Source organism: Hyaena hyaena, unplaced genomic scaffold, assembly GCF_003009895.1.
Source record: "Hyaena hyaena isolate Hyena2069 unplaced genomic scaffold, ASM300989v1 scaffold_364, whole genome shotgun sequence".
NCBI lineage: Eukaryota > Metazoa > Chordata > Mammalia > Carnivora > Hyaenidae > Hyaena > Hyaena hyaena.
This window is the reverse complement of record NW_024080996.1, coordinates 1651222-1710257: the sequence shown is the minus strand read 5'-3', so window position 1 is coordinate 1710257 and position 59036 is coordinate 1651222. Positions and strand designations below refer to the sequence as shown.

Below are 59036 nucleotides of genomic sequence, written 5' to 3'. Positions count from 1 at the left end.
AGATAAGGGACGGAAGACTGAAGAAGTTTAGGGAAATTTTCTATGATCAAATAGGGACCAGGTGGTAGAGGCAGAATTTCATATCAAGTTTCTGTGGCTCTAACACACATACTGTTTTCCCTGTTTCACTCAGGCTGGGTCCCACCTGAGTAGTGTGAACTTAGAGGAATCCAGAAAAGGGAAGGGGTCAGAGAATAAATGCAGTGTGAACAAAATGTTATTGGAATCAAGAACTCGGATGTTTGTGGTCCTTCTGTTTCCTGGCTTAACGTAAAACAATAAAAGTCAGGGCTTTCAGTGACTTTGGAGATCTTAGTTCCCTCTATCAGCCAGAGAGCCACAGGGCATGAAGCCATGCAGAGCCCCAGTTCTGACTCTGTGTGTGTGTGTGTGTGTGTGTTTTCCTTCTATAGGTTACAGGCAATCCCTCTTCCTGGTTAACACTGACTGTCTCCCCTCATTCTCAGCTCTCCCAATATGTTCATGGCCTAAGATGAGGAGGGAGAGGGAACCTTACCAAAGGAGGTGGTGTGTATCAACTTGTCTCTTCAACTTTTGCCTTAAGTTGGAGGTAACTTCATCTTGTCCCTGGAGCTTTTGGCACCTTGTCAAATTTATCCATTTTAAAGGGTTGGGTTTCCCTCTAAATCTTGGGCCTAGGCTCCTTTCCTCACATCCAGCATCAAATGCTCTGAACTTCACAGCTCCTGCCTGGCAGCTCAGGAAAATGTTGAAAACGTTCTTAGACAGAAAGAATACAAGTTACCGCCAAGTTACTTTATGTAATTGACAGGGAACGAAGCGTTGAGAGTTTTGGCAAAGTTTAATCCAGGATCATCCATTAGGCTACACTTCCCCCATTAAAGATGGGGAACACAAGTATTTTCTCTATTCTGTCTGAAGCAGCCTTAAGAAAAATGATCAGCTGAGGCAGGGAATCTTGGTTCTAAGGCCAAAAGAGAGGCACCCAAGGCAAGTTCTGGGTATGTCAATAATGAATAGTCCTGACACTGAGTAGCTAGCTAATAATACAGTTTTATTCTGCTGGCCTCAAGATTATATCTTCCAAATCAATGAAGTACCTCAATAAAACCCAGTGTAGGATACTAGAGCACTATTTCAGGATGACATAATCATTTCAGATAAGGAAAATGTGCTAAATGTGGCTTTTCTCAAAGTATCAGGTAAATATTATGATTAAAAATAGCTTATAAAGCCTAGCTGTCAAATGTTTAATGCTATCTTTTATCTGGTATTATAAACACATACACTGAAGTCTGTTATATAGCATTCCATTGACAGTTAACCTGCTGACTACTTGCAAGTTTCTGACTCATTTCCAGTTGGCTAGCTGTCTTTCTTATTATTCCACAAACTAAAAACATAATCCCTGTGCATACATGTTTGAAATGTTGTCCCCTTGAACCTCCAAATCATGTTGTTGGTTAGTCTACTTAATGTCTAGAAAGACTTGTGTAAAGTCATAATGAGGAATTGTTAACATTATTATTGGACATGGTTTCTTGTTCCCATGCATTTTGCACAAAAATACTGCTTGGCAAGATGAGAATCAGTGGAGGTAATTAGAGCTATGAGGGCCACAAAGATACACACATTTTCCATTCAGCCTGCACCATGACTTAATCCACATGATTACATAGCTACTATTGTTGTCCACTTTACAACTGAGCAAACTGGAACAGAGCAGGTTTAAAAAACCTCTGAGGTAGAGCTAAGATGAACATTTAACCAACCCCGATGTCAGACCATGGCATTGGTAAATATGGCTATTTTTACTTGAAACCTGAACCTGCCAGAGGGAAAAAGGGCACTGATTTGGAATAACACAATATAATAATGCTTCATAATAATAACAACAGCTATCATTTACTGAGTCGCTATTAAGTGTCAGGAAAGGAACTTTTCATTCATTTCATTGTTAACTCTCTCAGCAACTATGCAAGGTAAGCATTACTTAGGCATTACTTCCATCCTACAGGCAAGGGAATTAGTTAGAAATTAAGGACCCATATCTACTGAGTTAGGGATTGGAATTTTAGAAAGTCTGATTTTGGAGGCTTCACTTGTAACTGCTCGGCCATTATATCTTAGGTGAGAGAGAGTTTGTTACTATGAATTTGATTCATGTCAACTTCCAATTGTTATCCTGTTTCATTTGTGGGCTAATGATGAGAATTCTGCATCTAGAAATTAGTTACTGTAGTTTAAAGCTTTGGTCTCAAAAAAATGAAAATATTGGGGGGCCTGGATGGCTTAGTTGGTTGAGCGTCTGCTTAGGTCATGATCTCGCGGTTTGCGGGTTCGAGCCCCGCGTTGGGCTCTGTGCTGACTGCCAGCTCAGAGCCTGGAGCCTGTTTCGGAGTCTGTGTCTCCCTCTCTCTCTGACCCTCCCCTGCTCACGCTGTCTCTCTCTCTCTTTCCTAGAAATAAATAAAAATATTAAAAAAAAATAAAAAGAAAATATTGCTCAGAATGCATGCTAGACTGACCTTTATCTCAGAGGCTTTCATCTCCTCCTACAGAGCAGTGAAAAGTGTGTATTCGGGCCCCAATCACTCTTACAGAAGATGGACTCCCTTACCTGAGTCATTGGAGAAATTTGTTCTCCTTATCTTTCAAGTTCTATCAGAGGATATGCTGAATCTATATTATGTAGCAAGTGGAGCATTCTGCTTGGGGCTTATAGATCTAGAATCACACACAGGTTTTTACCTACTTTATCATTCCCAACAAGTACTCCTTCATGGCAATACGCATTGGGCTTATTATCCTCGATCTGGGTGGAATCAGCAAATGTCTCCCATCTCCTTTCTGAAAGATAGGACCCTCCTGCCAGGACTTACCATAAAGCTATGCTTATAAGATGCTCCCTCAGTCTCTTCACCCACATGGACCATTTGGTCTTGTAAATTTCCAGTTTCCATGATGTATGCCTACGTGTCTGTTTAGTCCTCCAGCCAGTGCTCCTCTCATGCCTTGCTTCTCCAACTCCTCATTCTGCTGGCAATACATTTGCTTAGTTTGTTTCTCTTTTCTCCTCTTTAGGTATGATCTTGGGATCTTGAAGTTTGAGTAATTTTTAAATTTTTATTTATTATTATTATTATTATTATTAAGAGAGAAAGAGCATACAAGCAGGAGAGGGGCAGAGGGAAAAGGAGAGGATTTTAAGCAGGCTCCATGCCCAGTGCAGAGCCCAAAGTGGGGCTTGATCTCACAACTGTTAGATCATGACCTGAGCCAAAATCAAGAGTCAGATGCTTAATCGACCGAGCCACCCAGGCACCCCTTGAGTAAATTTTATGCCTAATTAATCAAGGGCGAATCTAGGTTTATTGAATTCTTTCCTAAGACCATAGAGAATCTGCATCAGAATCATTTAGTTTGTCTATTAAACATGCTGCCTTCTAGGCTCTACCTGTAAAAATGCAATAATTCTCTGGGATTAGGGCCCAAGAACACAGATTTTTAACAATTTCTCTTGTTATTCTTACTTCCCTTAACATTTGAGAAATACCTAAGTTATTCTTATTTACATTAACATTTGAGAAATACTGAATTTAGACAATGAGAGTTGGGCAGTTTGAATGTGATTAGGAAAAAGGGACTGAAGTATAAGAGAAGGCCAAGTTGTAGGTTGGATATAGAAGAGCCCTCAAATGGGAGCCTAGTTTTCTAAACTAAAACCATCACCAACTTTGTAATGTGGTGGTAGAGCTAACTTGACAGATGACCCAGAGAAGCAATCAGTCCGCACTTGTAACTCTCACAACATTCCCAACGGCTGGCTCATGCCGCCGTGTGCCCATGAATATGGCCGTGGGCTAGCTAAGTACTCCCCATACATCTGAGATCAGACAGAACCTCGAACACTTTGTGCCAAGGGTCTTACCAGATACTGGAGATACAAAGTTGCATATATTGCTAAGGAGTCATAGGGTTGTAAGGATTAGATATATGGATTGCAGGTGATAAGTTCCATTAGAATTCATTTCAGGCTATGGTAAAAGTAAAATCAAAGTCATGTGGGGGCAGAGAAAACAAAGATACAATGTTTGTTTGGGGGCAGTGTGGAATAATTCATGAGGTTAATCACATTTAACTGAGCAATTAAGGAGGAATTTTTGCAGATCAAAAAGGGATAGGAGTCTTTCAGGTTTAAAGTAATCCAAAGTATCAAAACTTTTGAGCTTCTTAATAGGAAAATGAGACAATAAAGTTTACTCAATTTTTATTATGAAACTGCTGCTTAACCTACTCTTATAATTATTATGTAAGTATATTCCTCTTTAAAGATAGCAAGACCAGAACATACTATTTGTTTGATGAAGACTGATTCAAAGCTGATGGGCTTAAAAGGCTCACAGGAGCACACACTGACTTGGCTCTTGAGACAGACAGATGAAATGTAATTTTTGTCTTTGGATCCTTCCCATTTCTGCTAGCAGTGCCTTTGTATACTTATTACATGGAATTTTGCTTTTAGGTAATTGTCAAAAAATTGTTAATGTATTAATTTAAAAAGAGATGTGACTATTTTGACTATTTACTTCTTAATAGAAACAATTTAGTTCCTAAAGGCTTGAAGTTGGAATGATTAACATAGTAACTGTAGAATGAAAAATTTCCTCCAAATTGTGCTATTTGGGGTAGTGTACTTTGGGCTCTTTCAAATACAGTAGGTTATCAGTTACTTCTATACATGCCGCACTTGATCTTTACATGAAACGTTAGTGAGAAGAATAAGGACAAAGCTTTCCAAAAGCTGGAGATGCAGTGCTTGAGCCCTTAATAAAAGAGAAAATTGTTAGTCTCATTATCTGGGCATTAAAAACATAAATATCAGAGCTTCCTGTAGTGAGTACGATATTAGTTCAAGTATCAACAGCCAGAAGTAAGAATGAAGAGTTCCCATTCCTATCTTCCTTTAGAAAAACAGAAACTGTATTACAATACTCAATGAAACATACCATATTTTTAGTACTTTAAAACTATAGGCCTTAAGATATGTATACACAAGGGGCTCCTGGGTGGCTCAGTCGGTTGGGCGTCAGACTTTGGCTCAGGTCATGATCGTAGTTAGTGGGTTTGAGCCCCACTTCGGGCTCTGTGCTGACACCTCAGAGCCTGGAGCCTGCTTCAAATTCTGTGTCTCCCTCTCACTCTGCCCCTCCCCCACTCATGCTCTGTTTCTCTCTGTCTCAATAATAAATAAACATAAAAAAATAAAAAAAAATAAAAGGTACGTATACACAAGACTGAATTCCAACAAGTTCCTCTCTAATTCAGGAGTGAGAATAAATTTTGAGCATACAAAGTTGTCTGAGATAGGAGGCTGATAGAAATTGGCTCATACCTGTTCCAAGACTGCTTTCCTGATGATTCTTCCCCGGGCCAGTTTGAAGAATGTGCAGTGAGAGGACCTATATGGCTTCTGCTTATGGTCAATGGAGCGCACAGAAGGCTTCTTGTATCAACCCCTGTGCGCACCAAGAAAAACCCCTCTGTGGTGTGGAAAGAAAAGTTCCTATAACTTTGCATGATTATTTCTTTCTATGCCCAATCAATTAAAAGTTACTTCAACTTGCTTTGAACTTGCTTTGAAATCCCAAATGGCACAACTTTGATCCAACTTTATTGAAAATAAATAATGTAATTAGTCCTTTGAGGGTATAGGAAGTACGGTATTTGAGATTTGTCAGAGACTAGCAGCCATACTCTTTTAATTAAAAAAAAAATGGAGCTATTTCTTGAGTAGAGGGTAGAAGAAAATTTGCTATTATCTCCAACCTTTGGGAAATTCTTTTAAATTTAGTAGTGACTCAGTGAGGCCTTGGGGATCTTGATAGTGTAATGAAATTATAAAAATTAAATATATATATATTCAGAGCACTCATAAGAAAACAAATCATATTTTCAAAATCTACTGGATATTGAATTACATACTACTTATGACACAGCTTGTTGCATGAACCTGAATATATTACTTAAATTCTCTGAGCTTCAGTTTCCTCATCGGCAAAACGTGTTTCACAGGGCTTTTAAGAGAATGGGTTGTACATAGTTTGCACTAAGATAGTCAATAAAGATTAGAAAAAATCATTTAAGAGGCGCCTGAGTGGCATCAGTTAAGCGGCCGACTCTTGATTTTGGCTCAGGTCATGGTCTCATGAATTGTGGGATGGAACCCCACCTATGGGGGGGGGAGAAGAATCCTGCTTGGGATTCTCTCTCTCTCTCCCCCTCCTCCCGCACATTCTCTCTGTCTCAAAATAAGCAAATAAACTTAAACTTAAAAAAAGAAAAAGTATTTAAATGTTGTTTATTATCGAGCAGAATAAGAATTCTCTTCTCACACACATGAATTCTATAAGCTCAGAGTATCCCTTGTTCTCTGCTTGCTCCACGTCCCATCCCCTGAATAAATATTGAACTTACAGTCCTAGAAAGCAAAACTGTGAACTGTTAGGAGTCTGCACCTTTTTAGATGCCACTCTGCTGAAAAATTTTGCACATGCTGGAGCATGAAGTGAATCGTGAATGCTATTGGCTTAGCACAGATATAATAAAATCAAAAGACCAATTTAAAAAGTTCCATGATGATTGTCCAAACGTGGTTAGAATTAGGAAATATAGTCATGTCAGACTGTGTTTTGGTGATTTTTATTTGTAGCTAATTATGTCTTTTTTCCCCTCTCTCCTTGAAAATGAGAAGGTATTCTGTGGTACTCTTAGAGGCTTGTAGGCTAAATAAATTTGGTTTAAAATATACAATAGATAAAAGATAATTTTGCACTGATTAGAATTCTCGGTCTAGAGAAAAGTTATTGTGGGTGAGTTCTGCACACTTTGATTCTCACCTCTCCAGTGGGTCAGATCTTCAGAGCACGAGGAGTCAATCCTGGAGTTCCAGTCTAGACTCCATTTCCTAAGTGCAGCCGGTGATTTTCTAAGCACTTAACTCCCTATAATCCTCTTTGCTTAAAATTCTTAGAAGAGTTTGTTTCCTTCAGTGAAATCTAACTAATATAAATTCAATTAGAAGGAGACCTCTATAAAGTGTGCCAGATAATCACCTTACCCAGAGGATGTTTTGGTGCTATCCTTGACCCCAAAGCTTTCTCTCATAGGAACGGGCCAAGAAACAAAAAAATGAGTCCAAATGGGTTGTTCAATGACGCACCTGGTGATATCTACATTCATTCTTCCATCCAAGTACTAATCAGGCCTGACCCTGCTTGGCCTCCGAGATCAGACAAGATTGGGTGCATTCAGTGTGGTATGGCCATAGACAATTCTGAGAAAATTTCATCTTAGACTAAAGCTGGAATATCAATATGAGGGAAGATTGGTATTATTGCTATCTTTTCCAAGACATTTCTTTCCCCCCTTCTCTTTTCTTTTCTTTTTCTTTCCTTATGCCTGTTTACTTTGGTTAATCAATGAAAATGATTAGGGAAAATTGAACTGTCTACTGGGTGAGGCTGCTCAGAAAATACTCTATAACGACATTAAATTATCATATGGGATATTGTCCAAGTTGAGCATATGTGTTGAAGTATGTGAAGGCTGTTTTCGACGCCTTCTAGACCCTTTTTTGGAATCTGAACATCTTCCTAAACAAGATCATTTATGAGCTATTTGAATACTCATGGGGAGTCCTTATTCTTTGTCCCTTGCCATCCAAATTTACCGTCATTTGCTATCTGAGTAAGGTATATACAAGAAAGAGGTGGATTACGGACAGTCCCATAACACTCCCAAAGGTACTAGCATAAAAAAATTTCAGAGTTTAGCCTAAAAGAGTACCAGATTGGTAAAACTTCAGGCAGGCCTCGCCAAAAATGAATAAAAAAAATCTCTAACAGTGTGGGGACATCTGTGTGGTGTTAGGGTTCTGCCTCAACACCAATGACTCAGATAACATGTATTTTATCTGAAGTTATTAGCAAAACTTCAATCTGATTCTAAGTGGAAACTGGGAGAGACTGAATTTGAATTGAGAGACTGAAACCGGGAGAGACATGGTAGAATATGTCATCTAGAGATGAATTATTGAATTGTGCTTTTACATTTTGAGGAAAACATGAAAGTGGTGCATAGAATAATAATTTAGTAACAGCAATAATATTGGGAACATTGGTATTATTATCAATATAATAGTAATAACATTATTATTATACCGGTGCATATTTATTTGACTAAGTTTCAGTAAATATGTTAAATTATTTACATTGATTAACATACCCAAATCTCACAACTGCTCAGTATGGCCATAATGACACTTGATAATGAGTACTTTCTTTATATACCAAGTACTTTGCCAGCAGAATCTTATTTAATCCTCAACAGTGCTATGAGGCAGGAACTATTTTGTCCCTATTCTATAGATTAGGAAATTGAGTTTTAGAGAAAGCAGCTTGCCTAAGGTCAGAAACTAACAAGATGACATAAAATTTGTATACAGTCATTTTAAAGATACACATGCACACGTGTGCGCGCACGCGCGCGCGCGCGCACACACACACACACACACACAAACTGAAATATTACTCAGCCATCAACAAGAATGAATCTTGCCATTTTCAACGATATGGATGCAGCTACAGTGGATTATGCTAAGCAAAATAAATCAGTCAGAAAAAAGACAACCACTATATGATTTCACTCATATGTGGGATTTAGGAAACAAAAAAGATGAATATATGGGAGGGGAAAAAGAGAGGGGGAAACAAACCATAAGAGACTCTCAACAATAGAGAATTAACTGAAGGTTGATGGAAAGAGGTGGGTGGGGGGATGGGCTAGGTGGGTGATGGGTATTAAGGAGGGTATTAGGTGCTATGATGAGCACTGAGTATTGTATGTAAGTGATGAAGCACTGAATTCTACTCCTGAAACCGATATTGCATGATATGATAACTAATTAGACTTTAAATAAAATACTGAAAAAAAATGGTCATTTGCCCTAGGATCCAGGCTCTTACACACTTTATTACACTGTTTTCTTCATGTGTGTGATTATTTCAGAAATATCAGACAAATATAATCTGATGGCAGCACCTATCATTGACATTTATTGAACACCTGGTCCATGCCAGACCTTGTTTCCTAGAATTTCAGAAATATTTATTCTTTCCTCTCACATTTCCATGAGGAAGGACTTCCTTTCTTCTCCACATTCAGGAAATCTTGTATTTTTCCACCTTTTACCTGATTTCATAAGAGAAGAGAAATTAGCTGGTATGAAGGGTCTACAATTCTTTGGGCCATACCTTTACCACTAGGTGGAGCTATTGTGCTTCAAAAGCAAGAGGACAGCTTTTGGACCTTTTCTTTGGGCCAGTTCATTGATTAATAGAAAAATAACACTTTTTGGTGCTATCTCACCATGCTTACCCCTGCAACGTAATTGGTACATGGAATTCCTTTTATGTCTATAGGACATGTCTACAGTTTCTTTTTGTTTACAGTGGATCAGACAAGAAGATTCCTTGGCTTTAAGATTAAGGTGTACTTTTCCAATCAATATTTATTAGAGAGTTTTGTTTTCTGCAGCTAATGGTCCACTTGCCCATTGCTTCAGCTGATTCATTTATCTTATTTAACGACAGGCCTTTGTGTGTATTCTTTACTGATTAGAATTTGGAGAAGAATTCATCTTAAGATGAGCCAACTTAAAAAAATGCTTATGAATTATTCAGTCTTTAAAAAAGAAAGAAATTATGTATCCACCCATCAGTTGATGAACATTAGGGCTCTTTCCATAATTTGGCTGCTATAAACATTGGGGTGCATGTGCACCTTCAAATCAGCATTTTTGTATTCTTTGAATAAATACCTGAGTGCAATTGGTGGGTTGTAAGGTGGTTCTAATTTTAACTTTTTGAAAACCTCCATACTCTTTTCCCGAGTGGCTGCGTTTGGAACAATATAGATGGACCTGGGGGACATTATGTTCACCGAAGTAAGGCAGACATGAAAAGACAAATATTGCGGAGCGCCTGGGTGGCTCAGTCGGTTAAGCGTCCGACTTCAGCTCAGGTCGTGATCTCACAACCTGTGGGTTCAAGACCCGCGTCTGTGCTGACAGCTCAGAGCCTGGAACCTGCTTCAGATTCTGTGTCTCCCTCTCTCTCTGCCTCTCCCCAGCTCGCTTTCTGACTCTGTCTCTCAAAATAACGACATAAAAAAATAGGAAAGACAAATATTGCATGATTTCTCTTACATATGTAATCTAAACATGTCAAACTCATGAAAGCAGAGAATAGAATGACGGTTGTCAGGGGCTGGCGAGTGGCCAAAAGGGGGCGCTACTCTCCAAAGGGGACAAAGTTTCAGTTATGCAAGATGCATATGTTATGGAGATCTAATGTACAACCGTGCAACTATAGTTAATAATACTGTATTATCTACTTGAAATTTGCTAACAGAGTTGACTTTAAGTGTTCTCACTACAGAAAATTTGTAATTACGTTAGGTAATGAATATGTTACATGGCTTGGTTGTGATTAGCATTTTACAATGTATACATATATATCAAAACATCATGAGATACATTGTTTAATTTTCTGCATCTTTAGAAGATATGGCATCGCATAAAAGTTGAGTTAACTCTGACTTTGACAGTTAAAACATGTCAAGCTTAAGTTACTTCAAGAGGAGTCAAGTGTGAGCAAATGGTGCTGTGATATACCTCAGAGAAAAGATGACCATTGAACATTGTTATAACTGAATTAGGCTAAGGTGACCACTATGCAGGTAGAAGAAAGGAGGAAACGAGAGTTTTGCAACATAAGGCTAAGCCCAGAATCTCCCTATAGTCATTCCACAGTTGCCCATATTTACGTGGTGGGTATTAAAGACGAAAGAATGCCCATCAGCTCTAGTTTAGAACGTTAGCCTCAGATTTTTCATGCAATGTGATTTGATATAAGTTTGGAGGGAGCATTTCTGGTTATTGTACCAGTTAAATAAGAGTTTGTCACTTTCCATAGAAGACGTGTTTTGCCAGGGCACCTGGGTGATTCAGTCAATTAAGGGTCTGACTCTTGGTTTCAGCTCAGGTCATAATCTCTTGGTTCGTGAGTTTGAGCCCTGGCAGCACGGGGGCTGCTCGACATTCTCTCTCTCTCTTCCACACCCTCCCTTCCCTTCCCCTCCCCTTCCTTTCGCCTTAAAAAAAGAAAGAAAGAAAAAAATTGCCAAGGTTCTCATCACTGCTGAAACCAAAGGAATGCCTGTCCAGTGGGACACTCTTCAAGTTTGGCTGGAGAAATATTTAGTCCCCTACTAATTTTGAGGGGTCTGAGAATAATAGTTGGAATCCATTTCAGTCATTGTTTGGTGTAGAGTTACCCCAAGCCTGAAACTCACAATTGGAGGATTTCTCAAATTTTCTTCTTGTCCTTCTAGTCTTTTTCTCTTTATTTTCTCTCACTGAGTTTACCTAATCCCATGGTTTAGGCTCCAAGGAAACCATGCCCAACTCTTCTTGTCATGTACTAACCTTCCTCCTTACATTTATTTGGCCTTGTTTGGGAATTTTGGCAACCTGCACTTAGGCTTGGATGTCCTGTTAGCAGCTGGCACTCATCACGTTCAACACTGAATGTATGAGTTTTAGAAATATCTTTGATATTTTTTAGTTATTCCTGTTTGTGGTAATAGCTTAGTTTATCCAAACAGCTCCACTGGTATCTCTTGGATACATATCTATATCTATCTATTTTTTTTTTTATTTCTACTTTCTTTGTAAGAAGTCCTAGTGAATCTTCCTTTGCAACATCTCCAGAGTATGTTTGTTTCTTGGCACTACTCACATGGCATGATTAATTCAGGGCATTTAAAAATCATTCACCGATTATTGTGATGGCCTCTCAAAGCTGACCCTGACTCTTCTCTTCCTTACACCAGTCCATCTGGCTGGTGCACACTGTGTTAATCTTCCTGAGTCTGCATTTTCATCATTTCAGTCCTGTGCCAAAAAAGAAATAAAAATCCTAAAGCCCTCCCATCATGAGCTGACCTGGATTTTGGCATTTTAGAGCTTCCTAAACTGATCCAAATCTGTTTTTTGATCTGAGTCTATGTTGCAGTCCCTGGGGAGAGACATTGGGAACTCTCTGAGAGCTTCTGGAAGTCCTCTATGTGACATCCAGAGAGGAGGAAAATGATATTCTGTCTCTGAGTTCAATACCTTTGAAGTGCTCCTACATGGCCGCCAGAGTTGGCAGTGACCTTCACTTACCATACTGCTGTTTTTCCTGTTCTACACTCAGGTGGGCAAAGAAAAGCAGTGACACCACATAAGCCCTTGCCTATGGGGCAAGAATTCTGTTGTAGTTATGGCAATGAGAAAGAATGAAATCTGGCCATTTGTAGCAACATGGATGGAACTTGAGGGTGTTATGCTGAGTAAAATAAGTCAGGCAGAGAAGGACAGATACCATATGTTTGCACGTATAGATGGATTAGGAGGAACTTAACAGAGGACCATGGGGGAGGAGAAGGGGAAAAATAGTTGCGGAGAGGGAGAGAGGCAAACCATGAGAGACTCTTGAATGCTGAGAACAAACTGAGGGCTGATGGGGGTGGGTGTGAGGAGAAGGGGGGTGATGGACATGGAGGAGGGAACTTGTTGGGATGAGCACTGGGTGTTATACGGAAATCAACTTGACAATAAACTATTTAAGAAATGAAAAAAAAAGAAGAATTCTGTTGTAGTTAGTATCCAGTATAGGTCCCACGAAGGACGGAAACAAGGGAGTCTCATTCATTCATTTAATTAAACAAATATTTATTCAGTACCTACTATATATGCTTGGTGTTACTCTAAGGTGCTTCAGAAAGAACACTAAAGAAAACAGACAGAATCCTTCCCCTTTGAAACTTAAATTAAAATGTATGTGAGTGTATGAGTAAGTGTGTGTGTGTGTGTGTGTGCTGCAGAAAAACACAACAAACAAACTAACAAACAATGTATAGTATTTCATGTAATAATAGGTGCTCTGGATGCAGGTGAGATTATCTGCTTTGCTCCTTGGGGTTGTGCGCTATTTGGCAACCACCAAAATGTATGTAAAAGAGTATATTCCAATAAACATACAGCAGTGTTACTATAATGAACTAGGCTACAAATGCAAAGTAGGAATTTTGCTACAAAGCCTAATTTCTGAGGAAAACCCTGGGGGAACATGTCTTCCAATTTTTAATCAGGTCCCTAGGATTTCCTAACTTTCGAAAACCCTTGGGGTCATATTAGCAGGGGGCTCTTTTGGCACCAGCGGATGCTATTTACTACCCTCTAGGCTAGAGAAAAATACTCTGGCAAAGCCACCATTAGATATCATGATCTGTAACTCATGACTTCTCAGAAGTCTGTGCTCTGGTTCCCTTCATCCACAGTTTGCTCAAAACAAAAACAGTGACAAAGAAGAATCTCTGTTTTGGGCCACTCACCTGGAAAACTCATCAGAGCTGCTTGTGCCTCCTTGAATATAAGGGAGAAAGGTTAGCAAGGACCAACACCGAAATCCTGAATCAGAAGAGTGAGTGATGAATTTTATCCATCCTGTTATTCTTCCAAACCTCAGCTATGGAGGTGAAGATGTTAACTGCCATGATCTCCTGTCTGCTAAGACAGCCATTGATCATTAGGTGGGGCTGGGGGACTGTGAAAGCCGAAGTAGAACAGAGTTAATGTAGTCCTGATTGGTCACAGGGGTACGCAACCTTATCCTCACAGCACTCGCCTGCTGGTGTTTTTGATAGTCTTTAAACAGTCTCTTCAGCCTTTATCCAAAGGAGACAAAGGCACACAGGAGGGTGGGTGTGAGTTGATTCTCTCATTCTGAGACTCTGTCTCATCACGGAGAGATCGGGGGAAGGGAGCTGGGTACTCATTTTAATGTCACCCTCTGTCCTGTTCTCACAGATATGCCCTAGGGAAGAATGGCAGCAGGAAATGATTCTTTAGTGACCGAGTTCATCCTGCTGGGTTTAACACAAGAACCAGAACTCCAGCTGCCTCTCTTCTTCATTTTCTTAGGGATCTATGTAGTCACCATGATGGGGAACATGGGCTTGATTATTCTGATTGGTCTGAAGCCTCAGCTGCACACTCCCATGTACTACTTTCTCTTCAACCTTTCCTTCATTGATCTCTGCTACTCATCTGTCATAACCCCTAGAATGCTGATAGGTTTTGTTAAACAGAACATCATCTCTTACGCAGAATGCATGACTCAGCTCTGTTTCTTCTCATTCTTTGTCATAGATGAGTGCTATATTTTGACATCAATGGCCTATGACCGGTACTTGGCCATCTGTAAGCCCCTGTTTTACAAGGCCATCATGTCCCACCAGGTCTGCCTCGTGCTGATGGTGGGAACGTATGCAATGGGGTTTGTGGGTGCCATGGCCCACACCGGGTGCATGCTGGGGCTCACGTTCTGTGATGGCAACATCATCAATCATTACATGTGTGACATACCTCCTCTCCTCCAGCTTTCCTGCACAAGCACCTATGTCAATGAGCTGGTGGTTTTCATTGTGGTGGGCATCAACGTAATAGTGCCTAGTCTCACCATCGCCATTTCTTACACCTTGATCATCTCCAACATCCTCTGTATCCGTTCTACAGAGGGCAGGTCCAAAGCCTTCAGTACCTGCAGCTCCCACATAGTTACTATTTCCCTCTTCTTTGGAGCATCAGCATTCATGTATCTAAGGCCTTCTTCTGCTGGATCTCTGGATCAACATAAATTATCCACAGTGTTTTATACCATTGTGGGGCCAATGATGAATCCTTTTATTTATAGTCTGAGGAACAAAGATGTCAAAACTGCACTGAGTAAGACTTTTAAGAAAAGAGTGTTCTCTTGAGTAGAAACGGTGTTAGTTACAGATGCCAATTCCTAGTAAGGGCACACGGTGTATGAAGCTATGGAGAGAGAGGTAAGAAATCAAAATAGAAATGCAAATGATTCAAATATAGGATAAATTAAGTATTTATAACTTATTTCACAAAGACAATATAAGGAAGAGGAGGATCTTTTCATAGGAAGTAAAAAAGAGTTCATTTGCCATTCTCCAGCTTATTTTTAGAAGTTAAAAAGGTTTGGAGCACCTGGGCAGCTCAGCCGGTTGTATATCCGACTTCAGCTCAGGTCATGATCTCACGGTTCGTGGGTTCGAGCCCCGCGTGGGGCTCTGTGCTGACTGCCAGCTCAGAGCCTGGAGCCTGTTTCAGATTCTGTGTCTCCCTCTCTCTCTGTCCCTCCCCTGCTCATGCTGTCTCTCTCTCTCTCAGAAATAAATAAAACATTAAAAAAAAAGAAGTTATAAAGTTTTAAGTACAAAAGGTTGAATGGTGGTAAATCCAAAAATGTTAACTTTTGAGATTTTTGACTGAGGCATGCCTGGAATTCCTGTGCAGCTTTGTCTTGTATATGTGGGCTTTGGTGGAATTTAGATTTGGCCACGTATTCATTCATTCATTCATTCAATAAACCTGTATGGAAAGATTATGGTGGACATGAGAGTGATCTATTTGAGTGCTATAGGGCATTTTGTTCGGGGAAATTCCTTCATTTCCCAAATGAAGATAAAAATAGGAGGGTACTCTTCTGCCTCTGGTCCTTGGTCTCAAGGGACTGTGGTAAAGTGAGATTTCCTCCTGATGCTGGATCCTAAGGACAAGAAACTGAGACAAACTTATAGAGCCGTAGTAATAAAGGGAACATATACTGGGCTTTATCTCTTGGGACTTCAGGGCAGGAAACGCAGGTAATAGGAGAGGCTATATTAATTTTACTAGAAATATTTACCAATTATTAGTAGAAGAATGTTTGTCCTTTTCTCAAGTAGACCTAATAATCTCTAATTCCATTAGCAATCAGCATTTTCCCTTTATTATTGTCACTCTGCCTTTTGCCTCAGAGGTTTAATGGCACAAACGATGTAGTTATTTAATGAATAAACAGAGGCTGAGCACATATCCTGTACCAGGTTCTGTTTTTTAAACATCACAGACATAGTAGTGAAAGACACACAATGTCTGTGCTCTCATAGGCCACATAGGGTTGTTTTCATAGTCTTGAGTTTTGGGATTTTTTTTGTCTTCTGAATGCAATTTGTATCAGACGTATGATTTATAAATATTTCCTACTAATTCATCTTCTCTTTTCAGTCTCTTAATAGTGTTTCTCAAGGAGCAGAACATCTTAATTTTAATGAATTCCAATGTCTCAATTTTTTATAATGGATTGAGCTTTTGGTATCATATTTGCTTATGCCAAAGTCCCAAGGCATTTTGCTTATGTTTTCTTCTATTGTGTTATGATGTTTAAATCCATGATCGTTTTGAATTACTTTTTCTGTATGGTGTGTGGGCTGTCCATCTGAGCAAATGTTTTTGCATATGGATATCTAATCATTCCAGTACCCTTTGTTGAAAAGTAGTTCAGACTCAAGATAAGTCAGCAAAGATTGGATCTAGAGGTAGTGGTGGAGGAGGAGGGAGATGTGTGGGTCAGTGCTGGTCACTGATGAATGCCCTTGTGCTTCTGAGGAGTGTGAGGAAGAGAATTGCTGAGCGAAAGGGGAAGTCTGTGGTTAACTTTTTAGGAAACTGACCTTCTGATTTCAAAAGAGGCTCTACTGGGGCATCTGGGTAGATCGGTTGGTTAAGCATCCGACTTCAGCTCAGGCCATGATCTCACGGTTCGTGAGTTCGAGTCCTGCTTTGGACTCTGTGCTGACAGCTCAGAGCCTGGAGCCTGCTTCAGATTCTGTGTCTCCCTCTTTCTCTGCTCCCCCCTTGCTCGCACTGTGTTTGTCTCTCTCTCTTGAAAATAAACATTTAAAAAATTAAAAATAAAAACAAAAGCAAAAGAGACTTTACTATTATTATATTACCACCAACAATACATGACATTTTTTTTCCTCATGTTTTTGCCAAAACTTTTAGTAATGTCTGTCTTAATCATAGCCATTCTGATGGGTGTACAGTGGTATCTCATTTTGATTTTAATTTGTACATAATGATACTGAACATTTTTTCATATGCTTATTAGCCAATTGTATATCTTCTTTGAAATATCTGTTTAAATAGTGTGCCTATTTTCTTTTTTCTAATTGAAGTATAGGGAACATACATTGTCATAATAGTCTTAGGTGTACATCATAGTGAATTGACAGTTCTATGCTTGATGCAATGATCATCATGGTAAATATAATTACCATCTGCAACCACATAATGTTACAATATTATTGACTGTATTTCCTATGCTATACTTTTCATGTCATGACTTTTTCTGATTTGGTTATTTCTATACTCAATATTAAATTGTAAGATGCAATTAAGAAAATGAAAAATCATATACAAAGAAAAGATATATCTGATAATGGACTTATGTTAAGAAAATAGAAAAAACCCTTACAACTTCTTATGTTTGTATGGCTTATTATTTTCCATTCTTTTATTTCAAGCTGCCCATGTTATTATATTTAAAGCAAGTTTCTTATAGGTAGCTTGTGGTTGGGTCATTTTTAAATGCTTTTGCTTCAAACATCAAAAAATAGTTTTAAAAAATCTTGAAGATAGTCTGTTATGTTTATCTCTTTTTTTATACAGCCATTAGGTCTTCTTTCCCAGAGTTCAAGCTTCCTCCTGTGATTATTTCTTTTCTGTTTGGTATACTTTTTTTTTTATGCATATTTTTATTTTTGAGAGAGACAGAGACAGAGTGCTAGCAGGGGAGGGGCAGATAGAGATGGAAACACAGAATCTGAAGCAGGCTCCAGGCTCTGAACCATAAGCATAAAGCATGATGTGGGGTTTGAACTCATGAACCGTGAGATCATGTCCTGAGCCGAAGTCAGACGCTTAACTGACTAAGCCACCCAGGTGCCCCTGTTTGGTACACTTTTTAAAGCCATTCTGTAAGGGTCAGTATGTTGAGGACAAATAGTCTTAGGTTTCCTTCCTCTGGGAATGTATTTATTTCCCCTTTAGTCTTGAAGGGTATTGCCAGCAGATATAGAATTCAAAACTGGCAGTTCTTTTCTTTCAAGGGAAGCCCCTTTTCTTCATTATCTCATAGGGGGAATCCACTGTTCTGTCTGTTTTTTTTTAATGTTTTATTTATTTCTGAGAGAGAGAGAGAGAGCGAGCAGGGGAGGGTCAGAGAGAGAGGGAGACACAGAATCTGAAACAGGCTCCATGCTCTGAGCTGGCAGTCAGCATAGAGCCCGACAAAGGGCTGGAACCCAGGAACCGCGAGATGATGACCTGAGCCAAAGTTGGAGGCTTAACCTACTGACCCACCCAGGCGCCCCCGCTGTCCTCTTAATCATTATATCTCTGTAGGTTATTTGTCACTTCTCTCTACCTTCATGGGAGATTTTGTTTGGTTTTTGGTTTTCAGAGGTTTCACTATGATCAGCCACAACTTGGATTTCTTTGGATTTATACAGCTCTTGAATCTGTCTTCTCCTGATTTTGAGAATAGTTTAGCCACTGTGTCTTTGAATGTCGTTTTCAGGATTACTTTCTTTGCCTTTGCCTTCTGTGACTCCAAAGATATGAATATTGTGTTTTGTTACTGTTCCATACATCTCTGAGGCCCTGTTTACTTTTGTCTGGACTATTTCTTTCTCTTATCACATTATGTAATTTTTCTTGATTTATCTCTGAGTCCACTGTTTCTTTCCTCTGCTGTCTTTAATCTACTCTGAAGTCCATTCTGTAAGGTATTTTTTTAAAATTTCATTTGTTGTAAATTTTAGTTATAAAATTTCTCTTTGGTTCTTTTTTTAAAAAATTAAAATGTAATTTGTTTTTAAATTTTAAATTTACATTTTAAAAAATGTAATTTTTTAATTAAGTTTATTTACATATTTTGAGAGAGAGAGAGAGAGAGAGAATCCCAACCCAAGTAGGTTCCACACCGTCAGTACACAGCCAGATGTGGGGCTTGAACTCATGAGCCATGAGACCATGAATTGAGCCCAAGTCAAGAGCCGGACACTGAAATGACTGCGCCAACCCCACCACCAAGGGCCCCTAATTTGTTTTTAAAGAAAAACTTAGATAGGTCAAGTTCAAAACATAAAGCTGCTAACACATTTATGCATAGGTTTTTGTGTAAACATTTCTAGGGTAAACTGCTGGGTTGAGAGGCAGTTGCATGTTTACATGTTTTGAGAAAGAAGAAAATTCTGCTATTTTGACATATGGATGGACCTTCAGGGCATTATGTTAAGTGAAATAAAGCAGAAAGAGAAAGACAAATGCCATATGACATGATGTATATGTAGAATCTAAAAAAAACCCTAACCTTCTAAAAACAGTAAAATGGTCGTTACCAGGGGCAGGGTGATGGAGGAACTGGGGAGACAGTGTTTAGGGTACAATCTTGCAGCTAGTAGATAAATCTTGGAGATCCAATGCACAGCACAGTGATTATAGTCAGCAGCACTGTCTATTATAAGCTTCAAATCTGTTGGGGCGCCTGGGTGGCTTAGTCGGTTAAGCGTCCGACTTTCGCTTAAGTCATGATCTCGCGTTTGTGGGTTCGAGCCCCGCGTCGGGCTCTGTGCTGACTGCTAGCTCGGAGCCTGGAGCCTGTTTCAGTCTGTGACTCCCTCTCTCTCTGACCCTCCCCTGCTCACTCTGTCTCTCTCTCTCTCCTAGAAATAAATAAAACATTTTAAAAAATACATTATAAAAAAAATCTGCTGAGATTAGCTTTTCATTGTTTTGACCACAAAAAAGAATTATGTGCTGTGATAGAGGTATTATCTAATGCTATGGTGGTAATCATATTGCAGTATATAAATGTATCGAATTAACCCAGTATACACCTTACATTTTCACAATATTATATGTCAACGATATCTCATTTTCTTTCTCAGAGAAAGAAAATGAATTCAGATTCTTTTTTTTTAGGGAAAAAAAAAAAGACAGACAGAGAGAAAAAGAAACTGCCAAAATCATTCCAGAGTCGCTATGGTACAATTTTACATCCCCTCCAGTTTCTCCACATCTATGCCATCAGTTAGTATGGTCATTATATTTCATTTTGGTCATTCTGATGGATGTGAAATGATATGTCATTGTGGTTTTACTCTTTATTACCCTATGGGGCACCTGGATGGCTCAGTTGGTTAAGCATCTGATTTCGGCTCAGGTCATGATCTCATGGTTCATGGGTTCAAGCCCCATGTCAGGCTCTGTGCTGATAGCTAGTTTAGAGCCTGGAGCCTGCTTCAGATTCTGTGTCTCCCTCTCTCTCTGCCCCTCCCCTGCTCATGCTATCTCTCTCTCAGAAATAAATAAAAAACATTAAAAAATTAAAAATTAAAAAAATTTTATTACCCTAAATCTCTGATGATATTGAACATATTTTCACGTGCTTATTTGGCAGGTATATGGCCTCTTCAGTGACTGGTCTCTTCATATCTTTTGCCCATTAAAAAAATGTTTTTTAATGTTTATTTATTTTTGAAAGAGAGACAGAGAATGAGAGGGATAGGGGCAGAGAGAGATAGACATGCACACAAAATCTGAAGCAGGCTCCAGGTTTTGAGCTGTCAGCACAGAGCCCAATGCAGGGTTCGAACCCACAAGCTGTGAGATCATGACCTGAGCTAAAGTTGGATGACTGACCAATTGACCCACCCAGGTGCCCCTACCCATTTTCTAATAGACTGTTTTGTTGTTGTTGTTCTTGTTGTTTCTATTGAGTTTTGAGAGATTTTCATTTTTCTTTTTAAATTTATTCTAGATTCATTCCAGGAAGTCCTTTGTTGGATATGTGGATTACAAATATTGTCTATAGCTTATATTTTTTTGCTATTATCATTATTATATCATTTCTTCTATGTTCCTTAGGCTTCTGCAGTGGGAATTTGTCTGTGGTCCATATTTCATTAATTAACTAATTCATTCATTCATTCACTCAATCAACCATTCATTTATATTACAAAAGACTGATAGACATTTATTTTATTTTTAAATTTTAATTATTTTTTTGGTTCATTTATTTATTTTCAGAGAAAATGAGCACAAGTTGGGGAGGGGCAGAGACAGAAGGAGGGAGAGAGAGAATCCCAAGCAGTCTGTCAGCACAAAGCCCAGTGTAGATCTTGAACTCAGGAACCCCAAGATCATGACCTGAGCCAAATCAAGAGTCAGAGGCTAAACCAACTCACTTATAACCCAACTATAACCCATCACTGCTTTATTTATTCTGTTGTTCACATTATTCAAATTTTGGCCATTGAGAACCCTTTCAATTGGTTCTTGTGTCTCTTTGACATTCCCTATCTGTGTGTGTGTGTGTGTGTGTGTTTGTGTGTGTGTGTATATAGTTTAGTACTACTTTGCTTTGTGGCACTACAAAATGCTCCAGGCTGATCTTTCCTTCCCAAGTTCCTTTCCTGGTTTCTTTTTTTTTGGGGGGAACATCATTAGAAACCAATATCTGGGCATTAGATGTACTTGCTGTTACTAGGGTATCATTGCTTCCAGTCCCTCTAAGCCTACAGAACAAGGACATATACATACATATGTGTACATGACATATATGTACACACATACATATAACATATGTTATACAAACATATGTATACATGTAGATATGTATACATATCTATAAATATGTCCATATGCAATCATCTGTAGCTATATTATGTTAAACATGAGTTTGTACTGATGACTCCAACTCTAATCCATTACCACCTGCTTTCTCTCCTTGCTTGTTTGTAAGCTGCCATACTCACAGTAAGACGCTTGTCTCCCACCATCTGCCACTGATTTACCCAAAAGTTTAAGAAACATTGGTATTCTTCTTTATTACTTAAAACTTTTTAAATGTTTATTTATTTTGAGAGAGAAAGAGAGAGAGTCACATAAACAGAGGAAGAGAGAGAATCCCAAGCAGGCTCTTTAATGTCAGCACCCAATGTAGGGCTCTATCCCATGAACTGTGAGATCATGACCTGAGCTGAAACTGAGAGTGGGACATTTAACTGACTAAGCCACCCAAGTGCTCCTCAAGTCTTTAAATGTTTGGCCGAATTAATCTGCGAAGACTTCTGGGATTTTCTTTGTTGGGGGTGGGTGAGTACTTATTTATTTATTTATTTTTAATGTTTTATTTATTTCTGAGAGAGAGAGAAACAGCGTGAACAGGGGAGAGTCAGAGAGAGAGGGAGACACAGAATCCAAAACAGGCTCCAGGCTGTCAGCACAGAGCCTGACACAGAGCTCGAACCCACGAACCGTGAGGTCATGACCTGAGCCGAAGTTGGACCCTTAACCGACTGAGCCACCCAGGTGCCCCTTGAGTGCTTATTTAAACTGCATATTTGTTATAGATCTATTCAGACTTTCTATTTCTTCAAGATTCAGTCTTTGTAAGTTTTATGTTTCTTGGAATTTATCCGTTTATTCTACGTTGCAAAATTTGCTGGCCAATATTTGTTCATAATTGTCTCTCATGATCCTTTTTAAATTTCTGGCCATCAGTTTTAAAGTCTCTTATTTTATTTCTGATTTTATTTGTCTGAGTTTCTGCTCTTTTTTCCCCTTAGTCTAGCAAGAGGTTTGTCAATTTTGTTTATCTTTTCAAAAAAACCCATCTCTTGGTTTTGTAGATTTTTTTCTATTGCTTCCCTGTTTTCTATTTCATTTATTACTACTCTAATCTTTATTATATGCCTCCTCCTGCTAACTTTGGAATTAGTTTGTTCTATGATTATAAAATGTATGAGGGAACAGAATATAAAGAACAATAGGTAAATTATTTGGAAGGACAATCGATGTTTCCTGAGGGACACTTGGGGATGACAATATATGCATGTTTGTGTATAAACGCTGGTGGCAGTGACCACACACTCTAGAAAATTGTATTCTGTTAATGTTTTTGCTGTGTAACAAAACTTAGTATCTTACAACAATAACAATCATTTATTTAGTCACAAATCTGGAATTTGTGCCAGGTTTGGTGCAGAAGGCTCATCTCTTCTTCACTTGGTATTCGCCGGGGTAGTCTGAGGTTGGATGGCTCAGTCACACAGCTGGTAAGGCTGTACTCACTGCTGTCTCTGAGAACTTAGCTTCTGAGGGCCCAGGACCTCAATACTTCTTCATGTGGGCTTCTCCCCATTTGTCTCTTTATGGAGTCCCTGGCTGTCTGTCCTTCCTCAGAGCATGGTGAATAGTTCCAAGAGTAAGTGCCTTAGAGAACCAGGGTGAGGCTGCATTGCCTTTAATGAAATTAGCCTGAGAGTCACATAGCATCTTCCAAATTCAGGATGGGAAGAAGTGGACCCCCTACCTCTTGATGCACAAGAAGAACATTTGGGATGGATGATGCCAAGATTTTGCCATCTTTGGAAAATACAATCTGCACCAGTATCTTAGAATTTACTTAGCTTTTGTTGGGAGGTGGGGATGGGGGGAAGAGATTGAGAGACAGAGAAAGAGAGAGGGAGAGAAAGAGAGAAAGAGAGAGAGAGAGAAAGAGGGAGAGAGAGAGAATGATCTAAGTTCAAGGATTCTTTTTTAAACTTTGAGGAATCCTTATCTCAAAGTGAACCTCCCTTAATTAAAGAGTGATAAAACTGGGTCCTGAACATCGGACTCCTAAGCTTACGTTTCTACAACATTCTGGCCAAACCTTGTCATAGTCTCTCTAAGTCTGTGCTTCCCCGTTTTTAATGCTTTCAGATATTTACCCTAATTGACACAGCGAACTGTTAACAGTCATTAAAATGGCAGGTGTGTATAAATTTGCCAGTAAAAACTATGTAACAAAGTATTTTCAGAGAAATGAAATTCTAGCAGTGCTGGTTAGGGGGACCCAACTACTATATGTTTTACAGATTTTCACATTATTGAAATAACAGCCTGAAATCCTATATCCCTTGCATATATTTGAATACCATTGCTGCTGTGGAAACCCTTCACTCTCTGGGGACATTTAGTTCACCTAATTATGTGCCTCACCATTTCCTGTGCACACTCCACTTTCAGGAGTACTGGTGAACTTCTCTGGCAAAAACTCCATGCCATAGAGGACCAGTAATAAGAATGCTCAGTGACTCTGGTAGCCTATCTGTCCCTTCAAATTATCCCTTCTAAGTAATCCTTTTGTCTCTCACCCCTTTGCCACATTCATCAAAAAGAAAATATCAGTCTGTGTCCTATTTGCATGGTGGGGAGGCTGGGGAAATGATAGTCCTATGCAGTTCTCCTTTTGTTAAGTACTGTGTTTCTTTTAATTTAAATTAAATAAGTTTATTTAATAAAATAAAACAACTAAGTAATTAAATAAAATTATTTTAATATTTAAAATAGTTATTTTAATTATTTTAATCTAATTTATTTTATTGATTTAATTTAATTTATTTTAACTTATTTAATTGTTTTTGTTTAAATTTTTATTTACGTTATTTCATTTTATCTAATAATAATTTTATTTTGATTCTCTAATATGCCTCCCCTTAAATTTCAAGTGAATTTAAATACATCAAGTCTCTTAAATTTAAAAATCAAACCTGAAGATCAAAATATCTAAAAGGAGAAAGCAATTGGGATGAACGATTTATCTCTTTTCCCTACTGAAATGAAAAACCCAATTTTCTGACTTTATACCTTTCTTATGAAGAAAGGTCAATTTTCAGATCTTGAATATTGAGTTGAACAAATATTTTCAGTGTTAACCTTTGTTTGGGACATAAATGAGGTATAGCGGTCTGTGCTTTTAAAGTTCTTTTTGAATTTTTTTTATTAAAATTTTTTTAAAAATTTTGTTTTAGGTAGAGAGTGAGCAGGGGAGAAGGGCAGAGGGAGAGAGAGAGAGAGAGAGAGAGAGAAACTCAAGCAGACTCTATGCTCAGCACAGAACCCAACACAGGGCTCAATTTCACGATCCTGGGATCATGACCTGAGCTGAAATAAAGAGTCAGACACTCAATTGACTGAGCCACCCAGGTGCCCAAGATTATAACTATAATCTAGTTATGCACATGACACATTCAGTAACTATGTAAGACAGGAGAGCTCTAGTGCCATTGTGAAGGCTGTAATAAATCCGTGTGATGAAGAATCCATGCTGCCAAGGTCAGATATGAAGATGGAGGAGCAGAGTTTGAGAGAGTAAAGGATTCTCACCGGGCAGACAGATATAGAAGTGTTAGGGCCAAAGTTGAGGAGAAAGGACTGAACGGCGTAGGCAGTTTTCTTCCAGGATGTATCCTATTATTTCAAGAAAACAGCCATTTGGGGCGCCTGGGTGGCTTAGTCGGTTAAGCGTCCGACTTTCGCTTAGGTCATGATCTCGCGGTTCGTGGGTTCGAGCCCTGCGTCGGGGGGCTCCGCAGTCGTGCTGACTGCCAGCTCAGAGCCTGGAGCCTGTTTCAGTCTGTGACTCCCTCTCTCTCTGACCCTCCCCTGCTCACGCTGTCTCTCTCTCTCTCTCTCTCCTAGAAATAAAAAAAAAAAAAAAGAAAAACCAACATTAAGAAAACAGCCATTTGACAAGATAGAGGGAAGCTTTAGGACAGGGCGGCAGATTGTTTTAGCACTATCTCCCATTCTGTGTTTACTTCTCCCTATACTCTACCTGTGCTTAAAACCTACTCTCTGGGAATAATGAATTTGCCTGGGTCCCGTCTGGTCTTCCTGCAGATATCTCAGTAACTAGGAGATTCTAGAACAAAAGAGATTAGCTCTGAATTTTGGCTGAATGAATGCTGCATCTTCACTCCATTTCCTTCTCTCTCTTTCTCTCTTTTGATGTACATTTTCCCTTCCAGAAATGCCAGGTTCAGACCCAGCCTTTACAGAGGATGAGGCACTATTTAAAGGTCAAGGAATAATGATCTCAAAGAGGATTTCCCTTAGCAAAATGTCTAACAAGACATTGAGGCCTCTAAGGTAATGGGGAGTTTATAAACAGCAAAGGCTAGATTCACTCTTTAAGATATCATGGCATAATCAAAATGTGAGGGCTCTGAAGCCTTAGAGATGTGAGTTGAAATCCTGGCTCCAATTATTACTGGTTCCATGACCTTGGAAAGGTTATATCACCTCCCTCAGTCTCAATTTCCTTATCTGTATAATATGATCAATAACATTGTCTTAAAATAAAGTTCTAAGGAGGAATACCATAAATAGGTAAACACGTATGTGCTCAGAATGGAATGTTCCAGTTCTGAAACTCTTTCAATTTGTTCCATTTAAAACACCATTATCTTACATAATTCTGTAAAATGCCTCCCCATCTCCAATGTTGTCACCCAAGTCAGACAATGTTTTCTCTCATGTCTAGGATGCTTTAATAGCTTATTAACTGGTCATTCTACCATTTGCCTTTTTTTCCTCTCTCTTCTCATGTATCCCATGCTTTAGCATTTATGAATGTGGCTTCTTCTTCCCAAGGAACAGGAGCAATAAAGAGGCAGATTGTCTGGTGCATAAGCTAAACTCTTTAGTCTGACATTCAAAGCCCTTTTTCAGTCCACAGAGTAGTTCAGGGTCATTCACACCCTTTTTTGAATATGGCAATCTGCTCTAACTAGAGCCTTGAGTTATTATTTGTCACCTCGAAGTTTAGAAATATATATACTTTTGTAGTTGCTTCCTCCATGTTCGATGAAGATATCAAAAACCCTGCCAGTTCTTCAGAGATACTTTGAACCTTAGCTAGTATAATAAGCTCTCTTTGACATCTGTAGCCTGCTTGGTAAGAAATAGCAACATTTATTTTGCACCAGGCACTTAACATAGTTATATGATTTAGTTGTTATAAAAGCCTACAAAGTAGTTATTTTTAACATTACTATTTTTTACATCTTTTTAAATTTTTTAAAATTCATTTTTGAGAGACAGAACACTAACAGGGTAAGGGCAGAGAGAAAGGGTGACACAGAATTCAAAGCAGGCTCCAGGCCCTGAGCTGTCAGCACAGAGCCCAAAGTGGGGCTCGAACCCACAAACCGTGAAATCATGACTTGAGCTGAAGGTGGATGTTTAACTGACTGAGCCACCCAGGAGCCCCAACATTCACTATTATTATAAAGTTTGCACAAGATTCTAACTCTACTATTGGTGGGATCAGGATTAGAATACTAGTAGGTCTAAATGACTTCAAAATCCACGTTATTATCCACTTCATTATATACCAATTTGAGTGTGAAATAAAGATGATGACCCTTTCTAGGTGACCTTGAGCAAGTCATTTTTCTCTTTGTAATTGTATTTTCTTATCTTAAAAATGTAGTTTGATCTCTTAAACTAGGTGATACATTTCATTTATTGTTGATTACATATTCATTATCAGGATTCTTAAACAATTTTTTTCAATGTTTATTTATTTTTTAGAGACAGAGACACAGAGCACAAGCAGGAGAGGCAGCGCAGAGAGAGAGGGAGACACAGAATCTGAAGCAGGCTCCAGGCTCTGAGCTGTCAGCACAGAGCCTGAGGGGCTGAAACTCACAAACCATGAGATCATGACCTCAGCCAAAGTCAGATGCTTAACAGATTGAGCCACCCAGGCGCCCCAGTTATCAGTATTCTTTAATATATAATTTTAATATTCTTTAAAATTAATTAAATTAATTTTAATTTAATCACACCATTGCATATGAAATAAAAAAGAATCATTTACTAAAACAAATGAGGATATGTACACCATTTCACATACCTCTGAGCCATGGAACCCAGATCTTGAAGGTTACACAACACCTAAGCAATCTTTCCATTTATAGATGAAGAGTTTGTAAGGAGACATTGATAGATGTTGCTTGGCCAAGGGGAGGGGGCAAAGTTCATGGCTGAGCTGAAACTCAGTTGCACTGTTTTCCACTTGAATGATTTCGCTTCCTCATTTTGCTGTGGGGATAGTCGTTTTCTTGGCAGCCAAATTAGGAGTCACGACATCGGTCGGTCGGGGGATGGACTCCCTGTTGGAGACTCTCGGCTGCCTCTGCCCAGAAGTCTTTGCAGAGCCTGCTTGACCTCCTTGTTCCGCAGAGTGTAAATGAAAGGGTTGAGCATGGGAGTGACGATTGTGTAGAAGACAGCAGGGGCCCCAGCTCCTGCCCCCGCGGAGCGAGGCTGCAGGTAAATGCATACAGGGGGCATGTAGTAGAGGAGAACCACGATGAGGTGGGAGGTGCAGGTGGAGAAGGCACGCTGCCTGCCCCGGGCAGTGCGGATCCGCAGCACCGCCGCGATAATAAAGACGTACGATACGACAATGAGGATCAGGCAACCTGCCGCCACAATGCCGATGTTGGCAAGCATGACAAGCTCATTGATGGTGGTGTCTGCGCAGGCCAGCTTCAGCACGGGGGGTATGTCACAGAAGAAGTAGGCAATGTGGTGAGGACCACAGTAGAGCAGGTGAAAGGTGAGGGAGGTGTGGATTGCAGAGTGCACGGCACCTATGGCCCAAGTGATCCCAGCCAGCCCAGCACACATCCGTCTGTTCATGATCACTGGGTAGTGCAGGGGTTGGCAGATAGCTAGGTAGCGGTCGTAGGCCATGACGGTATATAGAAAGCACTCAGTGCTGGCCAGGAAATGGAAGCAGTAAAGCTGTGTTGCACAGCCCTCAAAGGAGATCACCTTCCCATCCGCAGTCAGGAGGCCTGCCATGACCTTGGGCACTGTCACTGTGGACAAACAGGCATCCAGGAAGGAGAGATGCCCCAGGAAGTGGTACATAGGGGAGCGGAGGTGAGGGTCGGAGCCCACAGTTATGAGAATGAGGAGATTCCCAGTCAACATGATGCTGTAGATGAGGAAGAAGAGGAGAAAGAAGAGGCTAGGATGCTCAGCTGTATACATGAGACCTTCTAGGAAGAAGTGGCTCACCACAGTCTGGTTGGGGTCCCCTGTCTCCATGACCATCTCCTCACACTCGGAGTGCTTACTTATCCCCTTTGCTACAAAAGTGTCCCCAACAGACATAATGAACAGCCATTCCTCCTTCTTGAAATGTCATTAGCCATTGGGCTATGTCAGCCTGGTCTTGCCCCATAAATGAGAGATAGACAGGCTCATTTTGTCCTTTGGACCTGTTCTAGTGTCTTCTTGCTGCTGCATATTTCAATATGAGATTCCCAATCTTTTTGAGGCACATAAAGGACTGTAACAATTATTTAGAGAAGTACGTTCCCTAAATAACACCAATGTTAAGTATGGATTCGCAAATCTTACTCTCGCGGACTGTATCTTTTTCACAAATATTCCAGAACTGAGATGCCCTCACTCTCCTCATTTTCTCCGCCACAGCAGAAGTAGATAAGCAGGATCTTGCTGCCATGTGCCATCAGAGAGTTGTATCCCATCTCTGGGAAGACTTGCCCAGAGTTTAGGTGCTGTTACATCAGCCAGGGGCTCAGTGGTTCCATCCATTCCTCACCCAAAGGGAGTTCTTTGAATTATAGCTACCCACAGCAGTTCTCCAGTGTGTGACAAAGAAGCCCTAGAGAATTGGCTGAATAATTATAAAGACAAATTGTTAAGTACATTTCTTGTTATTCTTGTAAGTCATTTCAGCCTTTTGGGAAATGTTTTCCTGAGCCTTTATTGTTGAGTCTGAATTGAAATCTAAGAGTTTTCTTTGAGTCTTTCCATCCTTTAGCCTCCTAAACCAAATTAGATGTTACTTTACATTAAAATTTTCTTTATTTTTCTTTATTTTTTAAAACATTTTGTTTATTTTTCAGAGAGAAAGAGAGAGAACAAGTGGGGGAGGAACAGGGGGGAGGTGCAGAGGATCCAAAGTGGGCTCTGTGCTGACAGCAGTGAGCCCGATGAGGGGCTTGAACTCATGAACCATGAGATCATGGCCTGAGCTGAAGTCAGACGCTCAACCGATCAAACCACTCATGCACCCCCGAGGATTTTCTTTAAACTCCTGATTTCTATTGTATCTTCAATTTCCATGGACCTAACCCTGCCTGTGCATATTTTACATCTAGATTTCCACAATTATTTTCTGTCCCATGTTCTCAGGTCTGGAATGTAGCAAATGATCTGTATTCGGCTCCTTGGTCAGTCTTCTTACAGCAACATTGTTTAATTTATCTCTCCTCCTCACTGCCTAAGGCATAAAATATATCTGTCTGATATTCAAAATTATCTACACTTGTTTCCACTAGTATCACAAAACCTTTATCCCCTGAATCCCCTGAAGAAACCTCTCTTATCTAGGGATGCTGTTTGCCTCGTCTTCTCTGCAATTTGCCCTAATCTCTCCTTAATCTCCTCACTGAATTCCATTTTTGAACATGTATGAAATTCCTTTAATCTCTCACAAATGTACTCTCTGTGGTGACGTTGGAACATTAATTCCTCTACAAGCCTTTTATGAATATTTTATCTGTCACTGATTTATTCATACCTGAAACCTGGAGTGTTCATGATAATTATGAATAAATACCCACGCACATGGCGCCTCAGACTCCTTTGGTGTTCCATGAGCATAAGTTATGTCATTCTAAGAGCAACACCCCTTCTCTAGTTTCGCATGAACATTTTGGGGATTAAGCAGTGGAAATAGGAAGAAGCCAAGTTTAGTCTGATTTTTATAAACTGAAGTTTAAAACCCTGGTCAGGCAGTTATTAGTTGAAAGAGAGGGATGATGGTACCTAATTTCTCTCTTATTCCAGTTGTCAAATTAAAAATGTGGATATCATTATTTGTGATAATTATTATTTTACTTAGAATGTAGCAGAACACATAACATACGACCTTATATTTCTTCATACTCACTAGTTTATTCAAGGGAGTAATATTTCCCATTATGCTCCTGACAAAAAAAATATATAATTTCTGTTTGAATGAATTCAGTAATGAAGTAATTCCTATTTCACAAGACAGCCCATTCCAATGTTGGGTAGATCAATATATCATAATGTCCTTTATATCAGTGGTAGATAGACATCCCTGATATTTCAACCAACTTAGTTTAGATTTTCTCTCTTCATACTCGCTGAAATAGATATGATTTTTAAGAAAAGATAAACGATAACAAGTGTTACTGAAGGTAGAGAAACTGAAACCTCTATATATTGCTAGTGAAAATGCAAAATGGTATAGCCACATTGGAAAACAGTTTGGCAGTTTCTTAAAAAGTTAAACATGAATTTACCTAATGATCTAGCATTTCCATTTTTAGGAATCTGCACAAGAGAGAGGAAAACTTATGTCCACACAACCATGAATGTTTATGGCAGAAATACTCATAATAGCCAAAGCCTGGAAACAATCATGTTTATTGTTCATTGGTGAATGTATTTAAGAAAAAAAGTATAGTCACACAATGAAATATCACTTAGCAATCAAAAGGAACAAAATACTAATGCAGTTCATAAAATTGGATAGAACTCAAAAACAGTGTGCTAAGCGAGAGAAGCCAGACACAAAGGTCACATATTGTCTGCATCCATTCTGATGAAGTGTCCCGTAAAGACAAGTCTATGAAGAAAGAAAGAATATCAGTGGTTGCCTAGGACCAGGCTGAGACAGGGAATGACTACAAATAGTTAGACGTATCTTTATGAAGTGATGGAAATGTTCTAATATTGGATTATGGTAATAATTTTGTAAATTTACTAACCATCATCGAATTGAATTGAATCAACCAGGTTAATTTCATGGTTGGCAATGTATACTTTAATGAGCTATTACAAAGAAAGAAACCTGAAGAAAGAAAATGTGCTGAATGACACAAAACATGACTTAAATGGAAAGATACTATTTGGTCAAGAATGAGTACAAAAAATATTTAAATTCTTTCTAAAATTTTATTACAGTTCCTTTTGAAATATCACATTTACAGAAAAGTTAAAAAAAATGAACAAGTCAAGGAAATAAAAGGCATAGCACAGGGAATATAGTCAATGGTATTATAATGGTGTTTTGTGGTGACAGGTAAGTGGTAGCTATACTTGGGAGCATAGCATGATGGATAAACTTGTTGAATCACTATGCTGTACACCTAAAACTAATGTAACTATACTCACATAAAAAATAGAATAAAGTTAACATATACTTTGAGCCAACTTCCCCTAATGTTAACATTTTATAAGTTGTTGTAACTTATAAAAGTCAGGCAACTGACACTATCATACTATAAACTCAACTGCAGACTATATTAAAATGCCACCAGTGTTTCATCAATTTCCTTTTCCCACTCAGCACCTAGCACAGGATCCTAGTCTTCTCCAATCTGTTAGTCCTTATTCTTTTTTTAAAGTTTATTTCTTTATTTTCAGAGGTGGGGGGGGCAGAAAGAGAGGAAGAGAGAGAAGCTCAAGCAGGCTCCATACAGTAAGGGCAGAGCCCCACATGGGGCTCGATCTCATGAACACTGAGATCATGACCTGAGCTGAAATCAAGAATTGGATACTTAACTGTCATCTAGCTGCCCCAGTGGCATTTCATTGTGGTTAATGACCTTTACCCTTTGGGTGAGTACTGGTCAATTATCTCAATTATCTCATACAATGTCTCTCAATTTGAGTAGGTATGATGTTTTCTCCTGAGTAGAGAGAACTTATGCATTTTGACAATAATATCACAGAAACGATGTTATATCCTTTGCAGGGTATCATTTCAGGGTATACATGGTGCCAGTATATCTTATTATTGGTTACATTAAATGTCTTGGAGAGTAGATACTTTGATACTAAGCTTAAATTCTATATGTTGTCAAACTTTCACTCACTGATTTTAGCATACATTTGTGTATTTTGCCTGAAAGTATTGCTACTTTGTTGTTTACCTATGGTGTCTTTTTTTAGTGTTTATTTTTGAGAGACAGAGAGATAGAGCATAAATGGGGGAGAGGCAGAGAGAGAGGAAGACACAGAATCTGAAGCAGGCTCCAGGCTCTGTGCTGACAGCTCAGCCAAAGTCCTGAGCTGAGTCCTCATGACCTGAGCCAAAGTCCGAAGCTGAACTGACTGAGCCACCCAGGCAACCCGCCTAATGGTGATTTTTTAAAAAATTCTCCTCTATGTTCTACATTATTTATTGGAATATCTATAAGGAAGAGCTGTTTCTTCTTCTCCCCTTATTTATTTATTCAATTGTTTACATCAGTAGGGACTCATGGATAAATTTTTATATATATAAAAAGAGAGATTAAATATAATCCAATATATTCAAATTGTACTAGCTTTGGCCATTTCGACCTCCTTCAGTTTGTCACCTGTGACTTATTGACATGCTCCATCTATTTCATACACTTCCTTATTTCCCAGCACAAGATATCCTAGGCTCCTCTTGTATTAAGAAAGAAAGAAAGAAAGAAAGAAAGAAAGAAAGAAAGAAAGAAAGAAAGAAAGAAAGAAAGAAAGAAAGAAAGAAAGGAAGGAAGGAAGGAAGGAAGGAAGGAAGGAAGGAAGGAAGGAAGGAAGAAGGAAAACAAGCACAGATATTGGCAAGAATGGTAGAGAAATTGGAACAATCTGGTGGGAATGTAAAATGGTGCAGCCATGATGGAAAAGAGTTTAGAATTTCTTTAAAGAGTTATACAGAGTTACCATATGGCACACTAATTCCACTCCTACTTATATACATGAGAAAATTGAAGGCATGTTCTCATGAAAACTTACATACAAATATTACTGTTCATAATAGCTGAAACATAGGCACAATACAAATGTCCAACTGGTGAATAAACAAAACATGATATATGCATATTATGCAATACTTTTCAGTTGTAGAAAAGAATTAAGTACTGAAATGCTATATACATGAATTGTGACTATGATTAAAATAATGAACTTCCAAAAAGAGCATGACTGTGACTATGAATGAACCTCAAAAGCATGCTAAATGAAAGAAATCAGACACAAAATGAAATGGACAGAGGCAGAAAAGAGATTAGTGAATACCTGAGGCTATGGGTGGGGACAGCGACTCACTGCAAATAGGCATAAAGTGATAGAAATGCTGTAAAATTAGAATGCACACACCTTGTGTAAACTTAAAAAAATGTTTAAAATGGGTGAATTTTCCTTCAATAAATCTGGTTTTAAAAAAGCAAAACACAGCTAGAAATCTTCTGAATGAGGTGGTATCTTGTGTAACCAAGGGATTGTAGGCCATGATCTCCAAGGCACTAAGATACAGTGAAATGAGTAAATGAGTATGTGTTCTTTTTTTTTTAAGTTTATTCATTTATTTTTTGATAGAGAGAGGGAGAGAGCAAGAACAAGTGATGGAGGGGCAGCGAAGGAAGAGAGAGAGAATCTCAAGCAGGCTCCATGCTGTCAACACAGAGCCCAATGCAGGGCTTCAACCCACAAACAATGAGATCATAAGGCAAAGTCAGATGCTTAACCAACTGAGCCACCCGGGTGCCCCAGTATGGGTTCTGGAAAGAGGTAGACTCCTATATAAATCCAGGATCCATGAAAGTGGAGTAGCCTGTCATGAAGTCCCCTGAAATTTCTGGGACATAGTTTCTTCAAATGTAAATGGATAAAAAAAATACTTAAGCCGTAAGGTTTTAGGAGAATTCTAGGTGTGTTATAGCAACTGCTGAATAAGCTGCTCACTAACTGGTCGCTTTTTATAATTCTACATCTCATATTCTATGACTTTACACCCATCTTTGAAATAGCTCTACCATATACCTTTCTATTTTCTCTGTGATGCTATAGTTAATAACCTAAACATTCACACTTCATACAGTTTGATTTCTATGAGTTGGTCACACTAATATCTGTCACACGCCTCTCAATTTTTCCATATGATGCTTTTCCCTTGACCGTTCTTCGTTCTCCACTTAAAAAATAGAGATTCTACCATCTGAAGCACAATTCAAACTTTTCAAAGAAGGTCAGTTTCCTCTCTGTTATCTGAACATTTTCCTTCTGTTTAAACAGCCAATTCCTCTTATTAGTGCTCGATACTTCATTGGGTTATATACGTATCTCCTGAAGGGCCTTGATATGTCTTTTATATTTTAGATACTCAATAATAATAGGCTGGCAAAGACCAACAGACGCTGTCCCTATAGCAGTGATACGAGGAGATTCAGAGGGAAAAAGTGAGCTTTGGAGCCCACAGTCATTAGAACGAGAGATTCTCAAAGTGATTCTGGATGTGGTACTCAGGACGAAGTGATTTAACCTCTCACTTAGCATAGCTGGTTAATTGCCCACCCCACCCCACTTTTTTTTTTTTATCTGAGTCCAATTTTTGCATTTTAATGGTCTCTTTTTCTAAGAGGTCATCTCCAAGTGCAATTCTCCTCATGAAACATTTAAAGGCATATAATATTACTCTGAAGATCCTCAGAAGTCACTGATTTTGTTATTGCCTACTTTCTTTCTCTGAGTCTTTCAGTAGGGAAATTGCTCACTGCATTAGGCACATGGGGTATATGTAATGTCCTGTCTGAGTAAATACATTATCTTCAAGAGAGCTGGGAAAATCCTACTGAAGGTTTGCAAAACTTGATTTCTCCCAGACTTTCCCTATCCTGCTTTTTAAAAGGTTTTCAGAGCTGCAGAAGTTGATGGGCGAGGCCTTATTTTGAGGAGGTGTGGAAAAGTTTATTATCCTTGTATAAACTATTGCCTGGAGTCCACATTTTATTACATTGGTAGGAACACAATAGTCCCATCTTCCACACATCCAGAGGCAGCTTTTTGTAGTCCGAGCTCTATTCCAAAGCTTCGGATTGTGTGTTCACTGAATAATCAGAAAGACCAATTCCTGTGGTTTATGGCATGCTTTTCCATGGATTTTGTCTCCTTAAGTTTTTAGGAATTATCTTCCGGCATACACCCTTTCCAGCCTTTTCAAGGGATCAAGCTCAACATCAAAGTTCTGTTTGAATTTTTCTATCTTTTTCATTTCAATCTAACTAGCCTTCAGTTCTGAAATGTAGCTCCATTTGTATCTGTATCGTTTTATTAATTAAAAAAAATTTTAACTGAAAGAAAGAGAGAGGGACAGAGTGTGAGCATCGATATTGTGAAATAAGATCAAGTACATGTAAGATTTTAATCTATTTAAAGGGTAACAGGGGCACCAGTGCGGCTCAGTCGGTTAAGTGTTAGATTTTAGCTCAGGTCATGATCCCGTGGTCTGTGAGTTCGAGTCCTGTATTATGCTCTGGGCTGTTATAACAGCCAGAGCCTGCTGGTGATTCTGTGTCTTCCTCTCGCTCTCTGCCCTTCCCCTGCTTGCACTCTGTCTCTTTCTCTCTTTCAAAAATTAAATAAACGTTAAAAAAAATTTTAAGATAGCATATTTTTTTAAAGATTTTTAAAATGTTTATTCATTTTGAGAGAGAGACAGAGACAGAGAGACAGAGAGAGAGAGAGAGAGAGAGAGAGAGAACAAGCAGGGTAGGGCAGAGAGAGGGGGACACAAAATCTGAAGCAAGCTCCAGGCTCCCAGCTGTCAGCAAAGAGCCTGATGCAGGGTTTAAACCTGCAAACCGTGAGATCATCACCTGAGCTGAAGTTGGTTGCTTAACCAGCTGAGTCATCCAGGAGCCCCTAAAATGTAGCATATTAAGCATGCATGTGTTACAAATATTTAATAAGGCTAATGTGACAATAATAGTCATTTGGGAAATGAAAGTTAACAAAATTTTACAATTTGCTTCTTTCCCTAATATAAAATTCTAGTTGGATCAATTATTTAAGTTTCAAAATATGAAGCCAGTGGGGTGCTTGGCTAGCTCAGTCGGTACAGCATGTGACTCTTGATCTCAGGGTCACGAGTTTAAGCCCCACGTTGGGCATGGAGCTTACTTAAAAAAAAGCCAGAGTGCTGTTTCAATTTTAAAATATGAACCCAAATTTAGAAGGAAGACAAAACATACTCAATATTCAAACTCTAAACAGTAGTATGTTCTTAAGTAGGTTGCTATTTAAAAAAATTTAGTGTTTATTTCTGAGAGACAGACACAGAGTGCAAGTGGGAAAGTGGCAGAGAGAGAGGGAGACAGAGAATCTGAAGCAAGTTCCATGATCTGAGTTGTCAGCACAGAGCCCAACATGGGGCTTGAACCCATACACTATGAGACCATGACCTGAGCTAAAGTTGGAAGCTGAACCGACTGAACCACCCAGGCACCCCCTTTGTTACCATTTTCAACATTGGAGAAACATTCACATTTTGCATGATGGTTATTTGTAACATGTCAAAAGCAATATGGGTATCCGCCCAAGGATTAGAAGCAATAATAAACATGTGGGTTGATGCCACAGAGAAACAGAATTTCTTGATGGATATTTTACTTATCTTGGATCTTTTCTGCAAGCTGCCATCCTTGCTGAGTTGCTTTGTCTGATCCCCATTGGAATTGAAAGAAGAAATATAGAACGATCATGTCTGAAAGCAGGAAATTTCCAGAGTTTCCACCTCTGCACCTAGGAGTTTCTACTCTGTGCCTGGGTCCTTCTTTCCCCTCTACCTTAAAATCTCCCCATGTATGGGTGTCCCAATGGGTGCCCTAAATTTTAGTGTCTTCGGCATGTCTGCAATGCCTAAGTCAATGAGGCTGTGCATCCTTGCGACCTCCCAGCCTCCACAATGCTGCCTTCATCTCTTTGTTGCGGAGTGTGTAAATGATGGGGTTAAGCAAGGGGGTGATGACGGTGTAGAACACAGCAACCACTCCATCCAGGGGTTCCTGAGAGCCGGGACGAAGGTAAATGAAGGTGCAGGGCACATAGTAAACAATGACAACAGTGAGGTGGGCCGCACAGGTGGAGAAGGCGTTGCGGCGTCCATCGACGGACTGGATTCGCAAGATGGCAGTCATTATATAACCATAGGAAGTGAGGATAAGCACGAAGCAGGTAAGGGCCAAAAACCCAATGTCCACAAAGGTGACCAGCTCATTGATGGTGGTGTCAGCACAGGCTAGACGCAGCATGGCAGGAATGTCACAGAAGAAGTAGTCTACCCGGTTGGGGCCACAGAAGGGCAGCCGGAATATGAAGCTTGTTTGGAAAAGTGAGTGGAGGGTGCCTCCCAGCCAGGTGCCCAAAGCCAGGTAGTTGCAGACGTTATGGGTCATGATGGTGGCATAATGTAAAGGCTTACAAATGGCCAAGAAGCGGTCATAAGCCATGAGCGTGTAAAGGAAGCATTCAGTACAGCCCAGGAAATGGAAAGAAAAAAGTTGGATTACACAGCCTCCAAAGGAGATAACCCTGCTATCCAAGACAAAGCCAGCTAGCATCTTGGGGACAATGGCAGAGGAGATGGTCATATCCAAGAAGGAGAGATGACACAGGAACCAGTACATAGGGCGGTGGACCTGGGGGTCCACCAAGACGGTGAGGATGATGAGCCCATTGCCAGAGACAGTAAGGGCATAGATGACCAGGAAAGCCAGGAAGAGTGGCACCCCCAGCTGTGGTGGGTGGTGCAGGCCCACCAAAATGAAGTAAGACACAGAGGTCTGGTTTCCACTGTGCATTTCCTTGCTGTTCACATCTGCTGGAAGAAGTAGCAGAAAGGAGAGCTCAAGGCCCTTTAGATTCTCTGGGTATGGAACATATATCCTGTGTTGTTCCCGGACATGGACAGAAAGAGGTCACAGAGAGATCATGCCCTAGTTCTTGTTCCTAATCATTCCACTGCCCCACACCCAACCACCCCTCATGCCCACCTACCTGGCCAACCTTTGATTTTGGGATTCTGCTTGATTCCATGGTGTAACTCTTTTGTCCAAGTTTAAAGCCTATGTAACAGATTATATATATGCAATTCAGGAGAGTGAAGGAAGGAAAGACCATACACAGAGCTTCTCATGCAAGGAAGCAATCCAGTCATATAAAACCTAAATCAATCCGTAAGAAATGGCTATTCCATTGTTTCCTTTCACTTTGATCTCTGCTTTGTATACCAGAGAGGTCAATAACAGCTTATTTATTTTTTAACAACAGTTGCTAACGTAGGTGTGCACAATAAAAATCAGCATAGATTTTTAAACATGCATTATATGGGCTATACATCGAATGGCATTATAGCTGGAAATAACTACTTTTAATAAACTGTGCCTCAAAAATACACATGCTATTTTCAAATCTTTCAGGATAGTGAAGAAATATAAAATCTCAACCAAAGGGCACCTGTTGTTATCTGGATAAGTGCAGCCCATCTGTCAATCTACCCACCCATCCATCCATCCATTTGTCCATTCACTAAAGAAGCATGAATTGTATCATAAGAGCATGGCCTCAGAGGTCAGAGCAGAGTTAAAAATCCTAGCTCTTCCATGTATCCTCCTTGGTAAACTTGGAAAAGCCATTTCCCCTTTCCATGCCTAATTGTACAGTAGGGACAATCATAGCGTCCACTTCACGGGATTATTGTAAGGATTAAATAAATTCACATAATCCGCAGCAGCACTTAGTCAGCATTAGCTGTTATTTTCCATCAACTATGTGGTGTGATTATCCTGATGAGGCAAATTCAGTCATTACCTTTGTGCCTCACGTCTGCAGGGAATCTGTCATTTCCTGTGAGTTGTCCCACAGCACATCTGAGTCCCCAGATTTGAAGCAGCATTACAAAGAGCCTCTTGTCCCAGGACTATTGATAACTGGCACCAGCCACATGAAAGGGAGAGATCAGGGACATGGCCAGAGCTCTCCCAGACACTGAGGGCTCATGTGAGGAGATTTTTCCTAATGCCACCTTCCTTCCACCCAGTTTTGCTTTTACAGTCTGTTTACCCAGTGGAGACAAGCATCCAAAATGGCGCGTGGCCTTCCTGAGGACTCAGGGCCCTCCCAGAATCACTCAGAAGGCTTCAGGGGAAGTGGCATGAAATTTTATTTCTAGCTGGACAGGGCAAAAGATGAAACATTATAGCTATGGCTGCCATCTGGCTATTCCTTTTGTGGTGTATCCATAAACTTATTCCTCCCGATCTTCCTCAGTACCACAGAGGCTGCTCTTATCAGTGAAAACAGGCCTTCTGGAGACTAAACAGTGTCCTGGTCATGAAACTTTTCCTTGTGAAACCTAGAAGAGTCCAGGGAAAACTGAGGCAGGTGGTCACTCTAAGGAAGGGTCTAACCACATAGAAACTAAATAATCACGGGGCGCCTGGGTGGCTCAGTTGGTTGAGTGTCCAACCAGGGCTCAGGTCATGATCTCATGGGCTTTGAGTTCTAGCCCCGCGTTGGGCTCTGTGCTGACTGCTAGCTCAGAGCCTGGAGCCTGGAGCCTGTCTTCAGATTCTGTGTCTCCCTCTTTCTCTGCCCCTCATTTGCTTGTGCTCTGTCTCTCTCTGCTTCTCAAAAATAAATAAAGATTAAAAACAAATTTTTAAGAAACTAAATAATTGTTCACCATAGAGTTACAGAATCTATTCTGAAAGAATTTCAGAGAAAATTCGGAGAGATTTCCTAGACACGAAAGAATTGCTTTCTTGATTACCAGCCTTAATTAACACCACAGTCGTCAAGGGGAAAGTGCAAAATTACTGGCATGCCTATAGAACAAGGAACTAGGAACTTTATAATACGAGTTTACTTATCTCTCTCCCTAGCCTCCTCTCTGTGCTCCATCCTACAAATGTGTGCTTTCACCAGACATTCTTTCCTGTTTCCTTATACAACAGCCCCTTTAATCTAGGATGGTTTTGTTCTCCTGATGTCTAAAAATTTTCCACTAACCTTTCAAGATCTCATTCATTTGTGATCGACTAAATAAAGCCTTTTCTCCCTTTCCCCCAAACGGTCACCCATTCTTTTCATCCTCCTCATTCCTTCACGTGTCTATAGTCTCATGTAGCATGCTACAATTCACCCTCTGGGTGCCCGATTTCCCCCATTAGACTGTGAGCTCCAAAAGAACTTAGTCTCATTTGCTTTTCATCCTGTATTTGTGTCATATCTAGCGCTGGAAGACTCTTAAATATTATCAAATAAATGCATCGCCTTCTGTCTGGATGTCCCTGTTACCTCGGCACTGAATGCAGGATAGTATCAGTTACGTCTTACATCTAGCTCCTGGAATCATAAGAATTCCAATACTGAGACTGTCACTGCTTACAAGTTACATCGCTTCGAACAAAATCTTTTAATATTCCTAGTTTTAATTTTTCCTTAAAAGAGAGAGAGCAAGAGAGATCGAGAGCGAGAGTGACAGCGAGAGAGATAAGAGTTAGTTTAGATTCCCACCCCAAACAAGGAACTGCAATCTCTCCTGCATCCATATCAACTCACCGTTTAAATTTAGTTTTTAAATTTGGTTCTTACACAGAGAAGATCAACTCTCCTGCTAGCCTCAATTCTCTTCTGTACTGTACTTTTAAAAAAATTATTGTCTCTCTGTTTCCCTGCCATTTCCATCTTCATTCATTTTTATAATTTCTTGTTCTCTTAACACAAATAATTTCTCCCCTGGGAAAACCAAAAAGTACCCTCCTTTACCTATTAGAAACTAAAAGTGTAGCAGTTATGTTGTATATACAATTTAGTCAGGATCACATGATATTATCAACATATTATATATTCATCTATGTGACCAGGGAGAAAAGTAGTCTACACAAGCAGGGTTGGGGAAAGGGACATCAGTACCCATATGCCAGCTTTCTCTGGCCATTTGAAACCCGGTATGAGTTGAACTAGGCTTTAGGTAGACCCTGAAACTCATCTGGGTCAGAAAACTGAGAGGTGAACTGGTCTTTGGTGAGCAGAGTATAAAGGTCTTTCCCTCCCTACCGTGTATTTGCAAAGTACATGCTGTTAGGAGATCTTGGCTGTCTTCTGTTTTCCCCAAACCTCTCACATACTTTTAATAAATGTGTATGTCAGAAAAATTTCCATTACTATACCGCTGCCTCCCTTCTGGAGTCTTCTCTGCTGATGGCCACCTCTTGGCTGTGAATCTGCTATGAGGCCATGGCCAGTCGATTGCTTCAGCTTCTTCTTGCTCTTTGCTGTTTCCTGGGAAGCACCTTTTTGAGCTGGACAGATTCCCTGGGCTCTTCTGACATACCCTGCTTGATCTTGTCACTGTGTTTTTCTGTATAGTTCTCTGGGCTCATCCCTCCTCTTTGTAACCTTTTTTAAAGTGTTGGCAGCAATGTCCCTGGGCTCTGATCTCTGGAGTCTAGACTTTCTGTCAAGCAGCTTCTTCCTTCCTTCTTGTAGTCCCCATTGGGTAGGAGCTAGGGCTGACATCACTTCTGCTTCAGCCTTCAGGGGCAATTAACTTGCATGAAAATAAGTTGCGGTGGGCTTTGTTAAGAGCAAAATGTTTGCTAAGTCTCTTCCAGGAAGTTTACCTAGTAGTGTCTCTGTAGCTTGCTTGGGATTCTGCTAAGAGCATATAATTGATCCAGAGTCAGGAAGGATCACTCCTATTTCTCACCTGTAAATTGGAGATAACGTTGCCTAATCTGTTTATCCCATAAAGATGTGGGGATGGAATTTGAAAGAACTTTAAAGCCAAAGATGTTACATGAATGTCATATGTTAATTACTTACAAGTGCCCTTTGAATTTCACTCACTTAAAAGAGTACATTCCTAGGACAGGCAACACTGTTTCAGGCAGAAATGTCTTGATCATCCAATATGCAAATAACCTAGATGGAGTATAAAACTTTGAAAATCTCTTAAAAGTCAAACACACTTAGATTAGACCAGGAAGGCCTTTTAGAGAAATTATCTAGAGGACATCACCATTTACACTTGAAAAAACTGAATTCCAAAGAGAATAAGGACTTTTTCCATTTTTAAATCTTTATTTATTTTTGAGACAGAGAAAGAGAGAGTGCAAACGGGGGAAAGAACACAGAGAGAAAGGGAGACACAGAATCCAAAGCAGGTTCCAGGCTCTGAGCTGTCATCACAGAGCCTAACACGGGGCTCAAACTCATGAACCCGTGAGATCATGACCTGAGCCAAAGTCAGATGCTTAACTGACTGGGCCACCCAGGTGCCCTGAATAAGGACTTTTTTTAAAGGTGAGGTTGTACTGTGTAGGTAGTAGATAAAATCCCCTACAAGTCTAGGTAGATCTATGATAAAGAATTCCCCATGGATGAGAATAGAGGAACTTGTAGTTCTGGAATAGTGCTAGGCAAACTGTAGATCAATAAATATCTGTTGAAAAGGTTTTTTGTTTTTTAGTGCGCTTTAACTATTTACTTTGAACCATGGTTGGTGTGCAAGTTTTAAGTACCATGTTGTGAGACACCGCTTTGCAGTTGGTCTATTTTTGCCTGGGGCATTATCCATTTTAAAAATTACATAAAATCAGGGCACCTGGGTGGCTCAGTCGGTTAAGGGTCCGACCTCGGCTCAGGTCATGATCTCACAGTTCATGGGTTTGAGCCCCGCATCGGGCTCTGTGCTGACTGCCAGCTCAGAGCCTGGAGCCTGTTTCAGATTCTGTGTTTCCCTCTCTCTCTGACCCTCCCCTGCTCACACTGTCTCTCTCTCTCAGAAATAAATAAAACATTAAAAAATAAAAAGGGAATACTTTATTGTGAATTGGGGCATATGTTCCAAATTCTAATGTGGTTTCTTGGCCTTAGAATGTCAGGAAAGATCTTTTATCTATATTAGGGAGCCTAAGTGTTTCCACTCCACAGCTCCCTTTGTTTCACAACTGATTTTCTTTAGGGATGGGTCCATGGAAGTTCTTTGACGGGGGAGGGGTGTAAATAACAACTTATCGGGACAGTCTAAGATGTTGGAATCTGCATATTTTCTTTTTTTTTTAATAATTGTCTTAAAGTTTATTTTTATTTATTTTGAGCAAGAGAGAGAGAGCAACTTATGGGGACAGTCTAAGACGTTGGAATCTGCATATTTTCTTTCTTTTTTAAAAATAATTGTTTTAAAGTTTATTTTTATTTATTTTGAGAAAGAGATAGAGAGCCAGCAGGGAAGGGGCACAGTGAGAGGGAGACAGAATCCCAAACAGGCTCCATACCATCAGCACACAGACCGATGTGGGGCTTGAACTCAGGCACCATGAGATCATGACCTAAGCCGAAATCAAGAGTTGGACGCTTAAAGGACTGAGCCACCCAGGCACCTCTGTCCTGAAATTTCTGTTATTCCTTTCCTTCATCTTCTTTTGTAAGCTTGTCAAATATGTGTTCATTCCTATTTTGAACTTCGTTTAAATGGAATTACCCAGCAGTATTCTTACCTAAAAATTATGTTTTTGAGACTCACTGATTTTCATGACTGTACTTTATTTACCTTTTTTTCATACTTCTGTGGTATTTCTTTTATGAACAAAGCACATTTTTCTTCTCTCTCTCCATTCACACTGTTCTCTTTCCAAATAGCACTTGAGTTGTGAATATATATATATTTGCTACATGTAAGCAGAGTTGTTTATATAATAGGAAACAATTATGTGCAAATCTATGTCCCTGGAGAGGGACTCCTGGGCCACCCAGTATACAGATCTGTAACTATATCGAAGATCTAGTGTTCATACCTACATTCATGTTAACTAGGAGAGGAAGAGAGCTCTTATGGTCCACAGCCTTGCTAGTACTTGGTATATACACAGGTGACACATTTTTTTAAATGTTTATTTATTTTTGAGAGGCGGGGAGGGGTAGAGAGAGGGGAGACAGGGCGTCTGAAGCAGGCTTTGTGCTGACATCAGTGAGCCCAATGTGGTGCTTGAACTCATGAACCATGAGATCATGACCTGAGTGGAAGCCAGAGGCTTAACTGACTGAGCCACCCAGGTGCCCCGACAGTTGACACATTTTAAAATCTAACCTTGAAAGTATGAAATTATATGTTATTGTAGTTTTAATATGCATTTCCGTGATTACTAAAGAGGTCGAGCATGCTTTCTTGTTTTTTTCCAACCTTTCTTATTTTCCTTTTTTTAGTAGCTCAGAGGCTACTATGTCGGTTAACTGTATTGCTAACATTATGCTAATAGGAGCTGGCAAGTGGGAAAAGAAGATAAAACCTAAATGCCCTGCAAATTTTCTGTAAAGTCTATGTGGCTTTTGTCTATTATATTTATTTGCATTTATTTTTACTTCTTGATGCATATATTTTTCTATATTACAACTACTAATACTTTTTATTTTCTCTTTAGTTTATGTGTAGTATTTTCTCTTCATACATAACTTACTCTTTCTCTGTCTTTAGGATGCTTTTGATAATTCAACCATATCAAAATTAACAATTTTTACTTGATTCTTTTTGTGTCTTTTTTTAAGTGTTTATCTAAATTTCAGTTAGTTAGCATACAGTATAATATTGGTTTCAGATGTACAATTTAGTGATTCAGCACTTATATACAACACATTGTGCTTATGACAAGCACACTTCTTAATCGCTATCATGTTACAATCCAGCAGTTTCATTGCTAGGTGTTTATCCAAGCAATACAAAAAATACTAATTTGAGGGGAAACATCCACACTGATGTTTATAGCAGCATTATCTACAACAGCCAAATTACAGAAAGAGTCCAAATGTCCATCAACTGATGGATGGAAAAAGAAGAGGTAGTCTCTCTCTCTCTCTCTCTGTATATATATGTGTATACACATATATATACATACTCTCTCTCTGTATATATGTGTATATGTATACACTTTACCAAAGTGGCACAATGCTAATCGTAATTCTATGCATCATGCTCTCCCTCCTCATTGAAAATGTCCCATGCAAAAAAAATTCTATGCATCATGCTCTCCCTCCTCATTGAAAATGTCCCATGCAAAAAAAAAAAAAAGTCCCATGCAAGTCCCTCAGAGTTAACTGGTGGGGTTGTATTCCATCTTTTAGTAGCTGCTTAATGTTTCATGATGTAGCACTCTCATGATTTATCCCCTTTAAGGAAATTCTCTTGATTTTCAATTGTGTCACCATTACAAACCATGTACCAACACACATATTTGAATACAGACCCTTATATACTGGCGCTTTTATAATCACAATAGATTCCTGGAGTGGAATTACTGGAATTAACATTGTATATACTCTTAAATTCAATAACTACTGTCGTATCACTTTCCTAACGAAGATGCTGTAATTATACAGATTTGTGCCAACTTTATGTGTGATGAAGCTATTTCCTCCATCCAAGCCAGCAGTAGATGTTGACATTAGTAACTTGAATTTGTTCTCTTAATTTGTAAAAGTTAAGACAAGCCAGTAAGAAAAAGACTGTTACCTTAAAATGGATAAATAAAGTTCAAGAAAAGCTAATTTACAAAAGAAGATACACTTCACTATACTCTGTTTCCATGTGCTTAGAGTGACAATAAAAGTTATGACAGCAATGGTATCTATTAGTTATACAACTGGGAAACAGTCATGTATCCTTAGGGTATTTCCCTGGCAAAGTCACTCTAAAACTCGAAACAATAAAAAAAAAGTTTAGAAATTGATATGTTTTAAACGCACGCCAGAAAGATTGTGGAAGAGAGAGCTGCATTGAGATGGAGAGCGTAGGGACAGGTGGTGACCATTTATGGATTCTGGACAGTTTCAAGTTGAGAGTCAGCAACTGTGTGTTTATCTGTATCACCGTTGAGGGAAAAAGTAACTGGGTGCTCCTTCTTTCCTCTTAGGTATAAATACTAGTTTTAGAAAGATATGAACTCAGGGCACCTGGGAGGCTCAGCCGGTTGGATGTCAGCCTTTGGCTCCGGTCATGATCTTGCATTTTGTGAATTCAAGCCCCGCATTGCTGACAGCTCAGAGCCTGGAGCCCGCTTCAGATTCTGTGTCTCCCTCTCTGCCCCTCTCCTGCTCATGCTCTGTCTGTCTCTCTCTCTCAAAAATAAATAAAAACATTAAAAAAATAAAAGAAAGACATGAACTCATCTCAGGAGGTTTCAAAAAGCAAACACAGTGGTAAATATATGCACAATTATTAAAAAACCTTTAATTAGTTTTTTGTTGTTGTTGTATTCTGCTCATCAAGGGAACCTGAAGACCCAAGAGGAGTCCCCTCCCCTGAGACACCAAATCTAGTTATGTCCCTACCCTTCTAGCCCCTACCCTTGTTAGTTTCCATCCCTGTGCTTGAACCAGTTGGGTCCTTGGATAGAAATGAGCCACTCTTTCTCACCAAGGAATCACAGGTATTGTCTGTTCTTTAAGTAATACCTTACAAACCACTCTCTCGACATAGATAGTGAAAAACTTGAAGAAAAAACACAGATGAGTTTTGTACTAAAATGAATCATGTACTGCAGGTGAGGTTTTTAAAAAAAATTTTAATGTTTATTTATTAAGACAGAAACACAGCACGAGTGGGGGAGGGGCAGAGAGAGAGGGCTACACAGAATCTGAAGCAGTCTCCAGGCTCTGAGCTGTCAGCACAGAGCCCGACACGGGGCTTGAACCCATGAACCGTGAGATCACAACCTGAGCCAACGTCAGACGCTCATCCGACTGAGCCACCCAGGCACCCCAGTAAGTTCTTAAAAAGGTAAATTTCTCTTAGACTCCCTGCTTTCCGTTGTGAATTTCCACTGAGAAATAGATGCTTGAGGATTGTTAGACATCCTTCTACATTGGGTTATCAAGTCTCACTTTGTCACAGTTTCTGTCTATGTCTCTCTGTCTCTCTGTTTCCCCTTTCCCTGTTTGTCTGTCTCTATAAATACACACACACACACACACACACACACACACAAACACACACACAATTATTAATTAGAGGCTTACAAGTAGGAGCCAAGTTGCTGCAGCATGGACAAACAAGTCAATATTGACACCTTTAATCGACAGTCACACCTTAAATCGCAGGCTACTGATGCAGGTCACCTGATGAAAAGGTTCATATTTCATCGAATCTCAATGTGGAGTTCCCCAGGTTATGGGATCCCACTGGTAAAGTAGAGGTTTCAGATATATCAGTACCATTTTTTGAATTCTGATATCCGTGTAGATAACCATGGTAATTCTGTCCCTGTTATTTATTCTCTTATTTGAAAAATATATTTCCAAATTTGTTTTGTGTGTATAGTTGACACACGCTGTTACACTGTTTTCAGGTGTACAACATCATGATTCAGCTTCTCTATATTTTGTGCTACGTTCACAAGTGCAGCTACCACCTGTCACCAAACAACGGTATTACAATACCATCAACCGTGTTTCCTGTGCTGTGCCTTTTCTTCCCGAGACGTATTCATTCCATACCTGGAAGACTGAACCTCCTTTCCACTTCCTGTCATCCATGAAAATTATAGCTTTGATGTAGCTTAAGCCACATTGTCTAGACACAGGATACATTTCGTCTAAGCTTTGCTGAGAACAGAGATCCTGGCTTCTTCCTTATGGTAGGGCCAGCTTCACAGTCTTTTAAACAATGTTTATTTATTTATTTTTAATTTTTTTAAATGTTTATTTTTGAGAGAGAAAGAGAGACAGAGTGTGAGAGGAAGAGGGGCAGGGAGAGAGGGAGATGTAGAATTTGAAACAGCCTTCAGAACTTTGATCTGTCAGCACAAAGCCCAACGCGGGGCTTGAACCCACAACTGTGAGATCACGATCACCGACAAAGTTGGACAGTTAATCGACTGAGCCACCCAGGCACCCCCTGTTTATTTATTTTTGAGAGAAGGAGAGAGAGAGAGCAGGGAAGGGGCAGAGAGAGAGGGAGACAGAGAATCTAAAGCAGGCTCCAAGCTGGCAACACAGAGTCTCATGTGAGGCTTAAACTCACCAACCATGAGACCATACATGAGCTTAACTGACTGAGCCACCTAGGTGTCCCTCATAGTCTTTTCTGAAGAATGATTGATAACAATCCTAAACTCAACACTAGTTTGGATTAAATAAAAAATATCATTTATGCCTGACAGAGGCAGAATCCCAACTTTTCTTGACATCAAGCTGACATAGGTTGAACCCATAACCGTAAGTTCGAGTTCATCTTTTCCTCTGGTTTGGTTCTGTTCTTCCTGTCTCAGGTAGTAATTCTTAAATAAGAATCACACACCTGATGGAGATGTCTTCTTTTATAAGGGTATTGCCTGAATTTATGGGTTTGAGAAGTGGAAGATGGAGGGATATTATCTCTAACAAAGCTGAATTAGAAACTATCTGGATATTTAGGATAGAAGGATATATGTTAGAAAACTGCTGGGGGCAAAAGACATGAAGAGACACTTTTCCAAAGAACACGTCCAGATGGCTAACAGACAAATGAAAAGATGCTCAGCATCATTCGTCATCAGAGAAATACAAAGCAAAACCACAGTGAGCTACCACCTCATACCTGTCAGAGTGGCTAAACTGAACAACTCAGGGAACAACAGACGTTGATGAGAATGCGGAGAAAGGGAAACATTTTTGCACTGTTCATGTGTGGATGCAAACTAGCGCAGCCACTCTGGAGCACAGTATGGAGGTCCTCAAAAAGTTAAAACTACCCAATGACCCAGCAATTTATCCAAAGGATACAAAAATGCTGATTTGAAGGAGGATGTGTATCCCAAAGTTTAAAGCAGCACCATCAACAATAATTAAATTATGGAAAAAGTCTAAATGTCCATCGACTGATGAATGAATTAAGAAGATGTGGTGCATATATACAATAGAATATTACTAGGCGATCAAAAACAATGAAATGTTGCCCCTTGCAACAATGTGGATGGAACCAGAGTGTATTATGCTAAGAGAAATAAGTCAGAGAAAGACAAATATCATATGATTTAACTCATATGTGGAATTTAAGAAAAAAAATAGATGAACATAGGAGAAGGGAAGGAAAAATAAGATAAAAATAGAGAGGGAGGCAAACCATAAGAAACTTTTAAATAGAAAGAACAAACTAAAGAATGGAGAGAAGTGGGTGGGGATCGGCTAAATGGATGATGGACATTAAGGAGGCCACTTGCTGGGATGAGCACTGGGTGTTATATGGAAGTGATGAATCACTAAATTCTACTCTTGAAACCATTGTTGCACTATATGTTAACTAACTTGGACTTAAATTTAAAAAAAAAGAAAAAGAAAAAAGAAAACTGACAGTGGATTGTGTGTGGGAGAACACATATGAATTTTATGTTCTAGAGACTCATAAAGGATAGCCCAGTGTAAGAGACGTGTGGAGCTCACAGTGTACAAGGCTTGGTATTTTCTGGATCATCTGGAAGATTGCAGGGACGTTCACATCATGGAGTTGAGTGTCTCAACCTTCTCTGAGGAAAGTCACTTTATAAGCAGGTGGTGATAGTAGTGACACACTCGCCCCAATACCAGTGATGAAATCTTCCTCAAAGATCTAGTTTGGAAGTTGAGAAATGTCTACAGTAGAAAAAGAATTTATTCTCCCTCTTATTCCCCCCTCTCAATAGATAGATAGATAGATAGGTAGGTAGATAGGTAGATAGATAGGTAGATAGGTAGATAGGTAGATAGGTAGATAGGTAGATAGATAGATAGATAGATAGATAGATAGATAGATGATATAGATAGATGATAGATAGATAGATAGATAGATAGATAGATAGATAGATGATAGATAGATAGATAGATAGATAGATAGATAGATAGATAGATAGAGATAGGTAATTCTGCATTGCAAGGCAACAATTGCATATGATTCATTATCATTTTTTGAGCAGGTATTAAGTGCCAGACACTTTACTAATGACTTCACATCTATCATCTTATTTTATACTTATAATTTCTCAGATGGGATTACTACTGCCAGATTACATATAAGGATCCCAGAGATTTATTCAGGTTGTACCAAATGTAGACTTTTGAAGTGTGTACTGCTATCAACATTAAATTCTTGGTTCTTTAAGTTTCCCCATGAGCTCCGGAGAGGAAATAGAATTCTAAAAGCCTCCCCAGGTTTCTGTCCCCTGTGTACACTCCCTGCTAAATCACCTCCCCTTGAGTGTAGGTGAGACCCAAGGCCGTGATGGTATATGATTCTTGATGCATTCTGTTACCTCACACTTTGGTCATGGCAAACTCGAGAGAAATTCTCCTACTGGCTTTGAAGAGGTAAGCTGTCGGGTGGCTATCAGATGGCCAGGTGGTTAGGACTTGAGGTGGGGCTCGAAGGCTGGGAGTGACGATCCCTGCTAACAGCCAGCAAGAAAGGCAGAGACCTCAGCCATTAAGCTGCAAGGAACAGAATTCTGCCAACAACTCCATTAAGCTTGGAGCCTCACATGAGATTCCAGACTCAACTGACATCTTGATTTCAACCTTGAGCAGAACACCCCCCTCACCTGACTGAAACACTGTAAGAAGGGACATTTGCATTGTTTTGTGTTGCTAAGTATGTGGTCATTTAAGATACATAAATAGAGATGCATACAATGAGTTTCTCTGACTTTCTACTGCATATTGTATCTGTGTGCACCTGCTTTTGTGTGTGTGTGGGGGAAGAGGATGATGATGGATCATTCTATCATTTTTATTGAATAAGTTTTGTAACAAGCAAAGTTGAGGTTAACTTTAGAATTATCTACTATGGATGTTGCAGCTGCCACATGAAAATGGGTTTTCAGTTTTCAATTAAATGCTGGGTGCTCTCTCTGTATTCCTTAGGGAGAGACATCAAAGGCGTGGAAAATGAGAAACGTGAGTGTAGTGACAATGTTCATCCTCACGGGCCTTCCCCATGCACCAGCCCTGGACATCCCCCTCTTCGGAATCTTCTTGGTGATTTATGTACTCACGGTGGTGGGGAACCTCCTCATTCTGCTGGTGATCACGGTGGACTCCCACCTCCACACCCCCATGTACTACTTCCTGACCAACCTGTCCTTCCTTGACATGTGGTTCTCCACAGTCACTGTGCCCAAAATGCTGATGACCTTGGCCTCCCCAGGAGGCGGAGCCATCTCCTTTCACAGCTGCGTGGCCCAGCTCTACTCCTTCCACTTCCTGGGGAGCACCGAGTGTTTCCTCTACACGGTCATGTCCTATGACCGCTACCTGGCCATCAGTCGGCCGCTGAGGTACGCCAGCATGATGGGTGGGAGAACGTGTGCCCTCCTGGCCACGAGCACGTGGCTTAGTGGCTCTCTGCACTCTGCTCTCCAGACCACACTGACATTCCGCTTGCCCTACTGTGGGCCGAGCCAGATCCAGCATTATTTCTGTGATGCATCTCCCATCCTCAGACTGGCCTGTGCGGACACGTCCGTGAACCAGAGGGTGATCTTTGTCAACATCGGGGTAGTGGCCTTGGGCTGCTTTCTCCTGATAGTGCTGTCCTATGTGTCCATCGTCTGCTCCATCCTGAAGATACTCACCTCAGATGGGAGATGCTGGGCCTTTCAGATGTGTACCTCCCACTGCATTGTGGTCCTTTGTTTCTTTGTTCCCTGTGTTTTTGTTTACTTGAGGCCAGGCTCTAAGAATGCTGTGGACGGGATTGTGGCCGTTTTCTACACTGTGCTGACTCCCCTTCTAAACCCTGTCGTGTACACCCTGAGGAACAAGGAAGTGAAGAAAGCTCTGCTGAAGCTTAAAGACAAAGTAACATAGTCTCAGAGCAAATAAACACTGGGAAGTAGATTTGCCTGTTTAAAAAAGTAGTAGTATGACTTAGTCATTAACATGAAATTTATTACACATGTCTTTCTCAATGTTAAATGTTGTCCATAACCATCTACTCAGGAATATTTTTTTCACGGATTTGTCTGAGGAATTTTTAAAAATTACAATTACACTTCTATTTATGATGAACTTGCTTAAATTTTCATCTATCAATGCATTTGTCTGTAAAAGGTTTATCTTTTTTTTTTTTCTGTTTTATTGAGATCCAATTGACATATACCTTCTTAAAAAAGTTAAGTATTCTGGTTGGATGTTGGACACACAGAGTTGCATCAGCCACATACTTAAGGTTACAATACACTTTTTTTTTTTTTTTTTTTTTTTTGCTTAAGGCTTATGTGCACAACAATTTATGACCCTGGGCATACCATTCAAGGACAGCAACAAATATCAGCGTCACTGACTCCTGGTTGCAAGGGTGCAACTAACTGCCTTTTCAGTCTGTTAACAGCTGTGTGTGTGTGTATGCGTGTGTGTGTGTGTGTGTGTGTGTGTGGTGTGTGAGGGTGTCCCAAGGTGACCTCCCCTCTTCCTGGCCCATCAAGACCGTGCTAAGCGCTCCCACACTGCAAGAGTTCTAAGCTCAGAGCAGCTCGTTATCTCTTGGGGCGGGTCTGCCAGGACTGGCTATGGTGCTGACACGCTCCTCTCAGTGACCGTCAACAGTCTTCACCTTACCAGAGCCCTGCAGTTTCCCAAGTTGGGTGAGGTGGATGAGGATGAAGTTATGGGCAGAAACCACTAGCTTATGTCACACACTCTGACCTTGAATTCTGGTGCTACCTGACCAGACGTCCACAGTTAGCACCAAACCATGTGATGCCGGGTTCTTTTACTACAGTTGGTGGTGGCTGGTCATCTGCGCAGGTAGCTCCTTCTCCTGCCATCCTAGCGTCTTGGAAAATCACCTGCACCAAACAAAACACTGCTTTAGGACAGGAACACCTCCCACTGTAGCCTGGGGCCAATGATGTTTTCTGCATACAGGACAGAAAAATGGAAATATATTTAAAGAACCTGTCATCATGGTGCTCAGCATCCCTCCTCATCAGGGAAATACAAATCAAAACCACACTGAGATACCACCTCACGCCAGTCAGAGTGGCTAAAATGAGCAAATCAGAGAACTCTAGATGCTGGCGAGGATGTGGAGAAACGGGCACCCTCCTGCACTGTTGGTGGGAATGTAAACTGGTACAGCCCCTCTGGAAAACAGTGTGGAGGTTCCTCAGGAAACTAACAATAGAACTCCCTTATGACCCAGCAATAGCACTGCTAGGAATTTACCCAAGGGATACAGAAATGCTGAGGCATAGGAGCACATGTACCCCAATGTTCATAGCAGCACTCTCCACAATAGCTAAAACATGGAAAGAGCCTAAGTGTCCATCAACAGATGAATGGATCAAGAAGATGTGGTTTATCTATACCATGGAATACTACATGGCAATGAGAAACAATGAAATCTGGCCATGTGTAGCAACATGGATGGACCTTGAGGGTGTTATGCTGAGCGAAATAAGTCAGGCAGAGAAGGACAAATATCATATGTTTGCACGTATAGGAGGATTAGGAGGAACTTGACGGAGGAACAAGGGGGAGAAGAAGGGCGGAAATGGTGGGGGAAAGGGAGAGAGGCAAACCATGAGAGACTCTTGAATGCTGACAAAAACTGAGGACTGATGGATGTGGGGGGGAGGGGGGGATGGGCATGGAGGAGGGCACTTTGGGGATGAGCACTGAGTGTTATGTAGAAACTAATTTGACAATAAACTATTTGTAAAAAAAAAAAAATGAAAATAAAAGCACACAAAAAAGAAAAAAAAAAGATTAAATAATATTAGAAAAAAACGATCTATGTGACACAAGAATAAATTTGTGAGAGATAAATTTTTACAGCAAAAAAAAAAAAAAAAAAAAAAGAACCTGTCATCATGGGATTTCAACATATTTCTTTTCCAAATCAGGGAAACACCCTATTGAGGACAAAACACCCTAAAAATACCGAATGCATAGCTACGTAGCCCATACTTGTGGGCTTCCACATATAATTGATGAAATGCTATACTTGCATCCAAACAGAAACAAATATTGGCTCAAATAAGTTTAGAAATAATTTTATGCACTGTACCCCAATTTTCCGTCTCAAAAAAAGACTCTCTCGTAGGGTACCTGGGTGGCTCAGTTGGTTAAGCGTCTGACTCTTCATTTTGGCTCAGGTCATGATCTTATGGTTCATGGGATTATCCAGCCTAGAGTCAGGCTCTGTACTGACAACATGGAGCCTGTGTGGGACTTTTTCTCTCCCTCTCTCTCTGAGCCTTCCCATGGGTGCTCTTTTTCTCTCTCAAAATAAAATAAACTTTAAACAAAAAATAATAAGGACTCTTAAAATAGTGTTATGAGGATTAAATGAGATTAAATAGAAGTGGTTGAGTAACACATTCATAATAAATTCTATTTTAAATGTTTAATTATTTATTTTGAAAGAGAGAGCAGGAGGGTAGGCAGGAGAGAGAGAGAGAGAGAGAGAGAGTCTAGACAGAGAGGGAATCCCAAGGAGGCTCCAAGTTGTAAGCACAGAACCTGACGTGGGGCTCGATCTCACAAACCGTGAGATATCATGATCTGAGCCAATATCAAGAGTGGGACACTTAACTGACTGAGCCACCCAAGTACCCTAAGAGAGAGTCTTATTTTGAGATTCATTTTTGAGAGATTTTCATTCATTTTGAGAGATTTTGGGATTCATTACAAATTCTTAAATGAAGTTCTCAAATTCAATCCTGGGGACACCAGCCAGATAGCCTGATTCTCAGAATCATTCTCTTCAAAAATTATTTCCATCATTCCCAGCCACTGGAATAGTATTTTTGAAGATGCATGAATGTTGCTTTCTTTAAATCACCTTAAATTATACATAATAAATTACTCTAGCTAATTACGGAGAATTTAATCATTCTGAGTAACTATTTTGATAAATGTGGTACTCCTATATTTATTGTTTTCAAGAAATTTAACTATAAGAAAATACTTGAAATGTTAAAAGTATAATAAGTTAAATTATTCTAGAAGAATTCAAAGGTAGAAACAGTAAACATTATTGAACTTGGGATATACTAGATACTTCATAAACTACTTATTACCAGAACTCTATTGATGTGGGAAACAAAGGCAGAAGGAAATGGCAGATACAATTAAATTTCCTTATAACCTGCAGCTCATTGACAAATACTTGAGGCAGACAGAGCAAAACTTTCTCCAGGAACTCCCTGCTGTCTTAATGCTAATGTTTTGCTAGAGGGGAAAACAACCTTAGGTTGACAATAGCTAGGCCTCTGGGATCCTGTGAGTATTTAGCATATGAAAATCTCATTGGAAACTTCCCCTGGACTTTACCTTCCCTAACTCCATAGTATATAACGGGTCTCTCCTCATGGTCCCTGAGCAGCTCTTTCTGACCACAGGTCCTGTCCCCATGCTTTAATAAAATCACCTTTCTGGACCAATGACATCTTCAAGAATTCTTTCTTGGCCATTGGCTCCAGATCCCATGAATCCCATTATCACCCCAAAATATCCTCATCATCTCTGAGATAGGTTCAGTTATCATATAAGTTGAGAAAACAAAGAAGATTAAATTACTTGATAAAATTCACACACTAGTAAGGAATATGGTCAAGGAATATGGCTTAATTTCAGGCTATCTGGCACCAAAGCCCAGTGGTGTTAGACTCTACTATATGTTATGATCACTAATTTCAGGAACTTTCCATTTTGGGGGGAGCAGAGCAATATCAATGTAAGTCTGTAATTAATGGGATAACAAAATGCAGATTTTTGAATAGTTATGTACATTTTCTATATCCAGTGTAAGATTAAAAAATTTTTTTTAATGTTTTTATTTATTTCTGAGAGAGACAGCATGAGCATGGGAGGGTCAGAGAGAGAGGGAGACCCAGAACCTGAAACAGGATCCAGGCTCTGAGCTAGCTGTCAGCACAGAGCCTGATGCGGGGTTTGAACCCACACACCACGAGATCATGACCTGAGCCAGAGTCGGACGCTTAACTGACTGAGCCACCCAGGTCCCTCTATCCAATGTAAGATTTTTAAAAGAACTACATCTTCCCTCGTAGACTACGAAAAGTGCATTATCTCCCCTACCTCCACCTGAGGTTGTATGTGCTTTATCACTTGGTATCATTCCATCTGTTTATTTACGTATTCCAGATTAAGCTGTGGATTCCTCTAGGAAAAATACTGTCACAACTCTGTAGTAATCCACTGACATAAATTTTGGTCTGATTTCTTTAGAATGTTCTTCCTGCTACAGACCTGTTCTATTTCCAACTATTTACTTTTTGAGGGACCCAGCTTCCGATCCACACTCATAATATTAGATATCATTCCTAAACAGATGGGTCCTCTCTCTCTCCGTGTAGTTCTATCTCTTTTGTTCAAGTCCCTGATAACTTTCAGTTCATTTGATATTTCCCTTTGGAGATAAAGCTATTATATCAAACTTCGACTGTCTAAACCAAAACTTTTTTCCCCCTCTTCTTCAACATTTATCTTTCTGTGGTATGATTGGCAAAATAAAAGTCACCCTGAAACTCAAAGGTCTTCCCATAGCCTCTGCTCATCCATTTCTTCATGAAATTGAAAAAGGGGTAAGAGAAGAAATAGAGAAAGATGATGGAGGAAAGATGGCATGAGAAAGTTCTGGAAAATAAAGAAAAATGTTGGATAATTTTAATATTCAATAATGAATCCTTTACATTATCCAATAATAATTGGGACAAACTTATTTTATAAATATTTCATTGTTTTGTTATTATGCTCCAAGAGCTATTAGGACTATTTTTAAAGGGAGGAAATGAAAGAAGAATAAATTACTGGAAAATCGGTGTTTGTGTTCCACATAGGGAAAGATGAAATCTGAGCAAATTTCTCATCACATTGAGCCACATTCTGATGTAACCTCTTGGGTTTTTCCTCAAAATGGCAGCTCTGGAGTATTGAACTTGTGTATTGAAGCTCGTTATTAGTGGTGTCATTGCACTGCTAACCTGAATTTTTAAAATATTATTTGGTAATAGCATGGTGTGTCTGATTGATTCCTTGAAGCTATATTTTCTGAGTTCACTGGTAGTTGAACATGGTCTCTACTATAGAAGTAATAGCTCAATTGGAAGAAGTAAATAACTAATAGAGAAAGAATCTTGCTCAAATCCGGAATGAACAGGGTGATTTTTTAATTTGCTAATTAATTTTGAGAGAGAGAGCAAAAGCATGAGTTGGGGAGGGGCAGAAAGAGAGAGAGGCTCCACACTGTCAGCGCAGAACCCGATGTGGGGCTCAGACTCATGAAAAGCAAGATTTTGACCCGAGCTGAAGGCAGACACTTAACCAACTGAACCAGCCAGGTGCCGCAGATGACTTTTTAAATTATTCCAATGCTGATATTTGTTCATTCAGTCATGCTTTCTCAAATAATTAGTCAATGCAATAATTCCTTTGACAATTTAAATGAAGTGACTTCTATATTTGAGGCACAGGGAATACAGTTCAAGACAGTATCTGTGCTCAGAACTCCAGAGTCCAATGGGAAACACAGAGGTAAACAGATGAATCTTACAGTCTCCTAAAGTTATATGAGGTGCTGTAGTAAACTACATGACATCTAACACAGATTAGGTACTAGATTGAAATACCAGGTGAAAATAAAGAAAATTACTTATACAGATAACAAAAACTTGCTTCAACCACATAACTCATAATAATTACTACATATAGTATATGAATAATACAAGCTCTCTGTTCCTTCCTATATCTCAAATATTCCTTTCAGGATAAGTTATTATTGCGTTGTATATTTTTAAGTTACTTATGGTTGTAGTAGTGGTAAAAGCTTTCCATTTTTTAATGTCTCCAAATATTGTTATTTCACACTCATTCTTGATAACTCCTTAGCATTCAATTATATTTATTTTTTATTGAAATATAGTTGACACAATGTTCTATTGGTTTCAGGTGTACAACATAGTGATTCCATATGTTTATACATTATGCTCTGCCCATCACAAGTGTAGCTACCCTCTGTCACCATACAGGCTATTACAATATCACACTGACTATATTTCTTGTGCTGTACCTTTCATCCCCCTGACTTACTCATTCCATCCCTGGAAGCCCGCACCTCCCCTTCTCCTTCATCAATTTCGCCCATCCCCCAGCCCCTCTGGCAATTTGTTCTCTGTATTTCTTAGCGTATATTTCTTGATTGTTACTTCCTCACACTCTTTACAGTCACTTTCTCAGTCTTGGCACTTTATTTCAGTATTTGTTGATTGCTGGGAGCCACACCGGCCTCGCTGGATGACACAGTCACAGCAAGGAAATGGCAACGTTTGTACAGCTCCTGCCATGAGAAGCG

The 59036-nt window shown here is 39.7% G+C and overlaps 4 protein-coding genes across 4 annotated transcripts; 2 read left to right on the top strand and 2 right to left on the bottom strand.

Annotated features, from left to right (window-relative positions):
- The first annotated feature begins 13959 nt into the window (after positions 1-13959).
- Positions 13960-14907, top strand: LOC120243967 (olfactory receptor 8B3-like). Its single transcript, XM_039250227.1, is given in 1 exon segment — positions 13960-14907. A coding segment is annotated over 1 exon segment (948 nt).
- Positions 14908-27970: 13063 nt separating this feature from the next.
- Positions 27971-28975, bottom strand: LOC120243976 (olfactory receptor 10S1). The gene has a single exon (XM_039250234.1). It carries the CDS (start codon positions 28952-28954, stop codon positions 27971-27973), a length of 984 nt encoding a protein of 327 aa, XP_039106165.1. The 5' UTR covers positions 28955-28975.
- An 8603-nt stretch (positions 28976-37578) lies between these two features.
- LOC120243997 (olfactory receptor 10G6) lies at positions 37579-38568 on the bottom strand. The gene has a single exon (XM_039250269.1). It carries the CDS (start codon positions 38512-38514, stop codon positions 37579-37581), a length of 936 nt encoding a protein of 311 aa, XP_039106200.1. The 5' UTR covers positions 38515-38568.
- Positions 38569-51604: 13036 nt separating this feature from the next.
- Positions 51605-52525, top strand: LOC120243918 (olfactory receptor 10G9-like). The gene has a single exon (XM_039250149.1). The coding sequence runs from the start codon at positions 51605-51607 to the stop codon at positions 52523-52525; it is 921 nt and encodes a 306-aa protein (XP_039106080.1).
- The last annotated feature ends 6511 nt before the right edge of the window (positions 52526-59036 follow it).

What these genes read in the sequence shown, in the direction of transcription:
- LOC120243918 (XM_039250149.1), top strand. Translation starts at nt 51,605, where the DNA reads ATGAGAAACGTGAGTGTAGTGACAATGTTCATCCTCACGGGCCTTCCC.
- LOC120243997 (XM_039250269.1), bottom strand. Translation starts at nt 38,514, where the DNA reads ATGCACAGTGGAAACCAGACCTCTGTGTCTTACTTCATTTTGGTGGGC.
- LOC120243976 (XM_039250234.1), bottom strand. Translation starts at nt 28,954, where the DNA reads ATGGTCATGGAGACAGGGGACCCCAACCAGACTGTGGTGAGCCACTTC.